This window comes from Protopterus annectens, chromosome 4.part1 (genome assembly GCF_019279795.1).
Source record: "Protopterus annectens isolate FY-2018-M chromosome 4.part1, PAN1.0, whole genome shotgun sequence".
Taxonomy (NCBI): Eukaryota; Metazoa; Chordata; order Ceratodontiformes; family Protopteridae; genus Protopterus; species Protopterus annectens.
The window spans coordinates 733322460-733394548 of record NC_056734.1 but is presented as its reverse complement, the minus strand read 5'-3'; positions in this window follow the sequence as shown (position 1 = coordinate 733394548).

Genomic DNA, 72089 nt, shown 5'->3' with positions numbered 1-72089 from the left:
CTGTTTTTGATGGGGAAACCAATAGATTGAAAAGTTTTTTACTAGACAGGGGTTACAAAGGTGGGATGGTTAACAGGACGATTTCGCACAGCAAAGCCAAGAAGACATCTGCTTATAAACCATGGCTACACTCACAAATACAACCGGTAAGAGTAGACAAAAAGGACGAACGTCCTTTTAAGATGATGTTCACTTACAGTAGCAATATTAAGGACATCACTGACATTGTGAAGAAAAATTGGAATATCCTGATCAGTGATGATAAGGTTAGAAAAGTTGTAGGCTCCCACCCTAGGTTTGGATACAGAAAGAATAAAAACCTGAAGGACATTCTATGTAGAGAGCATACTATACAGGATAGAACATATGTCAAACAAATTGGGAGTACACCTTGTGGAGCATGTAAGGCCTGCCCATATGTCAACAGGGATACAACTTTTGTGCACCATATCACAGGTAGTAATATACAACTGAAAGCTAGGGCAACTTGCAGGACGAAAAACATAGTTTATCTGGCTGAGTGTAGGTCTTGCCCATGTTTTTATGTGGGCAAGACCAACAATATGTTCAAAGTGAGGGTATTACAGCATTTATCAGCCATAAGGAATGGCGATATACACAATGCCCTTTTCAGGCATGTTAATGAGTTTCCGACACATGATTTTAGTTTTAGGGCTATAGTAAACATTACATTGAATAGAAGAGGGGGGGACATAAAACAACAGACAGAATTGATTGAGTCAAGGTGGATTATAGAACTTATGGCTCACAGATGGCCCGGTCTTAATGATGTTATACCCATGAAGCCCGCCCTGAAAAACAGGCGGGTCTTTTACTAGTTTATGATTGGTTTATGTTTATTTTAAATAATGTCTCATAAAGATTGTGCTTTGTCTGATGAAGGGTAACACCCGAAAGCGCTAACTTCTTTTATACACTGTGTTTTGGATTTTATTTGGTTTTAATAAAGAACTTTGGATAACAGCAGCATCCATCCGGAAGGTTTTTTGCTTGATTGTACGGGATTGTCTTCCTTTGGCTGGATCTTGTCAGCATCGAGCATTTTGTTTTTTTCTTACACCACCCAGCTAGGCTGGGCAGACGTACAGACATGCAATAAAGGTAAATACACCGCTGCTTCCCAAACCACCGGTAGGAACGTACCAGTCGGAGAGATCTGCAAGGTCTACACTTTAAACATGGATAACAGTGTCCCATGCGGGATGCCAAAAATTCGTTATACAGGTGAACCTGTAGTAATCAATGCAAGCAGGATGTAGCTGTACACGGAACAGTAGGTTGTGCAAGTGTAATAACACATGGGTTGACAAAACGTATGACATGTGTCCCGAGACGGGGAGAGTGGGCATTGTGTAGGGGTGTGGTCATACCCCAGCTGCGCTCACAGTAAGTATGAGTCATGAGTGCTGTAGAGGGGTGTCAGGTAGGGGAATCATGGGTATGCAATAATGGGCCTAAGTGTGCAGGTGTTGGTTGGCAGAGAGGTATTAGGCGCGCCCCGTGGATGTAATTAATATTCCTATGTGGGCATAGCAGACGCCTATATCTCCTAAACCTGAAGAGCACATCTACTGGATAGTCCGTAAGCCATTGGGGAAACACATAGGGACTATATCAGTGCCTTGTACCCGATTATCATGGACGTCCATGATTACGAATCGGAATGTAACACAGTCCTAACTAAACACTTCCAGAACTAGTGATATCAGGTGGACAAGTGGCGGAATACATGTAATGACTAATGACAACATGTATGAGTCATAAACAGCATGTACCTTGACACATGTGAATGAATACATATGCCCTGTGACTGTCAATGTGTCAGGGTAATAGAACCAGTCATCTAAATGTGTCCCTCAGGGTGTTATGCAGTGTCCCTGATACAGTGTTCATTCTCCCCCGTTCGCATGTGAGGTCTGCTAGTGACAGAAAGCGCATATTCTGCTGACCACATAAGGTAGATGATAGCATAATAGTTTTGGATTACCACCTGATCGCCTTTGTGAGGAACACTCCACTCTGGCCAGTTGTGTTCTGCAAAATGAATGCTACGGCACATGGCCTGTGATTTTGGTTAAAGAGTTCAGATATTGTGTGTAGTGGTGTCATAAAATGAATTTGTTGTATCTGAAACAGGTACATATTATAGGAAACAGTATTAGCAACTATAATGTTACAAGAATAACCTTAATGTATGCAAACCGGTGAAGTAGTCAGTTTACTACTGGCTGTGGGTATGTGTTGCCTTGCCAAATGTGACAGCTCTATATATAGGTCCTATAGGGCTGCCACATTTCCAAATGGCCAAAGTGGGACCTGCTCTGTAGAAATGTCAGACGTAACAGGTCAGAACATACCTACAGCCATGCATCGTACAGACATATACATAGTCACACAAATCAAAGCTTATTCTAGCAGCAGTCAAGTTGCTTATGCTACTTCACATAACATATCGACGTGTCATTTATACAATAACTGTTACATGCAACTATTACAGACACGTAGAATATAATATTGTCCTCTGATTAGGACATTAGTTATGGCTAGAGTATTGTCGCATGATACATATGCCTAATGAGGGAATGTCCCATGCAAAGTGGGAAAGGTGTTACGCCTAGAGTGCGGCCAATCTAAAAGGTGGAAAACCTACAACAGGTATGCGGTAGCATGACCCGGCCGAGAGTTGCGTTTCCCAAAACACATTTACATGTCAGCATTGCAGAGTATCGGTTCCCATGTATCAGCCAGATGGGAGCAGATTGTATGAGGAAGATGCATATAATATGATTATGTCATTGGACAGGCCGCCGAGTCCATACAGTCAAACGCCTGCCATTGTCTAATGGTTAGCCATACCCGATACTGTAATCATGTAGTCCGATGTAATAGGCATCACAAGGGACTGAGCCCACCCAGCGTGAGTGACAAATGGAAGCACCAATGTTGGTGCACGTGCAAGTGAGCGAGCGAGCGTGTGTACACATGTTTGTCTACCAGTATGCGAGTATTGCACTGTTAAAGAAATGTGGAGTCTAAACAAGTATAAGGAGCTGTAACCAGAGGTCAGCAGTGCTTAACCATGCACAAACCCACGCACAACTGCTCCCACCTGCTGGAATGTGCCTTACCCACTCCGTATCCAAAGGTGCCGTTCTGGCCGAAAACAAAGAACCGTCCTTTGCACGTGCTGGTAGCAATACCCTGCGCACACAGCTCATGTGAATTACCAATACACCATGGCATATATATAGACAATAGACAGTACCACATACATACCATACAGCACAGTCATCCAACAGTATAGCAATGTACTGGCAGATATGTCCGGACCACTGGTGTTTGCAGACTTGGCTGTTCTGTGTTTCAATGTATGAGCATGCCCAGTATGACTGTTACGCATGTTGTTGACTGACATTACCGTCATACCGTCATGTGTTTGAGAATGCCCAATATGGTCAACTGGATCGCATGTGTCACATGTCCATATAGTCAGTACTGTGGTGTCGACCCCTGCATTGTACACCGACAGGTGGCATGCTGTATCTGCAGGGTAGCTAAAGGTCATGTGGTATTGACTGTTGCTACATTTCTGCACAGCGTGGGTGGACATCCAACTGCATCCACAGTCCTACACAGCACCGGGGGTGGTGCACATGACTCTCACATGTATACGTTGGAAGGGGGGCACAGTTGACAGTTGTACACATTTGCTACTACTGTACTGGTATGCCAGGTACTCCATTTCAGTATGTGGACCTACCTAAATTGCTGGTTGGAGGCATACCAGTGTACGTCAGATCCTAGCTTGAATTACCAGCATAGTGGTTTCAGATGTCCTAGCCTTCACAACCTGCATCCAACTGCCTGGCCTGCTGTAGTCTGTGTGTGTGTCTGTGGGGGTTGGGGTCATCCATTGGGCATATCCAGAGGCCATTGTATAGCATTTCTCTGTATTGGTCTACACCTGTCCAGCTGTATGAGACTTGTGTGGGCTGTATGGACAGACATGATGTTCAGCCCATAACCTGCAGGGGGTTAGGACACCCTGTGTACTACTGGCTACTATTGTGACCCCGGTATGTGCTACAGATGTCATGGTGCCACTATGGACGTGTACTGTCTGCTGCCCTAACAGTCGGCCACCAAATTCCCTTGTATGCTCACATCCATACCATAGCTACAGGTAAATACACATTCTAATACAACTGCCAATTGATAAGTTGATTGACTTACCTTGGGGGTGTTCCAGACCTGAGGATGGTGCTGGGGGGCTGCCTATGTCGGATGCACACAGTGCACTTCCTATACCTGGCTGAGCACAAGTAGTGTCATGTTTGTCATCCCTTGTACTGTCTGTGAGAGTCAGAGAGGGTGAAATTCCCTGGGTACCTACTGTGTCAGTGCATATGCCATGTGTTGCCTCTTTGCCAAGGGCAGGTCATACTGTGCATGCCTCCTTTTGCCGACTGGGTCCAGCTCAGGTAGTTCCTCCTCCAAGTCACACTGTGCCTGTACAGGCCTTGGCATTGGTGGGGGGCTGTGTGGCTCTGCCCCATGTTGTTCCTGCTGCAACTGTTACCACAGGATCAGATTGTGTAGCATAGCACATACCATAACAAGTTGGGTGCATGTAACTGGTGAATACTGCAAAGCTCCACCGGATGTGTCCAGACAGCAGAATCGTGACCTCAGTATCCCAAACACATGCTCAATTATATGTCTTGCCTGTGCGTGTGCCTCAGTATGGTGTAGTTGTTCAGGTGTGTTTGCATTGCTGATGGGTGTCATCAGCCATGACTCCAGTGGTTACCCAGCATTCCCCACTATGTGACTGTAGGGGATGTCTATATTGGCAAAGGTGTGGTACAGCTGCGTCAGATGCCATATATCAGAATCGTCATAGCTTCCAGGGCAGACAGCACACATATTCAGTTTAATGCCTTGGCCATCGCATATGGCCTAGCTGTTGGAGGGTATGACCCTGCAGTTAATGTAGGTCCTACCCCGCTCACCGGGTGGTGCTTAGATTCGTACGTGTGTGCAGGCTATAGCACCCAGTACCCCAGGGTAGCCTGCCATTTGGTGGGAGAGACGCATATTGCTGGGCAACAAATCACGTGTGTTGAGGACATGTACGTGTTCACTGGTGTGTTATGACATGGCATCTGTGAACTGGTGCAATACTCTGGATGCAGATGCCTGTGAGATCCCCATGATATCCCCAGTTGTGCATTGGGAGGTACCTGTGGCTAGTATACCTAGGCCAACACATACCTTGGTATCCACTGGGATGGGTTTCCCTCGGCCTGTTCGATGTGTCAGGTGTGGCCGGCACAGCTCAACAAGCTGCTGTAGGGGGTCTCTGTCCACCCCATAGCACTCCATTATCTCCAGCTCATGTAGCCCCTGGTAGGTTACCCTGGGTCTGTAAAGTCTTCTGTCACCTCACTAAGGGTTGTTCGGCAGCATTCACATCCTCACCACCCTCAGCCTCTTGCACATGTTGGTCTATGTTGCCTGCTGCAGCCCTTCTCATTTGGTTGGATTATGTCGAGAAATGTCCCCGCATGTATACACCGGTGGTGTAGAGTGTGTGAGAAACCTGTGTGTATGGTGCTTGGTCACTTTACCATAGTGTTCTTGGGTGGGCTGGCCATGTAATCTGCTGATTGTTCTAATTATCACCTGTCTGTGCAGCTTGTTCACCTTGACTACTCCACTACTGCTGTTGTCCTCCCAATTTCACCAGGCAGGTATAGACACACCCCTAGCTTAGGTGTGCTAAGGCAGGAGCAATCCCGAGGCACAGGGCTCCAATGTATGTACAGTATGCCTAAAACCCCTCCCATGCCTTCACCTATATTCGAGTTCTGCACCCGGCTATCTATACACATAGACTCTTGGGATCTGCATCACACCCTGGGGATAAATGGGATTTACTATTGTCAACCTCATTTGCATAGTATTGTCTTCTAATGCATAGTTATATGACCCATACTGATCCTCCAAATTAATAACCACTGCTTACTGATGCTCAGATGAGCACACAACTGGTTAAAGGTGCCTTACTATCACCGTATTCAATGTCCCTTGTTCTTCCCAGCAGCAAAATAATCGGTCTCTACATGACTAGAACCTGGAACCATGCACACCACAGAATATGTGCTTTACCACTAAGCCATGGCAGATATATATACATCCGAGGTGATCACGTACAGATCATCCAGCACAGACATTCAATAGTGCTAATGTCCACATACAGATTTATATATATATATATATATATATATATATATATATATATATATATATATATATACATACACATATACATATACACACACAGATGTAGATATTGAATTTATATCACAACAGCGGACCACATGACACCAAAGCATTAGACAAGAATGAAAGGGAAACCACATGTGCCACCTGCATCATGTAGTGGTGTTACTATCAAGGCAAGTGTGTTACGTTGCATCACACGGGTCAGACTGTAGTAAGGGTAAGAGTAGGGCTGCTGACATGTACCCACCAGACCTATTGGTGAATGTATGTGTTGACAACCCAGTCTCTTGGGCGATTATGACATTTGTGGACATTGTATAGGAATGCAACCAAACACACTCAACACATCCTGGAGCTAGCCACTCACAGATACCAACACATAGGATATGACTGTCAAACACACACACCTGTCATGACTTGGAATTTAACACCTACCTGTCTATTCTAACACACTACAGCATTACGCAGTTACAGAACACGCTACCGAGATTACTGGATCAAAGCAGTCCCAGAGGCATACATCTAGGTGGGTGACATCATCAGCAAAGGCAAAGACTCCAATAGGGATTGTATGGAGAGTGAGCAGTCTAAAAGCATTACTCTGTCCCCAGGCAGCTGTAAACACACACACACTTGGCAGGGCTGGGATTAGAACATAGACCTAACTACCTTATCACACTACAGCATTATGCAGTTACAGAACACGCTACCGAGATTACTGGAGCACTGCACTCCCAGAGGCATACTTCTAGGTGGGTGACATCATCAGCAAAGGAAAAGACACCGATAGGGATTGTATGGAGTGTGAGCAGTCTAAAAGCATTACTCTGTCCCCAGGCAGCTGAAAACACACACACACTTGGCAGGGCTGAGATTAGAACATAGACCTAACTACCTTATCACACTACAGCATTACGGAGTTACAGAACATGCTACTGAGATTACTGGAACACAGCATTCCCAGAGACATACTTCTAGGTGGGTGACATCATCAGCAAAGGCAAAGACGCCGATAGGGATTGTATGGAGTGTGAGCAGTCTAAAAGCATTACTCTGTCCCCAGGCAGCTGGAAACACACACTTGGCAGGGCTGGGATTAGAACATAGCCCTAACTACCTTATCACACTACAGCATTATACAGTTACAGAATGCGCTGCTGAGATTACAGGAACACAGCACTCCCAGAGGCATACTTCTAGGTGGATGACATCATCAACAATGGAACAGACACCGATAGGGATTGTATGGAGTGTGAGCAGTCTAAAAGCATATTACTGTCCCAAGGCAGATGGAGACAAACACACGGCAGTGGTGTGAGCAGGACAACTGCCTATCTACGGAGCACTATTACAACACTACATAGATACGAGACGCACCACAGACAGTACACCTTTCAAGACAGTCAACCAGTGTGTTCAATGTAGGAATCCATCTTGACGTGGGGTATGGACATCTGTTGCCTGGATAACCACTATTGCTATACAGGATTACAATGGTCATGCCCATACACAGAGGCACATAACTGACACAAGGTGTCACTGGGCATGCTCACACACTTAGTAGCACACGTCCGTTTGGAATGTACTATGTGTCCATCTACACAACGGCATACTGGGCATGCTCACACTTAGTAGCGAAGGGCTGTCTTGTATGTACACAGATTCTAAACACGGAAGGGCACAGTGTGTCGATAGTCATCATTGTTAGCATGAACGCTGCACTACATATATCTGACACCGGTCTTCTACACAATGTCTGCTGCTGTCCATCACCTTAACTGTACCAGTCTAAACCTGGCACACTAATACCACCCGTGGTGATGTCCTGGCAGGAGTGGCTACTTCGCACTATAGTACCATACATAGACGAAGAAACCTGAAACCAGGTAAACACCCTGACACCTACAGGACAACTGCATTGTATGTGTATGCTAAACAGTGCTAGATGTGTAGCGTTTGTAATCACAGCTGCCAGTCTAGATCCAACAATGGGGAATACGGACATCTCTGCAGTGAGGAACACCTGGCATATGGCACAGTTGTGCACAATAGCACTACCACCGTATACCTCAGATACAGACATGTGGGCCATAAGACCGTTACTGACCACTCCAGGTGTTAGTGTCCCCACGTACATGAAGGCCACTCACATGTACTGACCAGTACACTCTCAAAAGCCATCACAGATGTGTCAGGTGCAGATCACAATGGTAAATGCCGCATTCTAGTATGTAGCCCTCAGACATCACCATGTCCTTGGAGCAGCAACACACATCCATACATTAATACAACACCATGTTACTCATAACCAGTGGACTGTACGTAGCTCTACAGCAACTGTGCAGACTACCCATGTACTGACAGGGTTCCATCATGTGTTATGCAATGGAATGATACCACTGTTCATAACCAGGTTGGCTGTACACATAACAGGGGTCCTGGGTCTTATACAGCTGTAACAGATAACTGTTGCTGAACACCAGAAAACACACTCATGTTTGGATATGACATACATGTAACTGCCATGGATATGTACATGGCCCACACACACACAACACATACGTACATAGCATAGCTTTTGCTGTCCTCCATGCAGACAAGTAGCTACAGCAATTACACGCATGCACATGGAAGGTAGGTCCATGGCTGTTGAATGCTGACAGTACATAAGGTAGCAATGTTAACTGAGGTAACAGTCCCTCTGTACTGGTTACCCATGACAACTATCATATCATACAACAGTCCATGTGTCATGTATGTTATCACACATGTCCACCAATTGCAATGCATACAAACATGGCTACATGACAGGAATGTAGGACCTACACACATGTACATGTAGTGGTGTGCATTCAGCTACCATGCATGTGCAGTAGCTGATGTATGCAGTTCATCTGTGTCTTACTACCACATGCAGTTGCAAGGCAGCCTCATCATTGACACCTGAATATGGTGAAATACTGACAGTATGGTAAGATGTACATCAGGTATGGATGGATGTGTGTACATAAAGTGGTGGTCCACCTTTGCTGATGGATGTTTGCTAAAGACAGCTCACAGGTGTGTCACAAGCCGTCCTACCATAACATGTACAAACAGTAAGCTATGTTTCTGTTACTTGAAGGTGAAGACATACAACCTACACAGCGGTCAGGGTGTCACTGACTGTAAATCACTTGACACCTGTAACACTTAAGTGCTCCCATGTGCATATAGCAGCACAGTTGCCAAAGGTAGCGTCGGTACACATTGTAATGCGGGCAATACTGCTGCATGTCTGTCAGACGTATCATCGGATAGCAGGTGTTTGATTCACAGTACTGCTATGTGTGTTTGCTTGTGTGACCATATATGCCACGTATGGTGGGGAATACATCCCGATTGTTACACACCTTTGTATACTGTTGTAGAGATCTGTACATACTGCAGTGTAGAAAGCAAGACATAGGCAGGGGTGGTGTGTGTATATCACACATGTTAGCTATCTGTATGTGAATGACATTTGTGGACTCCACAGTGTATGTGTGTATGTATGTATGGCTGTCTGGTGCATGGAATGAGGATGTATGCTAACATACAGAACAGATAGGACCCCTAACCCCTCATGGTGATGCAATCTACTACCCTGTTGATGCCGTCGGTCTTAGGCATTACTGCCTAACTGTACATGTTCATTCTCTGTGTCGCGTCATGTGGGTGCACAGTACTGTAATGGTGATTACCACATAGGCAGGGGTCCTCACCTCAACACTATCAGACAGAAAAGGTCACTTAAGGTTAATCACTTGTTAACAGAGGGGGTGGAGCTAGGAACTAAAATTTCTATTTAAGGAGTAAACTAAAACATTTCAGAGCTTTACCAGAAAGGCTCATCCAGACTCTGCTACACTTTGCTGTGAAGGAAAGGTTAGTTTGCTGTTATTTTTTGTATTTCTGTATTTCCTTTCTATATTTTGAATACTGTAGTTTGTTTTCTTTACCTTGTGTTTTGCTTGCATTCTGTTTAACAGCATATTAAAACTTCAAAAGAGACCACAGCTCTCTGTTCTGAGTCAGGCAGAATTTTTCCCTCCCTCCCACCCATTTAAGTTGTCTTGTTAAATACCACTGTCTTTCTAGTTGCCCGCCTCTTATGTTAATCTGACCATATATCTCATTTCTCTCTACTTTCACTGGCTTATGTGAGTAATCACAAAACCATCACTTTTGAAATCCCACCCCTTCAATTATTTAAATTTATTGGCCATCCTACAGTATTTCATAGTACCAAAATACAAAAGTAACCACCCCTTTCAGTCCATCTTGCTGTTTTTAAAATAGTAACTCTCCACTAAACCTTAACTTTTTAAACAGGTAAAACTCAAGTTACCTATTTTCATATCTAACTTCTCTAGTGCACACTGCAGAGTGCATTCTTTTCAATCTTACCTTTAAGCATCCCTGTTACTAGCACTTTCTCTAATACCTAAAAAGATCATCTCTACTTGACTCCAAGTAGACTTTTCTCTATCTGTTAAACCTAGCACTTGCTCCTACAGTACTTATTACCTTGATACGGCACTCTTATAGATAGCACCCCAAAAGGCAAACCCCATTTCTCGGTCACCACGTCCCCGGAATCTCTTTTAAAGTTTTTTGTCTAGTCCTTCTAGCATGTCGAGGGATCAGTTGCTAGTGTCCTCTCCTGCTCAGCTGGTGAACCTGGGAATATTGAGGCAATGTTACAATTGCCTCATGTACACAGACAACCCTCTCCTCCTCCCACAAAACACAAATACATGCGAGATGCAACTATACGGCCAAACTGGAGGCTGAGCTCTCAACATAGGACTGGCAAGACCAGTCAGGAGGAGAAGGTTACCACACACACTATAGACCCAGTCTCACATAGTACCATCACAACCTCAAATCATACACATAAACACACAAAGACATACTTGGCTCTGATCAAAAATCTACCAAAACAGCAGAGGCCACCAAAGCAGACACCCAAACAACCACCACCTCAGAACACAACACCTGCAACACATAGACCTCACAGTCAGAGTGTCAAACAGTCACAGCCCTTAAGGCCAAACACAATGCCAGACACACTAGTCATTGGTGACTCCATAGTCAGACACACTGACGAACCGCTCACCAGACTGAGTAAGGAGAAGGTCACAGTAAGCTGCCTGTCGGGCGCTAGAATCCGCCACATAACGCAAGCACTCAGGTCTCTCAACAGCAGGTACAAATATGACTCAGTCATTGTCCACGCTGGTGTAAACGACCTGAGACGTACCTCCTTGGACTACATGAAAAGAGACATTGAGGAGCTCTCTGATTATGTAGCCCAGGCAGGTATGACCCTGACCTTGAGCAGTATCCTACCTTCACCAAGAATGATGCCACAATACAGAGATAAGATGATCAGCTTTAACAATTGGCTTAAACTCTGGTGTCATTCAAGGGGGATCCAATGTCTGTCTGCCTGGGATGACATGCTGGACAAGCCACGCTGCTTCAAGGGACGGCTTGCACCTGTCACCCTGGGATTCGGATATTGGCAAAGGCTCTTGCCACCCCATAGTGCCTTTTTAGGCAAGGCTCAAATTCTAAACCTACCACCCTAGAACACAAAAGGAAAAAAACTAAGGGTAATGCTGCTCAATGCCAGAAGTCTAAATCTCAAAATGCACACTCGAGGCCCTTCTCAGTATGGAGAACATCGATGTCTGTGCAGTGACAGAAACCTGGTTCAAGGCTCCTGAGAGCACCCCAGCACTATCAGGTTTTACCTCTTATCATGTGTTCGCCCCAAAATCCGGACAATACCAAGAAAGGAGGGGGTATCCATATTCATCAAAGACACCCACACCTCAAGACTGGTGGCAACGCATCGATGCATCGGAGACCATCCAGGTGCAATTAACCATAGGCAAGACTGCTCTGCAAATTGTAGCATGTTACAGGCCACCCTCACAAACTCAGGAACCTCACATGGCCTTCCTGAAAACACTAGGGGATAAATGTATCACCAAACACCATCATACTAGGTGACTTCAATTACCCTAATATAGACTGGGAACACTACTCAAGCCCAAACACCCTAGCCCAAAAGTTCCTGGAATTCATAAACTCAAATGCCATGGAACAACTAGTCACCATCCCCACAAGAGGAGAAAACATACTTGATCTCATCATCATGAACATGGGAGCACAATGTTCAACACCGAAGTATACCCCTCACTGGTGAGATCAGATCACAACTAATCTCGCTGGAGGTCCTCATCCCACCCCACCTGAAATAAAAAAGACCACAGTAAAGAACTTCTCAAAAGCCGACTTCACACTTCTAAAGACTAGTGTGGTCTCCTTTAAGCCCCCCGAGCCGACGGAAAACAGTACTCAAGCCGCTGAATCACTTACAAATGCCTTCTACCAGCACCTGCAGGACTGCATGGATAAGGCAATCCCAAGCAAAACAAAGACTCTTTGTACCAAAGGCAAGCGTCCACTCTGGTGGACCCCAGCCATAAACAAACTCTACAACAAAAGGAGGAAGCTACTACAAGATAGAGCAAAATCCTTAAAAGGTAAGACACCCTTGATCACTATAAGTAAAAAACTAAGAGCTCTCATAAAATCATCCAAAGCAAATTTTGAGAAAAATAGCTAAAGACTCAAAAGACAATCATAAGGCCTTCTTTAGCTATGTTAGAAACCTGGGAGGAAACTCCCAGATATGCTCAGAACTAGTTCAAAATGATGTGAAGATTACTGATCCTACAGACATTGCCAACATACTGGCTGACAGGTTCAGTGCAAACTTCCCCAAAAGGAGAGATATCTATACCAGATTGCAGCCCCCAAACATCTCCAACGCCCAAGTGAGAACTGCTCTCCAAAGCAAAAACACAGCATCCATGGGACCTGATGGTGTCCCCGGCTGTGTGCTCCACGAACTCAACGAGAATTAAACCCACAGCTAGGACAGCTGTTTAATCATAGTCTTACCTCTGGATACGCATTGCCAGGAGTGGCGCACTGCAACTGTGGTCCCACTTCACAAAGGCGGTGCCTCCACCGACCCTGGAAATTACCGGCCCATTAGCTTGACAAGCCTTATCTGCAAAGCCATGGAGAGGATCAGAATGGACCTCATAAATAAAGACATAGGGAATTTGCAGACTTTGGATCCATCCCAGTTTGGCTTTGTCAAAGGCAGATCATGCCTTCTAAACTTGGTTGACTTTTTCGAAACAGTCACCAAGGCCATTGATGAGGGAAAGGCAGTCCATACAGCCTACCTCGATCTGGCGAAGGCCTTTGATACAATACCAACCTCGGGTATCATTGAAAAACTCATCAGCTTAAATGTTAACCCATACATCACAAGATGGGTTGCAAACTGGCTGAGTGACAGAACCCACAGGGTCAGAGTTGCTGGCGCCATGTCAGACTCAAAGCCTGTCACAAGTGGTGTACCACAGGGCTCAGTCCTGGGCCCACTCTTGTTTGGCATCTACTTTTCCAGTACAAGCAAACACAGGAGGGTTATGGCTGACAAAGTTTGCAGATGACTGCAAACTGGGCGCCATAGTAGAAAACACATCTGACACAGATATCCTTCAGAAGGGTCTCACAGAAACGGATAACTGGTGCCAGAGCCATGGCCTAAAGTTAAATGCCAAAAAATGCAGTCATACCCTTCGGGAAAAACAAGGTTACCCATAGCTACCAAATAGGTGGCAATCCACTGAGTACAGAAGAAGTTATCAGGGACCTGGGGACCCAGGTTGATAGTAGTCTGTCATTCGACACCCATGTAGCTAAAGTAGTTAGGAAGACCTTCTACATTGCCCACCTTATCATGAAGGGATTCTCATCTAGATCAAGGGAGGTCATAGTCTCCCTATACTCATCACTCATCAGACCAATGATTGAGTACAATGCCCCATTCGGAATGTATCTGACCCGACACTTGCAGCAGCTGGAGAGGCCACAAAAGTTCCTCACCAAAAGGATAAAGGGTCTCAAACATCTGTCCTATGCTGCCCGACTGAAAGAACTCCAGCTCTATTCAGTCGCCACCGCTTGCTCAGAGGTGACCTTTGCCTAACATACAAGGCCATGTCAAACCCAGATTTGATGAATATGCTTCACCTCAAAAATCTAGATCCGTCAGAGCCACAAGGGGAGACTTAAACCTCGACACGGCTATTAATAGGACATGCTGGAGGGATAGATTCATCACCCAAAGACTCCCTATGCTGTGGAATAAAATCCCGGTATATGTGAGGCAGAGCACCTCGCTGGCCTTGTTCAAGAGAAATCTTGACCAATGGATGGGAGATCGCAGATATACCCCAGGGATTACCTCAGTGTCACTGCTCAACAGAGGCACAGCAAAATAATGGGTATAGTTCCCCATACTAAAGGGGTGGCATAAGCCACAAAACTATGGGCTAGGCTTGTAAATGCCCTCGGGCAGATAGCCTAGTATGAACCTATGAACCTATGAACCTATGAACCTATCAAGTGTGTGTTATAGTGTCATTGACCCTGTGAGTGTGGGTGTGTTACTGTGTGTGTCTGTATATGTCTGTGTGTGTTCTCATCCTGTAATGTGAAAGTGTATTAATGCTACACAGTGAGGCCTCATGCTATCAACTGGCATCTACCCTTGACATCAGCTAGACCGCTGTGTAAACCCCCCTATACCATGTAACTGTACCTGTGATGTGACCCGGTATGGATGTCACGTCTCTAGCCACTGTAGCCTAGTACACAGCTCACATGCTCCTGGATCAGTAGATGTGTAGACATCTGTGGAATGTTAGCCTTTCTAACAGTGAGGTTGAGGCTACATATAGCATACTGGTATTGCCATACATGCCTGTGAGTACTCCACATTTACACATGGGAAACTGCAAACACTGGTACTTAATGGCACATGCAATTAGACCTTAAGGAGGGAAGCAGGGCATCATTACCAGCATGCTGTTACTGTTGTTACAAAGACACATACTGTGAACATAAAACAATGCATTCTAAATGCAAACACTGTTACATAATGGCACATGCAATTAGACCTTAAGGAGGGAAGCAGGGCATCATTACCAACATGCTGTTACTGTTGTTGCCAAGACACATACTGTGAACATAAAACAATGCATTCTAAACCTGTACTACATGGTATGTCTGCTGCGTGTCAACAGTACACAACAATTGTAATATACACTTATCTCACTATTCTATTCACCCTGTGCATCAGACCATATGAGCATGTCCCTGCACCGATGGTGTGGATGACAGGGATGTGGCACAGGCATCATCATATGCACAGGGTGATAATGTTTGCCAGGGGCCTAGGCTGCACCAGTGGATGACATCATGTGTGAGGGTTAGGGCCGGTGATCTAATTGGACATGTGTGGTTGTTATGCATGTGGGTGTTGTGGTGCCCTACAGATGTTTCTGGTGTGTGCGTGTATGTGTGCACACAGTTCTGCCATGTGTCTGGCCTACACAGGGGTATTATTGACAGCTCCAGATTGTACAGACCAGGATGTTCAGCTCACTTTGTCCGGCCACGGCCACGTGACCTGTGCCTGCCAGGGGTTGCACGGGCACTACCAGGCAGAGGTACAGATTGGCTACTGTCCGATGACACATGTCCACTGGAACTGTGTCCCTGCTGGGAACATCCAGGGCTATGTCCACGTGGCCTGCTGTGTCCTGGTGTGGACAGCACAGCACCAGCTACACTGCTGCTGCTACCGGCATTATGGGAGTGGGCATGTAAGGTAGCTTTTTCACGTAGACCTGCACCAGGTGGTGTAGCTGGCCTACGTCCACATGACCTATGCCTCACTCCTACCAGATGTTCCAGCACAGAGAGCTCACGCTCCCGGATTGCCATGCCATGGTCAAGGATTCCAACCATGTCACCCAATCGCCTGTCCAAAATGTCAGCAATCTGCTGTTGAGCATTTGCCAATGCCTGGATGTTGTCATTTAAAGAATGGATAGCAGCCCTCTGAAGCCTCTGCCCTTCTCTGTTCTGCCATTCAGCATGTGCCTGTGCCACCATTACAGTCTGAAACATGCGTCTGGTGACACCAGCTGCTGCGCTCTGTCCTGCAGGTGCATGTCGGCCAGAGGTCCTCCTACGAGCAGCACTGGCCACATGCCTGTGTGGCACATCTGCAGTCATTTCTCTGACACCATGGTGTGAAGACACACCTTCCGTAGCCACCACACATTCATGTTCCAAGCTACCACAAGCTGACTGTTCTTCCTCTATGGCCACTGGTGTTGGGGTATGTGTTGGCATGAGAACTTTGTGCGGAGAAGAGGGGGATATAGGTGGGATGGCAACCAATGGCCCAGATTCAGCCCCTGACAACCCTGCCTGCACCTCAAGCATATGTTCATCACTGCTAGAGTCTGTGGGGACACTAACATCAGATGGACCGCAGGAGGGTAACGCACCTACATCACCTGTGAAGGCAAACAAAGACTCTACATTACAATAGAGACACACACAGACACACACACACAGACACACACAGACACAGACACACACAGACGCAGACACACACAGACGCAGACACACACAGACACACACACAGACACACACACAGACACACACACAGACACACACAGACACAGACACACACAGACACAAACACACACACACACACAGACACGCACACACACACAGACACACATGGACCATGCATGTGATTTGACAGAAGGCATGCAGCATGCATGTGATACAGCAGACGGCATGCAGCTCAAACATTAATAGTGGTAGTTAGCATACATCCCTGGGTTGCACACAACAGCAAGCATGTGTCATAGCAGAAGCCATGCATTTCACACAATCATGGAAGTAAGCATGCATCCCTGTGATACACCATGTGGACCAGCACAGGTTAACAGTGCACATGGCTGATGTGAGGCATATGTCCTTGACATTAACATGTAGTATGACCTGTAATCTGCTGACGTGTGCATTGACATGCATACATGATTGACACAATGGTGTCCTGACACATGTACAGTGGTGTAATGGTGTCACATTGCAGTGTTGTCTGTATGCCCTACAGATAGAATGCACTTTTAGCAGATGTGCATGACCATTGAAGGGTAGTATGAGGTGTCTATATTGCTATACAATGTGAATTACAGACACAGTGCCATTGCATGGAATCATGAGGCATCTCTATTGCTATACAGTGTGGAATACACACACAGTGCATAGCCATGACTGCGTGCATACACAATACATAAATACTGTGGATTGTGACCCACGTTGCTGAGGTGTATACATACTAAACCATGCTGTGTCATGTGTGACAGGTCACCGGAAGACATACGGATGACACCCCTGCACAACTGCTAACATTTCTTAGCTGCCTGGCAACCGTGTCCACACATGGCAGACTTGTCAATACACCATGTCCCACATGACATTTATGTACCACACACACGAGGTGCACAGCTGACAGTGATGTCCAAAAGCAGCAAGGGAAATGTACGGTATCTGTGGCCTGATGTGGTGTCTGTGTATGTATGTGGAAGCTGTACAGGTGACTACTGTCATGCTGTGACACAGTCATGATGTTCAACACATCTTATGTGGTCGAATTAAGTGACACCTCCACAAGCTGTGCACCGGCTTTTAGGATGTCCAGTGTTCCACATCTACTATATAACCATTCAACAAAGGCTATAGTTGGACCATGTGTAGACAATGTGCAACAGGGTGTACACACATACACATCACATCTACTGTGTGTTGCTACATGTCTCTGGCCATCCTCCATGGCCATGTGTGAACATGTGTTGGCCAAATATTTGTGATGCCTGTCTATCTCACATGTCTGTGTTGTCCCATAGATGTCAGATACTCCACTGTCCACAGGGTTATGCAGACAAAGGGTTGTATGTTTGGTATGTGGGGTATGTTTTATGGGATAGTGAGACAATGTTGCACCTGGACCAGTACATGTCTGGGACATGTCAGATGGCACATCACAATGTGTGCACCCATTGCAGGGGTATATTCCACAATGGTGAATCCTGTGGGCTGCCCATATCCCAGCTCACTGTGTAGTACTGTTTGCATACCCCACATGTGTTGTTCCGATGTATAGTACATATTCCTACATTGAACAACACCTCCACCATTGTATGCCCAGCTGTTCACACATCTAGCAATGACAGATATTGTGGTTTCATGTCAGTGTTTCATTTAGTTTGTATATATTGCACATGGGTAGCCAGTGTGATTGATGACAGATGCGGCCTGTATATCGTGACTGGTCCATACATTATGTGTACATGTGTTAACAGGCTACATGGTGAATAGATCTGTGCATTAACATGCCTGACACTGATAACTGTCTCACCTGCATTGGCCTGCTATCTGTGTGGCATGCCAGAGGTACCTGTATAGGGGTGACATAGCAGTTTGATCATTATCCATGACTGTATGACAGCTACAGGGTGCACTGTGCATGTTAACATGCTCACCTGTACAATAGCATATACTACGGAGTATGCACATGTGTGCATACACAGGGTAGCATACTATAGTATGCGGCATGTGTGTAAACATACCTTGCATATGATGTTACATTACATATTGTACAGTGACACATGCAACTAAATGGGATATAATAGTTATATGTGCAGTAGTGACTTACCAGGGAACTCCAGACTCGGTGGTTGGGAGACACCCACCTCCATGATGGCAGCTAGTGTTTGTGGATGCTGTCCTGATGGGGTCCCCAGGCTGTCCAGTAGCTCCTTGGTAGGTGTAAGTGGGGGCTGGGTTGGTGGCCCACCACCTGTTCTACCTTGTTCCCTGGCGATTGCATTGGCACGCTGTTTCGCATGTCGCATCAGGTCCGTGCAGTGTCTGCGCACCTGCTAGTAGGTGCGGTTATGGCCACCCACATCATTAACCCTCCTGCGAACTTCCTGCCACAGGTCATCACACTGCTGGGCATGCTGTGGCACATGGCTGAACAATATCTCATAGTTATCATGCAGGTAAGGTATGAGGGCATCATCCTCCAAGTGGCTATATGCTGGCAGGCATGATTGAGGCATTATCTGGAAGACATAATGATGGAGACAGGTCACAGTATCTCAGAGATGCACAGAGATACAGCTGCATATACATGTGTATTACATTTAGTACATATGAACAGTTGTCTTTGCAAATCGTCATGACACTGACATGACTGACCTGTTTGTGTCACACACATGTAACACCCGTTGGGCATTGGATATTATCACCATATATGTGTGTCACCTCATTACATTGCTCATAGTCCATGTGAATGCTGTCTTGATGTGGGCATGTCTGTTTGCCTGTACTGGTTTTCGTACCTATCAGCACATGCCTGGATGTGTCCACATTAATGCTGTTGACCTTGATGATGTGTATATGTCACATATCAACACATACACTGCCATAACAGACATGAGCAATGACAATGCAGACATGCGCACGGAAACCTTTATATGCATGTGTTTTGCCATATACATCTACACAGCACTGTACAGCAGTTCAACATCCTGCCACGTATCGCCTGTGTTGCACATGTGATACACATGGGACAATGACTAGCCGGATGGTATTCGCAGGGATGGTTATCAACTATAGCATGTACGGACAAGGTCATGTAGTAGTGTGTATGCCCTGGGCCATGTATGGGCATAGGATGTGAGGTTTTCTAGCTGTATCTGACAGCCATATTGTCGCTGCCAGGTGACTCAGTGCCACATTACTGATCCAGACAGTTAATGATGCATCTACCATGCGGTCATTGCACCATGTATGACAGAGATGACATGTGCAGCTTTGCTGGACAGGGTTGCATGGTATGGCTGGAGTATGTAACATGTATGGCACAGGGATCTGTCCAGCATGTGGTGATCCTTGTAGTAGGAAGGTGGCTGTCCATGACGTATGTCTTTCAGATCAGGATATGTACGTGTAGCATGTCCAACATCACAGTGTTGCACATGTCTTTTTGCAGGGTAGGCAGCATGCTGCATAGTGGAGCTGAGGATTGTGAAGGCTGGTGTCACCCATCCAAGCATGGCCAATACCCCTTAAAGGTGATATGTGATCCGATATTGGTCACTTGAGTGCTGCGTATGGCTGTACAATGATCTCCATGCTCATGGATGGCACCCTGTCATGACTTGGGTTGCCTCGCATGACTACCTAATAGGCCTGGTCATGTCACTAGCTCAGGGATATAAACTGCACAGCACCATCCCTTACACACAGTGTCCATAATGTTGACCGCTGCCTAGGTGGTAGTTAATGGGTACAGGGTTATTAACCTAGCAGTGACAATGCAATAAGCAGCTGTCAGATTGTGCACATATGTTATGCACCTCACCCACAAAGCCCATTCTGTATGTTGTCCACAACACTGAGTCAGCTATTGCTCCTAGGTCATGGCCATTCACATACTTACATATGCAGATTCCTCCCATTTGTCTGTGCGGTATGGGCTACAATGAGGGGGGAATAAAAAACATTAACCCTGTTTTACTGTAGCTGCCACTGGTGTGATATGCACACGTCACTCAGACACCTTTTGTAGTGTTGCTTCTGTCAACAGGCCACTGGTAGAACACTCCTGTGACATACGTATGTACATCTAGTATACTGAGTGTAGGTGGAACACAGTATGGGTGATGATGTCTTATGACCTGTTACAGGTATGATATGCAGTGTGAAATCATCCGTACTGTCATCTACATCTGTACTGCTAACAACATGTACGTTGATTAAGGTTCATGGACTTTCAGACCATACTCAGCAGGGTAATAGTGCAGTGCCTCCCATTATGAGTGGCGTCTCCACTTTGTGGGTTGTGATAACTGTTGCTGTGCTCCATTCAGTGTTTTCACAGACTGACATGAACCTATGTTTTACATGGAAGTGTATGTGTAGAGCAAACTGTTTTACCATATGTGCATTATACGACCAGGGATGTGGACAGGTCACATGCAGCCTGAGTGCACCTTGTACCATCATAGTTATGGTTAAAGGGGCTCTGTAGTGTTCATGGATATGTGATTGTGTACCTGTTGAGGGGCAGTGAGTTTATATTATCCAACACCCTATCTGTATTGCATATTCATGCTCAGCACTTGTTCAGACCATGTGAGCACTTCATGAGCTACTAATTACTATAGCACTCAATCCTACTCATTTCCTACAGGTAAACACTGTTTGTCCTTACATTTCCAGCTTGCTTACAGTACAACAGCTGTTGTACACACTTACCTCACATATCTTGTGAGAAATGATTGAATATACAGGCATGTCCAAGTGTCAATTACTAGTGTTATTGCCTGTCTATATGATGAATATGGCCAACATGAGGCAATATAGCAATTGTCTCATGTACACAGTCAATGTTCACCTCCTAACATACGACACTACAGCCTGTGGGAGATGCACATATGTAGCCATGCTGGAGGTAATGCTCTCTCCAACTCAGACTGAACCAGACATTCATATGGGGATGTTAAACATTTGCACCACACCCCACTCATCACATAGTCACACTAGATCTCCACCACCACAGGCCACACATAGTAAGACTACAACATTTGCGGAGCCTCTCCATACTACTCTGTGTAGGCAACAGAGGCAGCCTCCATCACCAAACACAACACCAATTACTTATAGCCCACAGACTCATGTGTGCCCATCAACTACAGCCAATAGGGTGTTATAACATACCCAACACACTAGTCATAGGTGACTATGTAGGCGGTCACACTGATGTCCCACTCAGCAGGCTACACAAGGCGATAGTTACTTTCATCTGGCTGTCGGGTAACAGGATCCGCAACATAACCTATGCACTCAGGTCACTCCTCAACAGGTACAATTTGACTGTCATTCTCCATGTCAGTGTGAATGCCCTGAGATGTAACTTCCTAGACTACATGTACAAAGACATGCAATAGCTCCCCGATCTTGTAGCCCAGGAAGGTATCGCCCAAGCCCTGAGAAGCATTCTGCATTCATCCAGACTGATACCACAGTACAATGACTGAATTATTCACTTCAACAGTTGCCTATGCTTCTGCTGTCATTCCAAAGGTATCCAGTATCTGTCTGCTTTGAATGACATGGTTGACAAAACACGATGCTTTGGCAGAGAGGACCTGCACCTGTTGGCCCTGGGATTACGGATTACATCTAAGGCTCTTGCTGCTCCTATACTGTCTGTCTTAGACACATTTCCAATTACATATTCACCACCAGAACAGGAACAGGCAAGCAAAACCTGAGGGTAATGTTACTCAATGCTTGACATCTTCATCTCAAATGCACTCAGGCGAGGCGCTCCTTATAATGGACCACTTTGATATATCTGCAGTGACTGGGACCTGCTTCTAGGCTCTGGAGAGCACCCCTGCACTGACAGGCTATTATGCAGACTACACCTTTCAGTCATGTAACCAGGACCGGAACACCCACGGTGGAGGTGTGTCCATATTTCACAAGGATGCACACACCTCCAGGCTGGTTGCTTAGCACAATGCATCAGAGGTAATCCAAGTGCAACTAACTGTGGCCAGAACTGCTATACAAATTGTAGCTTGCTACGGATTCCACACCATACCCTATAGTTAACGGCCCTCATTTCTTGGTGTACTGGACAGTAGGGTTCAAACAGGAACTACTGATGTGAGACTGACACTACCCCACACTTAACTGGGATACCTACTCATGTACCGACACATTAGACCAACTCTTTCTGGGATTCAAAACCTCCAATCGGCTGGATCAACCTATACACACCACCACCAAGGCCAACAATATCCTAGACCTGGACATTACCAACATGTGTGACTGGTGTTCCACACCTGGGGTTATCCCCTCGTTGGTCAGTTCCGAACGTATGCTAATCACCCTTGTTACCCACATCCCGGCACCACACTCTTCACGGAAAACACAGTACAATATTTCTACAAGGCCAACCTCAGGCTTCTTATGACAGCAGTAGTAAACGTCATGACACCCGTGCAGATGGACAATATAGTTACAAACACTGAAACATACACAACTGCACTTCATTAGCACGTACACGACTGCATGGATCATGCTATCCCAAACAGAGCCATGACGGTACCCACCAGAAAACGGACGCCACTCTGGGGGTCCAGTGCCATGGACATAATGTACAACAGAAGGATGAGACTGTTGCAAAGTAGAGTACAATCCCATGGGTGGGGTAGTTCCCTGGTCAGCCTCAGTTGGAATCTGAGATCCCTTATCACATCCTCCAAAGCTAGCTACGTAAACATTACTGCGACACATTCCAAGGACTACCACAAAGCGTTATGGAGGTATGTCACTACTGTCAATGGCAATACCCACATCTGCTCTGACATACAATGGTTATGCAGGAACATTACAGAACCGACTGATATTGGCAACATCCTGGCAGAAAGGTTCAATGCTAACTTTACACCCCTCTCACACCCTACAGGGCCCAAATCTATACAAGAACAATGCAGAGTCCATGTGGTCACAACTATGCAGTTCAAACCTGCACTCTCTAAGGCCTGGAACACAGCCTCCATGTGACCGTCCAACATCCCAGGCTGCGATTTACACAAACCTCAGAATGACATGGCTCCCCACTTGGCCACCAAATTCACTAATAGCCTTGTGGCCCCTGAATGGCGCACAGCAACAGTTATCACACTCCACAAAGGTGGCACCACAATGGACCAGAGGGACTATTGCCCTATACACCTGACTGGACTGTTCTGCAAGGCTATGGGGCACATCATCATGGAAGTCATTCACAGAGACATTGGTGGCCTCCAAACATTTGATACCACCCAGGTTGGAATTGTTAGGGCCAGACCATGGCTCTTACACCTGGTGGACTCCTTTGAGACAGTTGCCAAGGTAGTAGATGACGGTAAGGAGGTCCACACAGCCTACCTTGTCCTCTCATTGGCTTTCAACACCGTTCCCCATTCTGGTATTGTCAACATACACATCCACCTGCACATCGACCCCTACGTCTTGAGATGTTATGCAAAGTGGCTCACGGACAGGACCCACACAGTGAGGGTAGCATACCGTAGTTCCTATTGTAAATCAGTTACAATTGGCGTACCCCAGTCTTCGGTCATAGGGCCCCTCATGTTCGGTATATGCTTCCCTGAGGTACAGGCTAGCACAGAGGGACTTTCCCTGAATAGGTTTCCAGATGACTGCAAACTAGGAGCCATGATTGATTCACCAGCTGATACAGACACTCTCCATAAGGGTGTCACTGTGACGGATACCTGGTGTCGATAACATGGCCTGAAGCTGCATGCCACAAGGTGCATAGACATCCCCTTTGGATTACACCAATCACCCACTGACTATCACATAGGTGGTAGTCCCCTACATACATGGGACATTATAAGGGATCTTAGTACACATGTAGATAGCACCCACTCCTTTGTTAACCATATTGCCAATGTGGCGTGGATATCCTTCTATGTGGCCACCCTAATCTGTAATGGGTTTGTAGCCGGAACAAAGGCACCCATTGTACCTCTATACTCCTGACTTATGAAACACGTTCAAGGGTACAACACCCCTTTTGGGGTGTACCTTATGGAACAGCAATGGCTTTAAATACCACAACATTAACACACCGAGAGGATTATTGACCTCTGAAGGATGACGTATGCAGCACAACTACAGAAACCAGAACTGTACTCATTTGCATACTGCATACTCAGAGGTTACCTCTGCTGAACATACAAGGCCCATGTCCACAACAATATTGATGGATATGCTCCACATAAGCAACATAAGCAAAAGCCACTGAGAGCAACATGCTCTGGGATATGTACCCAAACGCAATGATGAGTGGGACGTTCTGGAGGGATACATTCCTGAACCAGGCACTCACCATGCTTTGGAACATGATTCCTATGTACATCAGGCAGGGACCCTCACTAGCACTCTTCATGAGATACCTCGATGGGTGGATGGGAGACAGACATGTATGTCAGGGATCACTGCAGTGGCTGTACTGTACACAGGTGCAGGTAATAAATGGCTCTGCTGTTCACAGGCACAGGACACTACCCTAGGGAGGTGCCGCCAGTGAAAACACTGTAGTTGGGCTTACATATGGACTTGGCCAGACAGCATAGTACCGAACTATGAACCTGTGAAGCTATTACATGTCCTTTGTGCATGGATAATTGAGTAGCTCTTGCATTTCAATTAGCTATCATGCTGTTACACTGTCTCATTACTACAAGCCATATGTATCCTGTTATTGTGTATTGTACATGCCAATAGACATACCTTATGTTTGCATAATATAACAATAATGCTATGTAAAATATCTGACATATCTACCTACAATACTGTACATTACACATTTTTTAAACATTATCCCATAATGCAAAGCATAATTGCACAGCAGAACCACCTTAGGCATGTTATTCTCGTTATACACCCATACATATGCCTACTGTTACAGTATATCAACATATACTATCCCCTGTTATGGCACGTACTTGTTGGACACACCCTACCATTGACGGTGTCTGGAGTGGAATTGTTGTGTTTAAAGCCCTTATGTAGCATTCCTTGTGGTGTATAAGATGTTTACCTTGTGGCCCACAGCAGTACACACAATTTCTACAAGCGTTACTATGCTCAACAAGACATTACTACATAATACCTTTTCCCACTGTATGCATTGCGTACACTTTCATTAATACAGAACAGGCACTATATACACTAACATACTGAGTGTTCTACATACCTTCTTACTGGTCCAAGTTTACGAAAATATCTGTCTTACTCCTTTCCTGTTTAAACAGTTCTATGGTATGAGCATACGGTTTGAATGTATGGCAAGCCATCCTTTTATACGTAGATACCTGTAACATGTGGTATCCTGCCACCACTTGGTGTTCCGGAGTAAATTATTACATGCACATCAGCTGTGCAGCTACTCCATTAGCCAATTACATGGCAACAGTGGGGTATAATTGAATACTCCACTTGGGCGTTGTCCTTTTGCCCTACCTTCGAGGGAGACGGCCTGGATGTGTTTTGTTGTGAAGAATTGCGACTGCTATTTGGAGAGACACAGATATTTTGAATTCATGTCCCTCGTGGATTGTGTGTGATGGCTAGAGTATGTAGTTCTACATGTGAGTGTAGCTGTTATCTCAACCGTCTGATACAGGACTATTGCAAACAAAACCTGTAACATCGGCGTCTGTTCCATTGTACAACAGTAACGATTTCACATGTCGCCATTACAAGTGTGTCTCTCACAAGGTATGTTAACACTTCTGCAGATGTCATTGAGTGAATGGATGTTTGTGATGTAATTACAGTCTGTATTGCAATTGTTTCGGGTGTGGGGGAGATGTAGGTGGGTGTACATAGCAGATACAGGTTGTGCGGACTGCATTTATACATATTCCATATGTGTGTGGGGGCTCCTTCCCTAATTGAAGACCTATCATTTAGTAGACTAATACTATGGTTATTGCAGGCTTATTCATTAAGCCATTGTTAATTGGTTCATATATAGCATGCAGGTGATGTTGATACTTCAATCACTCCGGAAATACATCTATATGTAAGGGAATGTTACTACATGTAAGCTGTCTCGTGTATTTCTGTCCCAGATATTTTCACTCATTGCAGTTGTGTTGGTGACTGAACCTCTTTGGCTTGGGTTGCCACCTTTTCAAATGGCCATAGTGGGACATTTGCAGGACACACATCGGGGTGTAGAGGCTGACACATACCCACGGTCAGTACACAGGATAGAACGTACTTTTATCCTAAAGAAAACCTTATTCTTGTAGCACTTTAGCTGCTTATTATGTTTCTTGTAACATTTACGTATTTTAGATACGGGAATAACTATTTAATGCAACTATTACATAATATATGGGACATAATTATGTCCTACAATCTCAGACATTTGCCCTTTTTAATATTTGTCATCAGGACACAACTGCCCAAGGAGGGACTGTCCCTCTCAAAGTGGGACAGGTGGTAACCGTATGCCTAAGGCCGGCTATGACCACACCTACCATAATAATCTATCTCTGAGTTAGCACTAACAGACACAGATGCAAACACACACACACACACACACAGACACACACACACACACACACACACACACACACACACACACACACACACACACACACACACACTACAACAATCAGAAACACACTTAAACACAGTACCTACCTGGACCGCAGCACCAGCAGCAATAACTAAATGTCCCTTAACATTGTGATAATATTACTCTCGGTCCTAGTGTTCCGGTACTGTGATCTTTCGGTCTTTAAGCCTCGTGATTACGCGTGTCAGTATGTAAAGCATTCGGTAGTTGGCAGTATCCTATTTATTTCTACCTCCATGGTTGTGTACATGTCGTTAACCTATCTATATATTTGCAGATATATGTGAATCCGTATATATCGACATATATCTCTCTATCACCCTTTCTATCTCTATTATATATATATATATATATATATATATATATATATATATATAGAGAGAGAGAGAGAGAGTGAACACACCTTTCGTTGGGTACATGGCGGTGTATACTGTTTCCTGAACTCCGCACTTTTGTGTTTTAACCTGTCACAATACACACCTGCTGTTGGTACATCTCGGGTAGCTTAGTGGTAGAGGATTGTGTACATGGTTGCGTGTTCTACTCCTAGCAGTGGTCGGTTTACATTTCAGAGCAGGCACTAATCCTACAGGGGTGAATAATACTGGTTTCACCAGTTCTGGACATCTTTGACCATGATCTGTGCGATATTCAGCAAAGCTTAGACCTGTTTTGCGCATATCCGTGTAGTCATGTTTAAACGACGTTTACCGGCACTTGCCGACGCATAAACCTGCTAACATGTGCTTAAATGTGCTCTAATGACCTGCATCCAACATCCATTATTCATGCCATCAGGATTACGTAACGGCCCTTGCAGGACCTGGAACCGGGAACATGCACGACACAGTCAGTGGCTTTACCACTTGGGCATCTGAGAATTGTACAAGTGTTATGGTGTTTTGTATGTGGACTGTACTACGGCTGTTCCTCCATATTGCAATCAAATGTGTAACTCAGTTAGTTTACATATGGATGAGACCTATTAATGGTATGTCCAAGTGATGTTTAATGGATGTGCTCCAGCATTGGGAATCTATGTCACAGTGAGCCACACACTATAATGTGCTACGCCTTGACACAACCATAACTGGAGAATGCTGGGGTGACAGATACCTGTCATGGGTACTCCCCATGCTTTGGCACTACATCCCTGATTACATTATATGGAGCCCCTCATTAACACACCAGGGAACCCATGCAGAGTGGGTGGGGAACAGTGGTTACACACATGGATCCCTCAATTGGCTCTGCTCCACAGAGGGACAGTTAGTTAATCGATGGGGTGGCAACAGCAGACACCTTTTGCCTCGGCTGATTAATGGCCTCTGACAATCGGGCATGTATCTACCAATGTACCTAGGAACCTATACATACAGTATCAACATATGCTGTCAGCTTCGTGTACTGGTAAGGAGTTGACTTTCCTTGTTCCAATAGCTGTTGTGTGTGCAATAGTTGAGGGCTGCCTATGTAGGATTCACACAGTAGGCCACCTATACATTACAATTTACAGGTGGTCGTGTGTGTGTGCCATCCATTTTACTGTGTGTGCAGGTGGAGAAGTGTGTCAGTCTGTAGGGGCCTACACTGTCAGTGTATGTGCTATACGTTCCCTCTTTGCCAAGGCGTGGGCATATTGGGCACATCTCCGTCTGCCTACTGGTGCTGGCACAGGGTGTTCATGGTCTGAATCCCTCTGTGCCTGTGATGGCCTTGGCAATTGTGGTGGGCTGTGGGGGCCTTCACCATTATGTCCCTGCTGCAGATGTTTCCGCAGGATCATATTATGTAGCATGACACATACTATAAAAATGTGGGCACACATGCCTGGAGAGTACTGCAAGGCTCCACCAGATATGTCCAAGCAACAGAACCATGATTTCAGCATCCCAAACACACACTCTATGATGATTCTGGTTTGTGCGTGTGCCTCATTATGGCGTTCTTGCATGGGTGTATGTGCATTTCTGATGGGAGTTATCATCCACGGCTCCAGTGCATAGCCAGCATCCCCCACAAGGTGGCCATATGGGATGTCCCCCCTGACAAATACCTGATACAGCTGTGAGGCATGCCAGATGTGGGAGTCATGGTAGCTTCCAGGGCTGGCAGCACACACATCCGTAATAATGCCCTGGGAATTGCACACGACCTGGCAGTTGATGGAGTGGTATCTCTTGCAGTTTATGTAGTGCCTACCATGCTCACTGGGTGGTGACTTGATATGTATGTGCGTGCAGTCTATTGCACCCAGTACCTCCAGGTAGTGTGCCACATGGTGGAAGAGACGCATATTGCTGGCCAACTCCTCCTGAGTTCGGGGGAAGTATATATGCATCCAGGAACTGGTGGAGTACCCTGGATGCTGATGCTTGTGAGATCCCCATGATATCTCCAGTTGGCCTTTGAAAGGTACCTGTGGCTAGTATTCTCAAGCTTACACATACCTTCGTGTCCACTGGGATGGGTTCCCCTCTGTTGTTTCTGGATCTCAGACGTGGCCGACACAGCTCAACTATTTGCTGTATGATGTCCCTGTCCACCCTGTAACTCTCTACTATCTCCAGATCATGTAGCCCCTGGTAGGTTACCCTTGGTCTGAACACTCTTCTCCTCCTCCGGGGCCTGAGGTGGTTGTCAGCATCATCCTCCACAACACCTTCAGTCTCCAACACATGGTGATGAATCACAGCTATGGCAGCTCCCAACAAGTACATTGTAAAAGTTCCCCATCTGTTTACACCGATGGTGCAGTGTTTGGGAATACACAGGTGTGTGTGAGGTGCCTTCACACTTTATACTATTGTGCTTTGACCACTGATGATGTCATAGGGTGTGTATGTACAATCGGAGCTGCAGGGCATCTTATGTGTTTTACCACAGGTACTGCTATTGTGGTGCCTTTGGTGTTGAATTACATTTAGCTGCCATGGATTACCTCTTGCCCTTCCCTTAACATTTCTTAATGATTCCCCTCCCATTGTCTGGCATGCATCCAGCAGCCTGCTTTCTTTTGTACTTTCCCAAACCAGGATTCTCTTGCGAAATGTGTTCTATACCCGATCTATTGCAGGTTTGCTTTGCTTTGCGGTGACAGTTCTCTTTTCTTTGCAATCTGACACCTCCCCTATCCTGTTCTGCAGGTTACTGCTAGCAGCCTTGTTAGCTGCCATCAATAACCCACTGTGAGTTAATAGGTGTTATTTGCTCAGTTGTACTCCAATTACCCTACTGCAGTTTTTCCTTATTGTCTTCCCCAACCTTCCTGTTTGAGCTGTGGTGCGCGGCGTGTGCATCCGCTTACCGGGTTTTGGGCACGTTTTCATCCATGTACACATGCGCTTTTGGGCACCATGTGTGCTCTCAGCTAAGCAAAGCTATACCTACATCCACACCCTTATCCTGCAGCTTTGCTTAGCAACAGGCAGCCCGGATTTGCCTTGATCCAATGTGCTTACAGCTACGGTGGCACACCCCACTGCTGATGTCATGTATACCTCCAAACCACTCCTCGGTGTTGTAGCGCTGCACCGTATGGTACATCCTTAGGCCGGCGGGACGTTTGCGATTCACTATTACTTGCCTCATTTGCATGGCATTGACTACTAATTCATAGTTACCGCGCCGAACACTGTCACGGACCCTTAGCAACCCTTGCAGCTTGGTTGTGGTGTACCATGCATACCATTGACTATTATGGTGAAATCATGATTTGTGTTACATTGCAATTTTATGATATTTGTATATATTTTCCTTGTGTTCCCGTTTGCACACACATGCCCTGCAGTTGTACTTTGTGTTACTGTGGCCATGACATTAAATCTTATTTTTTATGTGTTGTGCATCTTTTCTTATGCCATTGGCTGTATATTTAGCCATTGGCATATGTTAACTTTGTAATACATGAGTCTGGTCCACTTTCATAGCTCCGATGTTCTGTTTGGCAAAATGTAAACCGTTTTTTTTTTGGTTTACATTTCTGTAGGCTTACACTATGCCTACACCACTTCATGAATCGCTATGTACCTTCATTTGCATGCTGCAGAACTGCGCATGGGGTGATTAGCATACCTGAGCTGAGAGCTGCGCAGATCTGGCGTATGCTGGTAGTGCACGTGGAATTGGATCGTACCTGGATCGCTCGGCGGCCATATTTGGCATTATACCGCCTATGCTATGCCTGCTCCTGGCGCAAGCATCATGAATCCCGGGGAATGTCATATAAAATTGCCAAGAGTCTTTCATAGATTTAAAGGATCATAAGTGATTACTAGGCTAATGATCCCTGGGGTCCTTTTTAAACCTAGCCTTGCTTGCCAAATATATCTGTTAGGGTGACACTCTGTGGTTGTTTTATGGGGTATATGCAGACTTGGGCATGGGTGGCCATGCATTTTTGGGCTGCCTCTATCTATTGGAGACATAGAGGTACCAGACCTGGGATACATTTCCTGATAAAGCCTCAAGGCCTGCTGGGTGAGGAAAGTAGATCTATTTTTTGTCTGTGAGATGTTTAAAGTGATAGAGCTACTTTCTGCTCCATTTTGTTTTCTGTTTTATGAAATCTGCTTGGCCTGGTATTTTTGTTCTCTGTGGCAGATACACACTTAAATTACCCAGACTGCACATTTCACATGTTTTTTTCATTAGTTAATGTGTTTCTTGAGTGATACTTAAATACACAGAGAATATCTGTGGCTTTGTCTTTTCTGATAAGACTCAAGACCTACAAAAGCTACAAGCACTGTTGGTGATGCCCTGATTGGTTATTTTAAACTGACCACCCTTACTGTAAATTGAAGTTTATAAGCTCCCCCCCTTTCTAAACTACTGTTTATCTATTGAATTATTTATTTGCATTTTTTGTGCTTATTTTTGAAAAAAAATGCATTTTGCATCTCATTGTCTCTTCTACTAATTTAATTGCCTTCAATTCATTATCTTACTAGATGTTGGATAACATAGTGTATTTTGCACTCTAGCAATCTATTTTCTGTGTTTTTGCACCAAGAGGGCAGAGGATTTTTCTATTTAGTGGCAGTGGGTGGTAGCCTGGTCAGTACAGGTTGGTGAAACACACTGGAGATTCCTACATGTAGTTGTTTTATTGGCTGAAGGGCTTACATTTTCTTTTTAGTGCCTGTATAAATTCTACATGCTTGAGTGGCTCTTGGCTCATTTGTACAAAGTGATTTACTTTTATTGAAAAATACACTTTTATAAGCTGTTTAAAGTACACTGCTGTTATCTTGAATTACTTACTGCCTTTCCTTAAGTTTGTAGCAGCATTTCACCCTGGACACTCTTTTACTCTGCTTTTACATTAGGAGGACTGTTATTATTCATTTAGTGGCAGTAGGTGTTTAACTGGTCTATCTGAGTTGGGAAGCACACAAAAGGCTCTAAGTGTAGTTATTTTATTAGCCATAGGGCCAGTAGTCAGTTTTCTCAATTTCCAGTACTGGTATAAATTCAGCACATTTGCATCGAAGTGCTCATTGTGTCAGTGCCCTGTACAGACACAAACATCCAGTAACATTGCTTATTTGCATTATGCTGTGAAAGTTTACTGTGCAATTTATTGTTTTTTTTTTCACTTCTTTAAAGTTTAAAGTTGCATTTTCAAACTGCTGTAAGGGATGCTGTTCTGTACTGAAATACATTGAATCTAGTATTTCTTAGTTAGTACTGGGCATATGTTTGAGGTTTCTTAACACTTGGGCTCCTAACCAATCATTTTGCATTGAGAGGGTCAAAGTCTGCACTCTTGTGGCAGGGGAGGGCTGATTTCACTTTCTGAGCTGGGAATTACTGGTGGAAAGATCATTGTGTGCTTATCTGATTGGCCTTAGGGCATAGTTAATGCAAGACATTTTCTTTTTTATGATCATATATAGGACTTACATTTATGATTAGCTACTCTTAGTACCACTGTGGTTATTGATGCCTTATATACACGCAATCACCAGAAGTTGACATTTCCCTATAAAGAACACCTTGAAACTTTACCTCAGTCCTACATTACTCAGTGGGCAACTAGTCTGCATGGTGAGCAGCATTTACTCATTTAGTTAGGACTGTTTGGGTCTACCTTACCTTATTATAGCACCCTGGACTATTGTCGCCCAGATAGCATCTGGTTTGGGTGCTGGGCAGCATCACTGGTTAGGTTAGCTGCACATAACACCAAGTAAGCACCCTTCCCTCATCCTGTTACAAATAGCCTCCACTCCTATCCCTTGCAAGTACAAATTAGGACCTGCCACCATGGATGGGCACTTTCCTGCTATCTCTGTATCCAGCTTGGAGGACATGGGCATCCTGAGGTAATGTAGAAAATTGCCTTTTGAGCGCTGACAACCACTTAATTCTCAAACAGACAAATACAATATGTGAGAGATGTAGTAACACATAGACACTGGTGGCTAGACTCTCACATACAGACACAGAAACCAATAAATAGGTTGTCAGCAACTCACGCACATTACTCACTGCACTCACAAAGGACCACACACATAAACCCACATATGTGGAGGTGCTCAAATGTAACTTACCTGACCCTCAAAGGCTTTTCAGGTGCAGTCCTCAGAAACTCCACATGCGCACAAACAAGACAATTTGCATCACAACATATAAAGCCAAATCGCATTGTGTCTGAACTACCAAGCCCAAAAGGTGAAACAATCCACAACCCAACATTCTGGTGATAGAAGACTCCATTGTGAGATACACTGATGTCCCTGTTATCAGGTTGCATAAGGGGCAGATTACAGTTAGTTGCCTGTCAGGGGTTAGGATTCACCAGATCATGCAAGCACTCAGGTAATTTACCCCATATTCCAGTATGAGTCGTGGGTATGAATGACCTGAGATGTACCTCCTTGGACTATATGAAGAGAGATATGATTGCATTCTCAGAATATATGTCACAGGCAGGAATAAACCAATCACTGAGCAGCATTTTACCATCTCCAAGGATGATGTCACAATACCAGCAGAAAATGATCAACTTTAACAATTGGCTTAGCTAATAGTGCCATTCCAAAGGGGTCCAATGCTTGTCAGCCTGGGACAACATGGTTTACAGGCTACAGTGGTTTGCTAAGAATGGTCTTAACCTGCTACCTGTAGGCTATTGGATATAGGCGAAAACTTTACTCAACCCTATAGTGCCTTTTTTAGGCATTGCCAAACAGAAAATCATCCAACATAACAAAAACTACTCAGGACAAGCTAAGGGTGTTACTACTCAGTGCTAGGGTTCTCAACCAGAAACGTCACTCTGTGGAAGATCTTCTTAGTCTGGAGAATGCTGAAGTCTATGCAGTTACTGAAACATAGTTCAAAGCCACAGAAAGCAATCCATACGTGCATGGCTATAATACCTTTCATACATTCTGACCACCCACTGAACATGAAAGAGCAAAAGGCAGAGGTTTACCTATCTACATAAAGGGTAAGACACCTCAAGATTGGTCAAACAATATGACATACTTGAGCTACTCCATGTCCGGCTAACTACGGGAAAAATACATTGCCATATTCTTGCCAACTACAGGTCCCCCGCCATGAACCAGGAAACCCATACATCATACCTGAAGTTACTAGAATCACTCATCATCCAGCCCAATACCATACTCATGGATGATTGTAACTACCCCTCCATTAATTGGGAAACATACACAACCACTAACATGCAGGCCCAAAGATTTCTTTACTTTGTAAATTTAAATGCCCTGGAGCAGCTATTCTGTGCTCCCTCTAGGGGAACAAATATCCTAGATGTGTTATTCAAAATATGGGAGAGTATTGCACCCCCCCCACCACAGTGTGATATCCTCACTGGTAAGACCAGCTCACAAAGCAGTCTCCCTTGAAATATAAGTAAACTACCCCCATTACCTAACATCCAAAACATTAAGAACTTTTCTAAAGTAAATGACCCCCTATTAAGGGATGGCATTGCTAGTTTCCAAGCTCCCCCAAATTCAGAAAACACAGAAACCTATGGAGAGGTATACACAAATACCTTGTACAACCATATAAATAACTGCATAGAAACGGCAGGGCCAGAGCAAAATAAACCCAGGTCAAACTGCAAAAACAAGCCAACCTGGTTGACCCCTGGTTAGGTTGTACAGCAAAGGAAATAAAATCCTGTCAAGAAGTAAGAGAAAATGTGTAGAACAGAGCAAAAAGTCCCTCATTAGTCTAAAAAACTGAAAAAGGAAACTAATCAAGTCACTGAAAATAGACTTTGAGGTAAAAATAGCCTCCAAAGCTAAGGATAACCATAGCGCATTCTTCAGTTATGTCCACAATCGTAAGGGGAAACACCTAAAATGTGCACAATTAGCTGCAGATGGCATCATCTATACTCAGCTGGAAGATATAGCAAATCTGCTGGTTGACAAATTCTGCTCATAATTCACCTCTGTTACCCCCAGGTCTCCCTCAAGAAATACCTTCCACCACTCCACCACCATTTATCACCAAAGAACAGGTTTCCGCTGTGTTCTCTAAAGCTTAAAAGACTGGCTTCAAAAGGGCTTGACGATAGACTAGGGTGCCTCTTAAACAACTTAAATCAGGAATTATGAGGTCCATTAGGATCTCTGTTTAACCACAGCCTGGGAATGGCTTTGTCCTGAAAGAGTGGAAGACAGCAACAGTCATCCCTCTGCATAAAAGGGGACCATCTACTGACCAGGAAAACCATAAGTTTGACTAGACTTATATGTTAGGCCATGGAAAGAATAATCATGGGTCTGATAAATAATGTTATAGAAAACATCCAAACACTGGACCTGACCCAATTTGGCTTTGTCAAGGGCAGGTCATATCTACTGAATCTGTTGGATTTCTTTAAGAAAGTCAGTAAGGCTTGGCTGAGGGTAAAACAGTACATACCACCTACCTTGACCTGGCCAAGCATTTCACACAATTCTCCACTCCGGTATTATAAATAAACTCATAAAACTGGGCATAAATCTTTACATCACCAGAAGGATAGCCAGTTGACTTAGGAAAGGGCATGTGGTTAGAGTGGGTAAATCCAAATCTAGCAAGAGGTCAATTACTGGTGGTGTTCCACAGGGTTCAGTGCTGTGACCACTCCTCTTCAGAATATACTTCTTTGAAGTCAAGGCTAATGTGGAAAGCCTCTGAATGATAAAGTTTGCCAATGACTGCAAACTGGTGGCAATCTTTAAATCCCCCAGCAATGTAGATATCCTTCAGGAGGGTCTAGATCAGACAAATTATTTATGCCAGAACCATGGCCTAAAACTACATGCGAAAAAAATGCATTATCATACCCTTTGGGAAGTCAACTATACCTGCAAATTACAACATCAACAGCACACCCCTAAGAGTAGCCTCAGAGGTGAAAGATATAGGTACACAGATATATAGTAGCCTGAACTTTGGCCACCCTATGTCGACAGTGGTAAGGAAGTCCTATGTGGCACAACTTATAAATAAACATATGACATCTAAATCCGAGAAAATTATAGTCTCACTGTACTCATCCCTCATTACACCAATAATCAAGCACAATGCTCCACTTGTTATGTACTTAACTAGGCACTTACAACAGCTGGAGTGACCTCAGAGGTTCCTCACAAAGAAACCACAGGGTGTAAATAACATGTCCTATGTGGATAGAATAAAAACCCTATCCCTTTACTCCATCTTCTACTGAGTATTAAGGGGTGACATATGCCTAACCTACGAGGCACTCACAAATCCAGCCCTGATGGAGCTATTACATATCTGCAAGTCAAGCAGCACAAGGGTCACCCAGTCTAGGGATCTAAACTTGGTCAGAGACTCAAATAAAGCATGCTGGAGAGACAGATATGTGCCTCAGAGATTGCCCCTTCTTTGGAACAGGCTTCATATTCACATTAAGCAGAGACCTTCTTTGGTCTCCTTCAAATGCAGTTTGGATCAGTGGATTAGGAATCACAAATTCACACCTGGGGTAATAACTATGTCCCTTTTAAATAGCAGCAATCTGTAAGATACTCAAGGCATAGGGAGAAATCCATACCATGACCCCATAGGGGCCATATATTGGGTAGAATTGGGTTATATTGGCTAAGCTTGTAAAGGCTCTTAAGCCATAGTCTAGTAGTCTCATATGAACCTATGAATGTATGAATCTTATGCTTGAACTCGGTTAGGGAAGAGTTCTGCTTAACATGAATGGGAAGCATATTTCAGACAAGGAGCAGTCTTTGAAATACATACCTGTCCTTCCAGAATGTCCTATCTGTGTTGTAGACATACCTGTTAACTGTCCAGATTTTGCAGAATGTCCAGATTTTTGCCTCATATTTTTGGTCTGTTCCTCATATTTTTTTGGCAAATCATTGAGGACTGAAGTTAGAAAACAATGACACATATTTAAGTTTCAAACTTCATTCCTTTCAGAAAATTAATGCTAGTGCAAAACCTACTATTCTATCAACATTGTAAGTTTATAAGATCAATATTTAAAAAACTGTTCTTATTTTTGGGCCTTTGTCTTCCATTATTTACAACTTTGTCTAGATTTGTTGTGCTAAGAGGCTGAAAGGTATGGCTGCAGGTGAGGTTTAGGTCTCTACATCAGGTAATTCCAATTATATTTGTTTTGCAGATGTCCATGAGGTCCATCAGAGCAGGCACAGAGGTTGGTTAGTAGGCCAGATATAGATCACCTGACAGCAGCGGGTAAGAATACTGACTATAGGGACATGATTTTGAGGGGGACCACAGAAACATTATATATCACATATATTGTTCTACACAATATAATCAAAACAACATTAAGTAAATGCCTGCCTTCTCTTAAACCTCATTCTTCCTCCAAAACATTTTTCTGTATGTATTGTTCCATAATTTCCATTTTTGTGTATGTAATTTACTCCTATCCTTTTCTAAAGATCCTACTTCCTGTTTTTTTATCTCTGTTAAAATGTTCACTATTTCAAGTGCGAGTCATTTAGACTTGGATTTCTATTTTCTAGCAATTGCATTGACAGCCACTAAAATTAAACTTACTTAACAAGGCTTTAGTATGTTTATGCAATTCAGATCATTTATCCCAGCTCAAAAAAGCATTTCCTTAGTTACACTCATTTGCTCATCCAGTATTCCTGACAGAGTACTCTGTAGGGAATTTTTAAAGTCTGCCAAATCATTACACTCCAAGAACATATACTCCCAGGCATCTCTTATCTTCCTCATTATACCAACATTTGGCATTTACCTGAGGAAAAATTCTCTAGAGTCTGCTTGGGGTATAAAAGTACTTATGCAAACACTTCCAGGCAAAAATCCCAAATCGTTTAGATTTTGTTGCATATTTAGGAGACATACATACATGCTCCCATTATTTCCTTGTGAATTGTTTATCTTATCTCTCTTCCCAATCTTTTCTGACCTTTTCTGATTGATTCCTATATTTATCTTGCAGTATTTTATATTTTAAGTATCCCTTTTTAAAAGTAGCTTCTGTTCTAGATTAATCTAAAAACTCAACCAATGCAGGCCTTTCATTTTCAATTCCCCTTTCCATTTCTCTTTGACTATACTCTCATATCAATCCCTGATACGGAAGATTATCTCTAGCTTGCAGTTCAAAAGTCTTCTTGGTCTATTCCCAGTCCATTACCTTTCCCTCTCTAATTATTTGTTCCCAATACTTTGTTTCCTTTGCTAGCTTCCTCCAGTAAGTTCCAGACCCCTCTTGCCTATTCTGTGTACCCCTAATTGCAGTCATCCCTATTGGCAGAATCTCTTTTCTCCATTCCTGATGGCTTAGTTCTTAGTATACTTTCTTTTTGAATTCTGTATGACTGTTGTTATTCTTCTTAAGGATATGCATCCAAAATCCCACTCTTTCCTTATTTCTTGAATTACCCCTGCTTCAACATCACCCCTTTCCACTTTGAATTGTAGCTTAACTGTCTAGATTTAAAATATCCCTTCAAATTAGGTAATCCTAAGCATCCTTGATCTATTGGAAGGATCAACATATCCTACATGACTCTTCCCCTCTTTCCCTTCCAGATAAAACCCTTCAGCTCTTTATTAATCACTATTCACAGCTTCTACTCTGGTTGATAAAAATATGCCTGAACTGTGTATAAAGTAAAGGAGTATAAACATGTTACTGCTTGTATCTTGCTATCTATATCCTGAGGCAAGAGCTTCCAGTTTCTCAGTTTTTGTATTCTTTTGTTTACTGTCTTCTCACCTATCTTTAGCTGCCATAACAGAATCCTTTTAACCCATACTCCTAAATATTTCATTTTACCATGTCCCCATAAATATGGGTATTTCTGAACAAATTCATGTGTGGGTACATAGTTTACAGCTGTAGCCTTTGTTTTATCTTCAATAATTTTATATCCCTAAAAATCCAGAACTGTCTCAGAATGTTCCACAACACTGGGATGTCCTTTATTGTTTCCATCAGGTACAAAATAATATCATCTGGAAGTAAAGCTAACTTTTCCTGAATACCATACCAATTATATAATTGAATTTATGAATACCTTATTTTCTTTGTTAATGGTTCTACATATAAAGCAAATAACAAAGGAGAAAGAGGACACCCTTGCCCGGTTCCTATGTTCAGGTATAACATATCAGAGAGGAAGCTTCCCACTTTCATATTTGCCTCCAATCCCTCATTTATCCTCCTAATTAACCTTATTATTGTATTAAGAAATGCAAATGCTTCCATTACCCTACTCATAAAATCCCAACTTACTCTGTCAAGTGCTTTGTCTGCATCATGACCCACCAACAGCTGCAGTATATTCTTACATTCTGTTTCCCTCCGGATCATCATTGTTCTATTAAAGTTGTCAAATGTTTGCCTCCCCTCCACAAAGGTACATTGATCCATATCTATTAATTGTGGTAATACTTTGCCATTCTTTCAGACATTATAGACCTAAACTCTTTATAATCATGGTTTAAAAAATGAAATAGGCCTGTATGATGCTGGATCTGATGGGTGTTTACCATCTTTAGGTGTTACAGCCACAACTGCTTTTTTTGCCAGGATGTTGTTGCTTCTTCTCATTTTAAAACACTGTTAAACAAAACCTTCCAGATCTTTATCACTTTCTTCCCTCCTAGATTCTAAACTTCCACTGGAATACCATCTATTCCTGGAGATTTTCCTCCTGCCTTAGTTGAAAATTGTTGAGCCTCGTCTACCTCTAACCTTGGTAGTTATAGATCCCCCTACCCCTCCATGGATCATGATATGCTTGAGGCCTACTTGACCAAACTGGAATCAATCCAAATATTGCCAAACACTCTGGTCAGGAGGGATTTCAATTATCCCACCATCAACTGGGAAACCTACTCTAGCCCTAACTCACTAGAGCAAAGGTTTCTTGATTTTGTTAACATAAATGCCCTGAACCGAATTGTTCAAACCACAACAAGAGGAACATATTAGATCTGGTCCTCACAAACATGACAAACAGATGCACCACCACAACTGTCAGACCCTCATTAGTTAAATCTGATCACAAATCAATTGCCTTCAAACTGGCACTAACACCAGAACTCACAAAGGGCGAAGTCAGACTAAAAAACTTAACCAAAGCAAACTGTATTCTCCTAGGGGAAGGTTTAAATGCATTCCAAGCCCCACCCCCAGCTGGAAGCTTACACTAAAGCCCTGTACAATCAATTGTATAAGTGTATAAACTTGGCGTTTCCAGAGAGAGTCAAAGCCAGAACTCTAATTAAAAAAAAGCCACCCTGGTGGACATCCAGCATCAACAAATTTTACAACAAATGCAAAAAGTTGCCATCTAAGAAGACTAAGGCAAAGCCCCAACAATGAAAAAGCACCCTCCTCAGCCACAACAGGCAAATAAGGCAACATATCAAATTCTCTAAGGGTAACTTTGAGAAAAACTTAGTAATCACAGCCAACGATAATCATAAGGACTTTTACAGCTTTGTACATAGCTTAAAATGCAGGACCCAAGCATGTGGCGAACTAGTGACTAATGGTATCACACACACAGTAATTATGCAGAGGTTGCAAACCTGCTAGTGGACAGATTTGATGAAAATTTCCCCTCCCTTATCCCCTCCAACCTTATCACATACCTTGCCCCAAACTCCCCCCCCCCCCACATCAGAAGAGCAGGTAATTAAAGCCTTATCTAAGGCAAAAAACACAGCCTCTATGGGACCAGACGACATCCTAGGCTGTCATCTAAACAAACTAAAACATGAAATAGCATCACCATTTCAGTCATAGCCTAACCACTGGCTTGGTTCCTGTGGAATGAAGAACAGCAACAGTTATTCCCCTCCACAAAAGTGGCTTAGCAACAGACCCAGTGAATTATAGACCCATGTCTGACCAGCCTCATCTGTAAAGCCATGGAATGTAACATCATAACCTCATAAATAAAGACATAAGTGACCTCCAAACCCTGGATCCGACCCAGTTTGGCTTCATCAAGGGCAGATACTGCTTGTTAAACCTGGTGGATGTCTTTGAAAATGTGACAAGGGCCATTGTCGAGGGCAAATCTGTGCACACAGCATACCTCGACTTGGGAAAGGCCTTTGACACAACCCCACACTCAGGCATTACTGATAAACTTAGCAAACTGAATGTAAACCCCTTTTTTGTAAGATGGATTGCCAACTGGTTCACAAACCAGTCACACACTATTAAAGTAGGTGACTCTACATCAACCAGCAGATCTGTCACCAGCAGGGTGCCACAAGGGTCAGTGCTGGGCCCCCTACTGTTTGGTATATACTTCTCAGAAGTTCAGGATAAAACTAAGGGTCTGTAACCAACCAAGTTTGCAGATGACTGCAAACTGGGTGCAATATGTGAATCCCCAAATGATGTCAGCATACTTCAGGAGGGTCTTATGCAGACCAATGACTGATGTCATACACACATTCTCAAACTTAATGCAAAGAAATGCGTCATCATTCCCTTCGGTAAAAACAATGTCCCTTCACACTATTAAATTAGCAATACCCTATGTACCTACGAAGTGGTAAGAGATCTGGGATCACAAGTAGACTGTGACCTTAACTTTGACCATCATGTGTCTACAGTAGTAAGGAAGGTTTTCCATGTAGCACACTTGATTAGCAAATGCATTGCCTCTAGAGCAAAGGAGGTAATAACCCCTCTATATTCGTCACTAATCAGGCCCATAATTGAGTATAACTCCCCTTTTGGCATGGTGCCATACAAAGCACCTGCAGCAATTGGAGACCAAGGGATTCCAGCATGTGCCTTACACAGACTGACTAAAATCCCTGTTACTATACTCAGTATTGTATGGACTACTTAGGGGAGATTTATGCCTGGCTTACAGAGCAATCTATGACCCAAACCTTATGAATTTGCCGCACATCCGCAAATTAAATGGGACTAGAGCTACCCATTCCAGGGACCTTAATATGGCCTGTGACTTGAATAGGACATGTTGGAGGGACAAGTTTGTCTCCCAGCAACTGCCACATCTTTGGAATAGGCTGTCAGTTCATGTGAAGTCGAACACCTCTATGACACTGTTCAAAAAGAACCTGGATGAGTGGATAGGGCACAATAAATTCTTACCGGGGATAGTACCTACAACCATCCTGGACATGGGCAGTCATTAATAAATACAATCCTGGGTATTGGCAACAGTATGGGATGAAATGGCTAGGCTTGAAATGACCTCTGGTCGATAGCCTAGAAACCTCCTATGATATTTAAGTCTTCCATAAATATTTCCTTTTGTGCTTTTTCTTGACTTCCCTACTTCTCTGCTTTATACAAATGTTCATAAAATTCTCAAAATACCTTTAATACTCCTATAGGATCTTTGGTTATTTTTCTTTAATAGATGTATATGTATACATATATAGATATATGGTGTTAGCAACAATCCTTTTGATTTTTTGTTATCTGAATCATTGTGCAAAAGTTTTTGTGTTTTAGACTTATCAAAAAGCAATTTCTTAAGAGAAATCTTTCGAAACTCATGTGTATTATCCAGGTTCTCCCTTATTTTCTCTTTAACACTCCAAATGCACATCTTGTTCTGTGAAATTCTCCTTAATCTGTAATACATTATACTTTTTCAGCCCCTCTAAATAATTCTTGTTACTTCTTAACCATTTATATTTTTCTTTTATTTCTACCCTATTTTTAAACTCCACTTTTATTTTATCCCACTCACAAGCTATAACTTCTGGAGTACTTTCTATCTTCTTTGATAACTACTAAATCTTTCCTTCATTACCCTGCATTTGTATCTTAGTAATTATTGGTACATAATTTGAAATAATTATTGGATGTGTGTCAAAGTTCTCAATTAAATGTACGTGTTCCTATGGAATATAATTTCTGTCTAGTCTAGCCCAGCTATTGTACCTGGAGAATAATATGCAAACTTTGTCTGAGTCCTGTTACTGAATTTATATCTTCCATACCAAATATTTTCATACATTTCTACAGAAATATACCCTCTTTTGTTACATTTTCTTTCTAACCCCCAGATACTATTCTATTCCCCACTTTTAAGTAATATGCATAGTATTCATAGGATTCTAGGATCATAGGAAGTTACTAGGCTATTGGCCCTGAGGCCCTTACAAGCCTAGCCAAGAATTTAGCCCAAGTTCTGACAAGTCCCTGCTGAAAGTTGATAGTTTCCCCCCAAATTGTTTAAAGCTCCATAATAGCAGTTTTAGCTAGAATATAAATACATGCCATCATAATCCTCATTCCTTGCCAGAAGCCCCTTATGTCCTCATCTAGCAATTAGTATAAGTACAATTCTTTTCCTTTGCCCCTGATATTTTGCAGAATATCTATCCTGAAATCCTTTCTGTATCAAATCCACATAATCAGTCATTTCCAAATGTGTCAAATATAGCATTGCTATTTGCAATCTCCATTTCTTAATACAATGAAATATTATTTTCTTTTTGTGTATACCTGTAAGACCATGCACATTCCAAGATACTATGGAAAGTGTTGCTATTACAAAAAAAGTCATTCCCACATGTTATATATGATAGCTTTTTAAAATGTCTGTTTCCAGTTTTTGTGATACATGCAGCCATTAATATTTGGCAGGTTAATCTTTTATACAGTTTTTTTCTTATCATCAACATTGGAACCAATATCATATTTTACAAGATATTTTGCTTTAATGAAAACCCAAAACTAACCTCACCCCCAGAGTACCTCCATAACCTGCTAAGTTAATACAAACACAAAAAAACTATCTACATATTCAAATAATGAAGCTTAAACTTCTTAATAGGAACAGTTGTCTAAAATTGAGGTTATCCATTGCTATAATGAATAATATTTCCTGTGCTTCTACTTACACTAATTGGTGTCTGTTCTTTTTTTTATTTTTATTCCTCTCCCTGATATGAAAAACATAAACTTTTACCCTTGAAGAATTCCAGTGTTCTATCTTTTTATTGCCCTATTAACAGATTATCTCCATAGAAACATAAGAGAAAGAAATATAGTCCTCAGCTGCAGGCTTCTAAAGACAAGCTGAAACATTTATTGCTAGAGATAAACTCTTCATTATATTCAGTGTTCTTTTATTTACTTATTACAACTTAAAAGTTGTTTTAGATTAACACAAGGGTGTTAATCCAGAGATTCACTTATGCAAAAGTAAGAGAAAACATATCAGCTGTACATATATTGTGATCTGTTTACTTTTCTACCTCCACTCAAGATTACAGCCTATTAACTTAAACATGATTTTGCCTAGCCTTTTTTTCTCTTTTTGCATTGTAATGCCTGCACTTATTTGTTTGTGTCTTTCAGCTTTTCCTGATTAGGGGTCGCCACAGTGGAACTCCAGTCCGCTAATGATTGGCAGTTGATTTTTATGTACCGGCTTGCCAGGCCTGATGCACAACCTTCAACGAAGGTACTCCCATTCACGCATGTCTCCACGCAGAAGACGCATTAGCTGAGAATCGAACCGGACAGCGTCTTACTGTGAGGCGACAACGCTACCGTAGCACCACCACAGCGGGTACAATATTAATACTAAAAAAGGAGAAAGAAAGAGAAAAAGGCATCTGTTTACTTTAGTATCTTTCTCGCATACAAGAACAGCTATGAATGTTTTACTATAAAACATGTAGCTCATATCATGAAAAGTTTCATAGAAATACTGTTAAGAACAGATTATTTTTGTTTACTTACAGTTACCCTTTACCTTCATATTCCCCTCACCTCAGCATCCTTCCAAACATTAATGACATTAAGTGAGGCAAATGCCTTTCAGTTCTCCATAAGTTGATCAAAGTCTAAAAAAGTCCATTCTTTCCATTTTTTCTTATACAGACGTATTTCACAAATGTGATTAATGATTTGCAGTCTCACATTTATTCATGGATTTTCATGTCACTGATAAGTGAATGTTTCTTGATACACAAATTAATTTCCTATTATTGTAAGATATCTAAGGTTACCAGGGTTGATTGTAGATAATACAACATACAGGTAACTGCAGCAGTGAAACTTGGTAGTGGTAATAGCAAGGTGAAGCAAATACACATCATTCAATGAGATCAAATGCTTCCCCAGGGAATCTTCTGCAGATGGAAAAATAAATGTGACAACTGAGTATTATTTAATGTTACAGTTTTTGGTTATCCATGCAGTTTGATAAATGTAATTTTTTGAAACCACAATTAATGCATCTAGATAAGGAGTCTAGCATTAATGAATATTGCCTTTCATTTCTATACCATTATTTCAAAAGTAGTGGCAATGCTGGGCATTGTCTGTATTCGTACAAGTTTGCTAAGGCCTGGAAGGGAACTCCTAAACTGTATCCATCAGGTCAATATCCTAATTCCAATCTTTCAAAACCACTCTGAAATACTTCCTAGTTAAATCTGGTTCTGTTCTTGCTCAAAATCAGGATAAACTATATTACTAAATATGAACAAGTAGCTTTTCATTCCATATACCTCCTTACTCTTCCTTCGTCACTGACTTCCTTATTTCTATCAAATTACCTTCCCTGACTTTCTCTCTAAATATACCATAAGCCTGTTTTTTCACCACTTCATAGTACAATTCCTGTTTGTATTAGACTAATGTACCTTTAATTGCTTCACAAACTGTCTGACATTTCTATAAATATTAAATGATTGTCATATAACTTGTATTGATTCTTAGCCAATGTTTTTATATTATCACTAATTTGTTACAATTAAACTGCAGATGTTTTTGTTTTATTTTTGAAGATTATAAAATTATTGTTCCTAAAATGTTTTGTAATAATTTGGAGCTTTTATCCTCATGCCTCCATTGAAAATGGGCTTCTACCCATTTGGACTTTCCTGGTAATCAATCAAATGTCAATAAATAAATAAATAAATAAATAAATCAATCAAAAGTATATAATGGTTGGGTGGTGCAAAGGCATGTTTTACTTACAGAAGATATAGAAGGCAAAGCATAAGTCAAATATGATAGATGGCATAGTGATTGACTGATCAGTAATCTCTCTTATTTGCTTGTTTATTTGTTTTGTTAAATTAGTGGTTTGCCCTTCCAGAAATTATACTAGAATCAACTATTTGCTTGTTGTCAAGCTTTGCTTATACATCTGGTCAGTTTCCATAAACTCCACTAACCTGATAACTCAGCTATAAAATTTTTCACAACCTAAACCCTTTTTGTGGAATTATTCAACATTAGCCCTATTTTATGCTTCTCCATCACTCCATCATAGCAATTATTTGACATCACAATAATCCACCCTGTGCAGAGTTTAATATTATTGATATAACACAAACAGTTCAGTTAATATCATCTAGTGATCTCATTTATATGTAGTGTGCAGATCGCACAGAGCTCAGAAAAAAGAAAGAAACAATGGAACAGCTTATAGATTACGTGTCTGTGTCCAATGCTATAGAATTAAATGATTAGTTAATGGAGTTTACCTAAAAAATGTGCAGATTACTTAAAAGGGACAATTCCTTCAAGTACGCAAAGTGAACATGCTGTACAGTATACTATAGTATCAAATACAGGTTTTAGGATTACGTATGCTGTACAGTATAGTATAGTATCAAATACAGGTTTTAGGATTATGTATGCTGTACAGTATAGTATAGTATCAAATACAGGTTTTAGGATTATGTATGCTGTACAGTATAGTATAGTATAGTATCAAATACAGGTTTTAGGATTACGTATGCTGTACAGTATAGTATAGTATCAAATACAGGTTTTAGGATTATGTATGCTGTACAGTATAGTATAGTATCAAATACAGGTTTTAGGATTAAGTATGCTGTACAGTATAGTATAGTATCAAATACAGGTTTTAGGATTACGTATGCTGTACAGTATACTATGGTATCAAATACAAGTTTAGGTTTAAGTATGCTGTACAGTATAATATAATACAGTATCAAATACAGGTTTTAGGATTAAGTATGCTGTACTGCATAGTATAGTATCAAATACAAGTTTTAGGATTAAGTATAGTATCTTAGAAATTTTCTTGTTGTAATTGGACAAAAAGAGCCAATTTTTTTTTTTGTGAATAAGCGTCTCTCTGGTTTCGTGCTTTTGTCATATCCAGATATAAACAAATCAAAGAGATGGCGCTACATTCATTTGCCAACACTGGTTCTCCAGAATATCAGTTTCCTGCCCTCACTGTCCTGCCACGGTATTAGTCTGCCTACACAATCATTTAAAAGCATGTACTTCACAAATAGCTGGCCTCTGTACCCACCAATGAAGAGTTCATCCTCTGACCCCGGATCACTAACTATACTAGCTTAAATATTACACAAACACAGAGAAAATGTGAATTATCGTATTTCTTGTAGTCTCAGCTCACATAACCTTGGGCATAGCATTTTAGAGACTGAGGTGTGGTTGAAAGCTCCCTTATCAGGGAGTTGCAGCTCATATGCATAACATATACTATAGGACTGTGCCTTTATAAATCTCCTGAGAGTTTATAATGGGTAATGCAGATTTCATGAGCAAGAAACTGGGTATAAAAATGAAGTTAAAAAAGAAAAGTAAGCCCAAAGAGAAAGATAGTTTGCATATTCAAAACTTTCTAAACTGTTTCAAGTAGATGCCATCTTTTCTGATGAAATATTTGTGACTGAACTCTACAGATCTGAAAACTGTGTTTTGAAAACAATGCTTTTCTCTGGATGTGCTGAAGAAATGAAAAGGTGAATACTTTTTTTTTGCTAACTCCAAGTGTTTATCTTTCTTCCAAGTAGTGGTGACCTGGCAATGCAAACCCCCATAAGTAGAGCAAGCACTCGCAACATAAAACATTTATTTTGGGAAAATGCCCACTTGAAGCCTTCTGATCAGAAAACATCTAGACTGTGGGTGAAATGTTGACTATATTTGTGAGATTCATTTCTTCTGTACATCATCAAACTTCCAAACAGATTTTCCAGAAAAGGAAGATCAGAGTTACTTCCGCTGATAGATAGTCTGAACTGATGGTACATTTTTTCAGTAAATATGGAAAAGTACTGATAACCAATCATTTTCAACCATTATGGTGAAGGAACCACAGCAAGAAACCTTTGGTAAGATATTCTGATCCTGTGTCAGCACTGCATGAGGTCAACTTCACAAAATCAAGTAACCTCTGTAATCAAAGATTCACAGTTCACCGAAATCCAATCAGCTATTCATTTGCTTACTAAATATGGCCCCTGTCAAGCATTTTACTAAGAAAAGATCTGATCATTTACCTTCAGTTTCCTCCAACAGTAATAACATATCTCATATCCTTCTTGAGTGTACCTGTGAAATTGCACCATTCAGGTGGTATCCTATATGATAATATGATATATACTGTTGTCCTTTTACTAGATCATAAGAGGGCCATAGTGTAAATGGATAGTTGCTAGTCTGAATATAAAAAAAGAAAAAAAAATAGCCCATTATTGTCAGGAGGTCTTATCTACTAGAACTCTAACGTTGATTCTGATGGTTTACAATGCTGAAATGACTGTCAAAATAGACTACAGTTTTGCTTAATTGCTATAATAAATGGAGGCACAAGTGATCAAACTGCAAAGGTATGTCAGTTATGAGGTTGTTAAATTTCCCCCACAGATGCAGAAAAAATGCATCCTGTGTCTGGAGGACAGAGTATAGTAAAATGAAAACTTCACTCTTGCATGACTAAAGAAGACAACATGACATCAATGGCAGCCATTAGATTAGCATTGATTTAAAATGTATTCCCTACGCCTTTCAGCTATTAATATTCTTGGAATTTGATTCATTTTAGCAAGTTTATTCTATATTTTCTGATTGCCAAAATATAGTTTCTTTAAGAAAATTTGTAATCTTAACTCCATAGTTATGATCATTTGATTTTGTTTAAGCTGTTGTTTATTTGGAGGCATTCTCTTTTCTGGTATTATGGTTTGCAACAGTGGTCTAGCTGAGTGGTACCTAGTAAAACTATTTTGATCTTGTCTGCTCTCATTTTCAGCAAAAATGTACTCAGTAATCAGTTTCTGGTCTTCTTTTATTTACCAAGGTGCTTGCATTAACATTGGCACTGCATGTGCTCCTGAAACATCGGCACCGCACATGCACCTCAAGTTTCACTCCTGTGTTAGTCAAGAGCACTGAGATAATCTTGGCTCCAGTTTCCAAAGTAACCTAAAGGTGTCCATTTGTCTAACTAATCTTTATAACCTATTTTTGACAAGAGTCTAGTTGTGACTGTTTCTCCAATAAAACCTAGAAGAGACAAAGGTAAATTATAGGACCAGTTTTTACCTCTCACATCTTTGCCTTTTATTTCCTACAGGTCATATCACCTTACCTGTAATGGAAGTTGGCCTGCTTTCTGTCTTGTTTTCATTCTTTTACATGTGTATTTGTAGTAAAAAATTAAAAGGCCAACGGAATAAAACACAGTCCAGGTGCTCATAAAATTCCTTTAATTTAAGGTAGCGCTTTCACCACAGCTTCATCAGACCATTAACAAAATAAAGCCAACACAGGTTAAATTTATGAAGACATCAATTAATTCCCAACCAATCCAGAAACAACACAAAGCTACTTCCTTGAAAATATGACTCAAAGACACAAATAACATTTCCACAAAATCAATAAAAATGAAAATAGAAATAAAAACAAAAATGAGAAAATATACATGAAAAATATATGTTAAAAAAGCATATAGAAAATACATAAAAATATATGTAAATGTAAATATAAATAAAATAAATATTCAAACTATATTTCTGTCATAGGACCTCATCCCTTTAAAATGGGTCTCAAGGAAACCTTTTCATTAAGCCCACTCCCCTGATCAGCTCTTAATCTAATAATCCACCTAACCTCTCCAGTCTCAGTAATAAACGTCACATCACCTACCCGTATACTTGGCTGTATCATATCAATAACCAAAAATTGGAAAGTGTGCATGAGTCAGTGTTCATAACATGTTTAGACAGGGCATTATTGGCAAAACCACTACATATATTATATAGATGCTCCCTAACCATATTCTTCAAAACCCTGTCCATTTTGCCAACATAAAATGCATGGCAGACTGAAAAATGAGCCAGGTAAACTACATGAGATGTTGAACAATTGGCACTGAATTTAAAATGAAACCTAAGTCCAATGTCAGGATGCTCAAAGTACCCATTGCTATCTATATGGCCACAATAATTACAATTAACACAGGGTAGTGTTACCTCCCCTTTACTGTATGCAGATCCTGTATGGCTGTCAGGATAAAATAGAAGCCTTCTCAGATTTTTCTTGTTTTTATAGATAAAATGAGGTGCGTCACCAACAATCCCTTTTATTTTGAGGTCCGTAACCAAAATGCCCCAATATCTATTAATAACTTATATTATCCTTTTGGTATCAGTTGTATAAAACACTGGGACAGCGGTTCTGTTGCACATACTAAAATTAGATCTCCTCTTATGAGTTGATGTTACCTGGTCCGAAAAATAAAGTTGGGCTAAGTCATTATCCCAGCCATTGTATTTTGTTACATTTATTTATATTTGTAATGCTTGCCTCATTCCTATTTCTACACATTGAGTCTTATATTTTCTTATTCTAAGTTGTCTGATGCAGAGGGATAAAATTCTAACTGTATTATGTTTCAATAGCTAGCCTAGACTTTGATGGAACAGGCTGGAGATGCAGTGGACTGAAGAGCTGAAGTCAGCTCACACATTCTGGAAGGATGATTATGAAGATGCTGCTTCCTTTGAGCTCCAGCTTCGAGGGGACAGGATAGGCGCAGTTGCAGCAGTCTACAAAAACAATTGTATGCACTATTCATAAAGCACCACACCTTGGCCCCCTGTACAGAAGCATGTATTCAGCATTGAATGGGTCATATCTGGGAATACAAGGAATTTGATGGATATGAGTTTCTTGATTTGTGTCTGTCCACAAAGGGAGGTGAGCTTTGGGCTAAATATCTAGTGATCTGAGGAGTACGGCCACTTGTCTTGTGGCTGTCTTCTCCATTGTTCACCAAGATAGGCAGTATTGCAGAACCAATAACATATAAGGGTGAATAGGTAGATTTTGGTGATAAATACTGCATGACAGAGAAAAATGGCACAGCAAAAAAAAAAAAAGTTGTCTTTCTAAGGAAGACAATATTGTAACCTTAACAGTATATAACCAGTTCATCGTGCTCTTATTTGATTGACTTTTTTATCTCTACAACTAGAGAAATGATGTACTGCTACATTGAGAGAGATTTGAATCACACTTAAGACTGCAGTAGCAGGGAATATTCATTTGTTTTTTGCATCATTCTAAAGAACTGCAGGGGCATAACAGCTTGAATATATCATATTAAAGAAAAAAAAAACTTTTGTAGTTAAATGAATTCTGAATTAGGTATTTCTGCAAAGTATGAGAAACTTGGGGAGAATTCCACTAGTGAATAAACAGAACTTGTAAAGAATTAGTGATGTCAAATAATATTCTTTACTTAGGAGAATGAGTTAATCTCTTAAAAAACTTGCATGATTAGAAAATAAACATTCAAGTAAACAAATACCATTCAGGAAAAAAAATCTGACATCTAAACTTGAAGAACTAGAAACTGTCTATATCTGGCCAAAGGTAATTTCTGGAGTCTTTACAGGCAGCATAATACATCTTGAGCTCTGTCTCCATGTATAACCTTCAGCAAGCAAATCAGTAACTCCTAATAAACTAGGTTTAATTAGCAATCTGTTTATAAGCACCAAAACAATATTTAATGTGCCTTTGTTTTGAATTTTAGAAGACCCCATCCCATTTCTACATTGCTGAATTGTTGGAGAGAGGTCACAAGGTGATTTGCTCATCCATTTTGAGTCTTCAAGCAACAGGGATTGCGACAGCATGCACATTGATGGGAAAGGACTAGTTTCAGTTTAAACTGCAATATATTTTCTCTGTGGCAAATGTACTTTTATAACATTTTAAATATTTTCTTTTGCATATTACATTTCACTGAAAGAGCTATTGCTATACAATTTATTTTACTTAAATGATTATTTACATTTGGTTTAATTTGTATAGCTTTACGATAGCTAGCTTATTTTGCACGTGTTTTACTTTTCAAAAACAGTAAAGTTTTCTCAGTGCATTATAGTTCTGCTCACAACAAGGTCTGCATATATTACCAGCAAGTTATGAGATTTACTTTTTTTTACTATTTGTTTGATGTTATTTTGTTCTGAGGAAAATATTCTGGCTGCGGAAAAGATAATTTACATTCAGTGCACAGGAAGAAAAGTTCCACATATTAAAGCACTAAACACTGTAAAAAATCATGACATAAATATCACATCATAAACCTCCTTTTTCACATTTTTCTACATGGGGTCAGGGTGTAACATCAAGTGTTGCCACCTCTCTTGATTCATTGCCACTCTCCTACCTTCTTCAACAATCATGCATAACTGTGACATGTTTTTTTTACTCCGGCCATCCAACTCTTTGTTGGATGTCCTCATTTGCTTTTGCCTTCTTCCTGTCGCTCCCAAGTTTTCTTTACCAAATATTTTGCTTTCCAACATATGTTTCTAAACAACCATAATCTGTTCTCTTTGACCTTCTTTGCAATTTTGTCTACTTTGGCGTCTGCCCTGAAGTCATAATTTCTTAATCTGTACTATTATGTGCATCCTACCACCCATCTGAGGCACTTCTTCTTTATCACCTCTAGCTTCCTCAACTGCCTTCACTACCCAGGATTCTGTACCATAAAAAATAAGATGGGAGACAAGCAATTCAGTGACAGATCAGGATGCAGCACAGTTGACCAGATGTTTGCAGTGTGACAGATAGTGGAAAAGAAAAAAAGAGATGATGAAGAGCCAAATGGGATTCCTAAACTTGGAGAAAGCATATGAGAAGGTCCCAAGAAAGCTGTTTTGGGCTGTAATGGTTCAAAGCAGTAAAAGGCTAAGTACAAGGTCCATGACTCGAGCAAGAGCAGTTTTTGGACTCACAGTGGGCTTCTCAGTGGAAGTGGGAGTGGGTGTACATCAGGGTTCAGCTCTGAATCAACTGCTGTTCATAATGATGATGGGCTACATTAGCAAACAGGTCAGTGGAGACACATCACCACAGCTACTGTAGGAGATACTGTGACAGTACAAGCAGACTCTGAACAGGAGTTTTAGGAAATGATAGAGCAATGGAATGCAAAACTGAAGGCACAAGAGATGAAACTGACTAGAGATAAGATAGTTGTCATAGCAGCAAATGGGAAAAATTAAAAGAACCTGAAAACTGAGACGGAATAAAATAGTGGAACAGGTTAACAGCTTCAGATATCTGTGAGAAGTGGTTTAGGGAAAATAAATAGGTTCACAAATTCACAGATAAGTACTAGGATTGCTGCCTTTGCAGGCTATTTTAAGGCTAGCCAAATTTCCTTTTTGTGCTCAAATTCATCTATCTCACTTGGTTAGGGATTGGTATCACCCATCCCATGGTTAATAATTATATATTCCCCTAATGAGAATAACTGGGATCATAACATAGATAATTTGAGGGGAAACATGCATGTGAATAAAGCATTTAGGAGTTGCCTCTGTCCCTTACTAGTACAGGGGGCAGTCCTGGGGTAAATGTTCTGTTTCCCATCCATAGATTCAAGTTGTGCCTGAATATGGACAGGGATGAATTTTGTTTTATGTGGGTGGGGCGTCTGTTCCACAGTAGTAGCAGTATCCACTGCGAGATACACCAGTCCCTCCAAACCATTCTGTTGATGTTGCACAAGAGGTTTAGATCCCTAGACTGAGTATTACTGATGCCATCTGACTTGCTGATGTGTAGTAAATCCATCAATACTGGGTCTGAGGATGCCTTGTATCCCAAACACAGGTCACCAGTCAGTAGCATACGAAGTATAATGATAGGGCTTTTAGTCAGTCCTTGTAAGCCATGTTGTTTAGGACTTGTATCCTTTTAGTAAGGTATTGCTATGGGCATTCCAGTTGTTGCATGCATCTGGACAGTTAACTGCCAAGGGGGCATTATATTCAATGACTGGCCTAATGGGAGTGAGTAAAGGATGACAATGACATCCCTAGACCTAGACACAATCCCTTTGCTTATAAGATGTGCAGTATGGAAGGACTTTCTTACACTAATGGACACAAGGTCAAAAGTTAGCTCACTGTCCACATTAAGTTCCCAAATCCTGAACAACTGGATAAACACTTAGGGTGTATTGTCAATATGGTAGTTCCCTGGGGTAGATGACTTCCCAAAGGATATGATAATGCATATTTTGGCACTTAGTTTCTGTCCATGACTTTGGCACTAGTTATTTATTTCGAACAAACCTTCCTGTGTGATGACTAAGTCATTGGGGGATGCAATGACTGCTCCTAGCTGACAGTCATTTGGAAAACCTAGTCAACCAGTGCCCTTAAGAACTGGATTTTATTTAAAAAAGTAGATGCCAAACAGGAGAGGTCTTAGCAAAGAGCTCTGGAGGACTCTGCTGGTGACTGGTCTCTTTGTGGAAGTAACTTATTCTAATTTGACTTCCTGTTTCCTATCTTTAGCCAGTTGGCAATCCAGTAGGTGGTATAGGTTCATAGGTTCATAGGTAGGTACTAGACTATCGGCCCAAGGGCCTATGTAAGCCTAGCCAGCAAGGTATCATAGCTTATGCCACCCAATAAAGTTATTTTCCTGTGCCACTGTCCAGCAGAGACACAGAAGTGATCCCTGGGGTGTATTTCCTATTTCCCATCCACTCATCAAGATTTTTCTTGAAGAGTGCTAATGAAGAACTTTGCTTGACATAGATGGGTAGCTTGTTCCAGAGTATAGGAAGTCTCTGGGATAGGAATCTATCCCCCCAGCATGTCCTGTTTATTGTGGTGACAAGGTTTAGGTCCCTAGAGCATGTAGCTTGGAGGGATTGGAATTTCTTTAGGTGTAGCATGTCCAACAGCTCTGGGTTTGACATAGCTTTATATGTTAGGCAGAGATCACCTCAGAATAGGCGATATGCTACAGAGTAAAGCTGGAGTTTTTTGAGGTGGTCAGTGTAGGGCATTTGTTTGAGGCCAGTAATCCTCTTTGTGAGGTACTTCTGTGGCCTTTCCAGCTGCTGCATATGTCTTGTGAGGTACATTCCAAAAGGGGCGTTGTACTCTATAATGGGTCTAATGAGTGATGAGCAGAGGAGAACAATGACCTCTTTTTTTTTCCTGGATGAGAACCCTTTTATGATGAGGTGTGCCACGTAGAAGGACTTCCTGACTACTGTGGTGATGTGACTATCAAAGGAGAGACTACTGTCCACCTGGGTCCCAAGATCTCTTATCACTCATTCGGTGTTAAGTAGATTGTTGACTATGTGGTAGTTCATGGGTACAGAGTTTTTAGCAAAGGGGATGATGTTTGTTCCCAGTTTATTTAGTTGTGTGCTTTGCCCGAGTGAGGAACTGTGTCAAAAGCTTAGACCAGATCGAGTTATGTAGTGTGTACCAGTTTTCCTTCATCCATCACTTTGGTAACCTTTCCAAAAAAATCCAACAGGTTGAACAAGCATGGCCTACCCTTGTTGAATCCAAATGGAGATGGGTCTAGTGTTTGGATGTTTCCTGTGTCCTGATTGATTACTTCCACGATAAGTCTTTTCATGGCTTTGCATATGAGGCTAGTCAGGCTTATAGGTGTATAATTTACTGGTTCTGCGGAAGGTCCTCCCTTATGCAGGGAAATGACTGTAGCAATTCTTCATGGGTCTATATTAAAAGCATGAAGGTTTACTTACCCGAATACCTAAGCTCAGGTACATATTCTGGGAAAGGTAAATACACTGAATGCCCTAAACCTCGAAATTTAAAAACTTGAACCATCATAGTTGTCCCACCCTACCGCCCGCTACACACTACCTACACAAACAAACTAAATAAACTACATACATACACTAACCAAAACCCTACTTCTAACCCTAAACTAAACCCTACTTCTAACCCTACACTAAATCTTGCATATACCACCATGTATGCACTTACCTTAACCCGCACCCTAACCCGAAGGTCCGTAACTATCGCACACTTACCTTAAGAAGCTATACCCAAACAAACGAAATAATCCACACACATACACTTAACAAAACCCTACTTCTAACCCTTCACTAAATCTCACATACATTACCATCTATGCACTTACCTTAACCCGCACCCTAACCCTAAGGTCCGTAACTATCTCACACTTACCTTATGGAGCTATACCGCAGAAGGGCCAACCATGATGATTCGACATTTCGGACTTCGCGCTTCAGGATGATCGATGTTTTCGTGGTTCGATGAAGACATGTCAGCATTTAGGTATTTGGGTAAGTAAACCTTTGTGCTTTTAATATAGACCCAGATGGAACAGTGTTGTTAGAGATGTGACTAAATTTATTTAAGATGCATCAAGAGATACTGTCAGGACCCAGTGTTGCAGTATTTTTAGCTTCTGATAACACTTTTAGGACTTGGTCTTGTGTGATAGCTGGCCAGTTTCAGGTATACCTTGAGAGACAGATGGAGGGAAGACAGGGGTAAAGTTAGAGCTAAATTTATCAGCCAGAATGTTCACTATATCTTCAGCCTCATTGTAAGTAACATTGTTCACAATCAGCTCAGTGCATTGTTGCATTGTGCTTTTCAGACTGCAGAAATAAATAAAAAATGCCTTATGATTGTCTTTGGTTTAGTTAGCTATTTTAGCATCAACTTGGCTTTGGTAGATTTTATTAAGCATCTGAGATGTTTGTTTATTTCAGTGACAATGGCTCTAACATTCTGGGAATTACTTTTCTTACATTTGGTTAAAAATTATTTTCCTTTTATTATAAATATTGTGGACATTATGATTCCACCGTGTGTATTTTTTTCTGAGGTTTACTCTGCACTTCTTCTTACAGGGTAGAGCTGCATCTCTGCAGCTGTTTACATGCTGGTATAGTATGCTGGTGTAGGTTTCTGTGTATTCAGTGGAGTCAGCTGGGTTTGGTGGGGATTTGAAGCTTGCCAATGTAACACTTTGCCTTAAAGAAATTTCTAAAGGTACCTTGGTTCGAAGGGATGTTTGGTTTCAGTTTTATTTTGAAGGAGACTGCTTTATGGTCAGACCTAACAAGTGATGAAGACATGCAAGTGATGATGCACAATGTTTCCATATTAGTAAGGCCAAGATCCCCCTCCCAGCAGGTACTCTGTCTAATTGTTCCAGGGCATTTGTTTTGACAAAGTCCATGAATATCTGTGCTTGTGCAGCAGTGGTGGCGTAGATTTCCTAGTCTATAGCTGAAAAGTTTAGATCACCTAGGTAAATAGTATTGGGTATAATAGTGAGTGATTCTAGCTCCTGTAGATTTGCTTTGTGGTGTTCTTGTGTTATAGAAGGAGTTCTTTAGCTAGCTAGTTAATATGTAGCATGGGACCTTTCTGATAGTTATTTGGATGTGAAGAAATTCTAGTGCATCATGCTGCTTTACCAGCTTTGATGTGAGTCTCTTCTGGATGTAGACTGAGACATCTCCACCCTTTTTGCCCTCGTGTGCAGTAACTGGTCCAAACATGTAGAGACGGTGACCTCCCGATTCTGGGCCAGTAATCAAAGAGCCTGAATCCTCACCACTGACACTGGAATACAACTGGATACTCTCAGTGTTTTCAGATGTAGACCTCTCTGTGTCAAGCCCAATTTCCCTTAAGGGCACACAGGGAACACAGTCAGCTTGGGGTCTGGATTTTTCTAGATCTGTCTCTCCCCAAGTCTCCAGTAAGGCTGTCCACCGGCACAATTGTGTTCAGAACCCTTTCTGTGAAACCAGTTCTTCATGTCCCTGTTCCCTGTAGTGGACTCACACATACTTTGAGATTAATTTTCACACACATACACACACACACACACACACACACACACACACACATACACACACACACACACACACACACACACGCACACACACAGCTGGGAAAAGCTGACACAGATTACCTATTCTACCAACTTTGCCCAGACTATAAGGCAAATTCACTGCCACCAGTCAGTTACTATAAGGCTCTTAATATTCAGTTATGCTGAGTGGTTAATATTAATTCAAGAGGTAATATTGACCAAACAGCCAGGCTTTCAGGAGTGGCCACAGTTATCATCAAATAAATATATGCAAATACTCTCAAAGCTTAAATATTTTCTAAAAGGACCAGCCACAGTGAAAAGTTTAAATATATTTAATAATAAACAATAAAAGAACAATATAATACTAAATATTTATTTACAGTAAACACCAGAGGTTCAATTACAGGAAATATTGAAAATAACAAAGTTTGGAAAGAGTCACACAGTTACAGAAAAACAATACTTAACTATTTTCTCTATATTTTGGTGACTGATCTAGAGAATTACTGTTCCTACTTACTGAAGATCAAGGCAAGATGATATGGGTGAGTGGTCTTTGTTGTCAGATGAAAGACCGAATACAGAATACTGAGAGCAATTTCCTACTAATATCTAAATATTATTTTTGGCTTACAGAATGACATCACACACATCTGGTCATCTGACTCTGTTTCCTGCACTATGCTTCATCACTAGTTGCTGCCAGTGTTTAGCACATATGTGGTACAATACACACAAGACATTTAGCTAGGTTTTGTAAAGCATCTGGAAGGCATAAAACAATAAAACCATTCCACTCTTCTTACAGGAGCTACAAACTATTCTCTAGCACAGACATTGCATCTCTGGCTCCATTCAAAACTGTGCTTAACCCATAAAGTAATTTAATTTTAGATACATTTTAAAGTTGACAGGACTGAGATTAACCTGTTCTCTTCCAGCATCCTCTGTTAAAAGATATACATTTAATTCAGTCATAATAATGCATGTATATTTCTTTTCTTTTTAGCAGGGCACACTGTTGATACTTTTCAACACAAGCAGCTTTACCAATACATTTTTCAACACAATCATCTGTACAAATCAGTCTGATATACAAATGGCATATAATTCTTAACAAAATACCAGCTAGCTATGTTGGCATATATTACACATTCACAACCCTACTTCTGCTGGCATGGCTGGCTGTACCTCCTGTCATCACAGAAAGCATTATAGCCCTGCACAGCTGGAGAGCTTTCTACTGTTTTGAATAATGTCACTGCCACTACTCAAGCATCAATGTCCTCCAGGGTGAAAAAGGCTTGTAGGGAGTAAAGTTTCCTGTTTAGTCTCCTAGCATTGATCAATAATGCCTTCATAGTTTCCTTTGCTTTCATATTTTTATTTGCTTGAAATCTGAATGAGGAGGTCAAAGCAAGAACCAGAGGGAGTGCAGACAACTAGCCAGTGGTAGTGCATGACAGAAAAATGTCAAAGAAGATAAAAAGTGTGGTGTACACTACAATGATCACAGAAAATGAAGGAGCAGTTTGTGTAAAAAATTCCATTTATGAATTAAGTGAAATAATGTAGTCAGTTACTAGAAAAGGAACGTTTATCTGATTTCATGAATTTCAGTTTTGGCCAATTATTGATGAGAAAGGTACTGCAGTGGTTATTTAGATACAGGATTCTAATTAATTATTTGGATTTTTGTTATATATTTTTGCAGAGTAGTTTCATTTGACAGCTTTTCTGAATCTTTTCTTGTTCTTTGATGTTTACAAAATGAGTGATATAAATGCTCAACACTGTATACAGCAAAGCATACCAGCTGACAAATTTTACAATTTTATTGCATACTGAATGTAGTTCTTTAAAGGAATTTACTGCACTATTTATAAGTTCTGATCACAAAGTAATGTATAAAAAGTACTAGTGGGGCAAGAATTGTTGTTACCTGTTTTGTTAGGTACCATTTAGTCAGATACAATGTATCTATTAGCTTGTTTGTTCTGGGTGCCATGCTTTTCATGTGTATGTCTAATTTCAAATCTTTGCCCGCTGTTATTCTGAGACAATTAAAATTTGTCAAATGTTTGTTTGATATGTTGATAACAGTGATAATATGCAGAGGCTAAATCCTAGTATGTGGATTGGAGAACATATGTTTTGATCCACGAGAGGAACTCTACAGATTACATAATTTTATCTAACTCAGGGTAATGCTAGCTCTATGACCCCCCCCTCTCTGTCCTGCACACATTAACCCCATCCTCTTTCTATGTTGTATCACTTATTGTAGATATTCGCACAAACAGCCCTTTACTGAACTTGCCGAAGCTCCAGTTCAATCTTACATAATTTTATATATACCGTGATGGTCCTTAGATTTAAATCTTTCTTGCAGGTGTGAGTTTTGGTTTCCTGTAGCACTACTGCACTCCTTCCTATATCCACGCAGAGCCATAACATCTCTCTTTTTTCTAATGACATAGAGGCTGCATGTGGTCATTTCATGCTTGGAACTCTAAAATCTTGGGTTTTTGTATTCCACACTGTACCACAAGGTGACCTGCAATGCCTCTTTTGCTAAACTCCCTGCTTGTGAATTTACAGTCTTATGTGACTTGCTTTGCTTTGAGAAGCCATCAGTCATACCATCAGCTATCATCCCCTTAGATACAGAATATCAGCCAAGGCTGTCAAAGATTCACCTGAGAAGCAAGCAAACATAAAAGAGCAAATGCAACAACCTTTCTCCGAGCCAGTGAATGAAATATGTTGTTGATTTTATGCAGTGAAACAAACTGGCCTAGTATTCACCATGTTGTGACTGTTCATATCAAGAGTTGCATTGTTTCTTCTTATTATTATATTCAATTTTCTTTAACATGTATTTTTAAGGTTTACAGCAGGCATTAGCACTGCCATGCTGGCCAAACCCTGTGCAGTGCACATGCATGGCCTGATTTGCTACTGCCACACCTCAATCCTGTGCAGTGCACATGCATTGCCTAATTAGCTGCTGCCACCCTGTGCAGTGCACATGCATGACCTGATTAGCTACTGCTGTACCCCAATCCTGTGCAGTACACATGCATGACCTGATTAGCTACTGCTGTACCCCAATCCTGTGCAGTACACATGCATGACCCGATTAGCTACTGCCACACCCCATTGATTACTGCACTGGTTGAGAGCTTTTTTTTTTTTTTAATTTTTCCCTGCTAATGTCCGATTAGCTATTGCCACACCCCACTGATTACTGCACTGGTTGAGAGATTTTTTTTTTAATTTTTCCCTGCTAATGTCATTGCCTATACTATCATCTTCACAGGTGTTTGTTAATTTGTATATCCCTACATTCCTATTATTATACATGGCAAAGTACAGGTTAAACTGCTACATGAATATATATATTTCTTAATGAAGCTTGTATTTTTTTTCCCCATGATGCTATATCATTTTTATTTTTGCTTGCTGAAAGTCAGTGCTGTCTGTCAGTGCTGTCTTACTTTCATACACCTAATGGTTACTGTAACATACTCAGGTGAAATGTAATTAACTGTTGATGCATTAGTAACTCCTGCCTACAGGCATTCTGTTGGTAGGGTTCATTTTGCTGATAATATTCTGCTACTGCTTTATATAACACTCATCTGTTGCTTATTTTAACATTTTCTTGTGGACAGTAATCAGCTACTGCTCCAAGAGTTATCACTCTGTGCACTGAAATTATTGCTAGGATTTATTTATTTTGTAGGTATATTCTTGTTGGTAGTGAGTGCATGTTGCATAGCCCCTTCCACTGTGATCTTAATTTTGCAGTTTATTAAATACATTGTGTACACTTAAACACACTTTTTACATTTTTTCTCACACAGTAATGGGCTGATTTTGGGAACAGTTGAGATTATGAGGGATACTGAAAACAAAGTATAGCCCAAGTTTCTTTAAAAGATTAACGTGAGAAAAAAGATCAGAAACAGGAAAGGACTCCAGGTACAAAACCAAATGGGGATGCGGTATCTACAAGGAGAATGTGGTTGAGCTTTCTGAAGGCTTGTTATGGAGAATACATCTGATCCTGTTCAAAGGCTTGCAAAGATTGAGTGTAGTCTTTCTTTAGACAATGAGTAGTATGTTTTTAGACAAGTTTTTCCATTACAGCAATAAGACATAGGAGAAGAGATAGCTTGTAGCTGGCAGTGCATTATGTGGTGTAGGATTAATGAAGTAAGAAAACCATAGCAGATCTACATGCTGAAGGAAATGTGCTCTTAACAGAGAACTGGTAAAGTCTTGTTCATATACTGTCTGCATAAGGTATGAAACCAATAATGCATATCATCTAAAACTGGGTTATCAAGTCAGGATGACTCTAAATAAATTTATCATCTTAATCAAATAAAATCTTTTAAAGATAAAAGGTTACGAATCCAGTTTAGAATGATTGGGTGTGGAAGCAGAAGATGCAAGGGATGTCTTCTACAAGGAATTTTGGAGAATGACTTCAAAATTCAAAATACTTGAACTAAAAGTTGTCTAGGAAAGATTTCCTTTGGTCAGAACTTTACTAATTTTCCAAAAATTACAACCACTCTCTCTCTTTAGAAGTCTTACTTTGTGTTTCCTCATAGTTTTTAGATAAATTTCTAAGGAGTATAGAAACAGTTCTAGATTACTCTGAATATTATTTTGCCATGAGATGCAGGCTTTGTCTCCCTTCTGTGAGAAGCTGAATAAGATCTGTTGCCATCTGGACTTCTCTTTCAGCTGTTCTTTTTCTATTTATACATGTAAAGACCATATCTTGAAGTTTAAGAAATAAAATGGACAGAAAAAAGGCAAAAATTCACAGATATGAATTAATAATAAACCAGTCAGCAAAAAAGAACTTAGGGTTTATTTTATTTATTCATTCAAGTTTGCTAATCATGGTATTGGACTAATCCACTGTGGACCCATTTCAACCATGGCAAAGGGATTACAGCAATGTGAGAAAGGCATAGTACAATGGTACAGTAGAAAGTCAAATAAAAGTAATACAAGGCTAGCTGTTGAGACTACAAAAGCAGTGAGTGCATGTTGAAGCAGAAGAATTGCTTAATGCAATCAACAAACAAAATATCATAGGTTAGTACTAAGCTAACTGCACTTGTGAGCCTGTTTAAGCCTAGCCAATTATCCCTTGTGAGACTCAAACCCTGCACCTTTTGTTTGTAAGGCAAACATCTTCATCATTAGGCCACCCTCCCACCCAGTTACTCAGAAGGACTAATGTTTACATATACTCAGAGAAGAAGAATCAAAGTTGAAGTTGCAATTAGAGCTTAAACAGCAGCTAGTTAGCTATAAAAAGACAAAGGTTGGTGGTCATAGGTCAGCTGAAAAAGGGTGCAAACAGGATGCAAATTTGGGAATGGGGGGCTGCTAAGGTGGATGTGGGAATTGGGGGGGATGTAAAGGCGGATGGTAGCTCTGTTTCTTAGGAGGGTTATTAGTTTTGTCCTGACTATATATATATATATATATATATATATATATATATATATATATATATATGTATATAGGGTTCCTACTATCCTATTAAATGATCGAAGACGCATTCTTTCGAATGCATCTTGATCGAACTTGAAAGCACGAAAAGGCAAAATATCGAAACGGCATATAGGTTCATAGGTTCATAGGTAGGTACTAGGCTATTGGCCCTAGGGCCTATATAAGCCTAGCCAAAAGCTACCCTGGCTTTTGCCACCCAAGAAAATTATTTTCCTGTGCCACTGTTGAGCAGAGCCACAGAAGTGATCCCTGGGGTGAATTTCCTATCTCCCATCCAATCATCAAGATTTTCTTGAGTGCTAATGAGGAGCTTTGTTTGATATAGTTAGGTAGTTTGTTCCAGAGTATGGGAAGTCACTGGGACAGGAATCTATCCCTCCAGCATGTTCTATTTATTGTGGTGACAAGGTTTAGGTCCCTAGAGCATGTAGCTTGGCAGGATTGGGATTTCTTTAAGTGGAGCATGTCCAGAAGCTCTGGGTTTGACATAGCTTTGTATGTTAGGCAGAGATCGTCTCTGAGTAGGCAATATGCGACGGAGTAAAGCTGCAGTTTTTTGAGACGGTCTGCATAGGGCATCTGTTTGAGGCCAGTGATCCTCTTTGCGAGGTATTTCTGTGGCCTTTCCAGTTGTTGTAGATGTCTTGTGAGGTACATACCAAAAGGGGCATTGTACTCTATAATGGGTCTAACGAGTGACAAGTAGAGGGGAACAATGACCTCTTTTTTCCTGGATGAGAAACCTTTTGTGATGAGGTGTACCATGTAGAAGGATTTCCTGACTACTGTGGCAATGTGATTATCAAAGGAGAGACTACTGTCCACCTGTGTCCCAAGGTCTCTTATCACACTTTTGGTGTTAAGTAGACTACCACCTATGTGGTAGTTCATGGGTACAGAGTTTTTACCAAAAGTGATGACAATACACTTTTTCTCATTGAGCTTGAGGCCATGGCTTTGACACCAGACATCTGTCTCAGTGAGAACCTTTTGTAGGATGTCCACATCTTTTGGAGTTTTAATTATGGCTCCTAGTTTGCAGTCATCTGCGAACTTTGTTAGCCAAAGACCTCCTGTATTAGCCCATACTTCAGAGAAGTAGATACCAAACAGGAGAGGACCCAGGACTGAACCCTGTGGTACTCCACTTGTCACTAGTCTGAAGTTGGATTTGGAGTCTGTTACTTTCACAGTGTGGGTTCTGTCAGTAAGCCAGTTGGTAACCCATCTTGTGACATAGGGATTTATACCTAGTTTAGTGATTTTATCTATAATTCCAGAGTGGGGGTTGTTGTCAAAAGCCTTGGCGAGATATAGATAAGCTGTGTGAACCACCTTCCCCTCCTCTACGGCTTTGGTGACCACTTCAAAGAAGCCTATCAGGTTTAGGAGACATGATCTGCCTTTTACAAACCAGAACTAGGTGGGGTCCAGAGTTTGGAGATTACCAATGTCATTGTTTATAAGTTCCATGATGATACATTCCATAGCCTTGCAGACCAGGCTTGTCAGGCTAATGGGGCAGTAGTTTCCAGGGTCCATGGTGGCTCCCCCCTTGTGGAGTGGGATAACCATCTCTGTTTGCCATTCAGTGGGCACATAGACTGAGGTGAGGCTATGATTGAACATGGTACTTAGGTGGGGTGCCAGTTTGTTCTGTAGTTCATGTAGAACGCAGCCTGGGATGTTATCAGGTCCCATGGATGCTGTGTTCTTGTCTTTGGAAAGTGTGTTTTTTACCTGTGCAGCCGTGATTACAGGAACTTTGCATTCTTCCGGTACAGAGATGGGCCCTTTAGGGGATGGGGGGGTAAAGTTATCACTGAACCTATCTGCCAGGATGTTGGAAATATTAGTTGGTTCTGTATATTTAGTGCCATTGTGCTATAACTCAGAGCAGATGTGAGTATTGCCATTGAGATTCTTGACATAGCTATAGCATGCATTGTGGTTGTCTTTAGAGTCAGTGGCGATTTTATTTTCATAACTAGATTTGGAGGATTTTATGAGGGATCTCAGCTTCTTACTGAGGCTAACCAGGGAGTTCCTCCAATCATGGGATTTTACTCTTTTTTGCAACAGTTTCTTTCTTCTGTTGTAGAGTTTGTTTATGGCAGGGGACCACCAGATTGGCTTCCTTTTTTTTGAGTATAGAATCTTGGTTCTGTTAGGGATTGCATGATCCATGCACTCGTGTAAGTGCTTATAAAGTGAATTTGTGTAGGCTTCAGCAGTTATAACTCTATTGTCCGTCAGCATGGGTGTCATGAAGTTTGCCACTTCTGTCTTAAGAAGCGTGAAGTTGGCTTTGGAGAAATTTTTTATGGTGGTTTCCCTAATGGGGGGTGGGGGAGGGATGTGGATGTCTAGGGTGATTAGCTTGTGGTCAGATTTGACCAACGAAAAATTGACCTGGGAAAGAAATTGCTTGGCCGCTTCCATTACTTTGCTGTTTTCGTCACTGTAGTGCAATCTCAGCGTTGGTACATATAAGTCGGGGGGTGTGGGGGCACAGCCCCCCACTTTATGTAATGTTTTAAATATTTTTTTTGGTTTTGTGGAAGTGATTTTTTTTCCCTTGGAAAACAAATTGCTGTTCTAAGCATTCGAGATTGTAAGCTTTCACTTACATAGGTTCGATAAATCATCGTTCGCGTGATGATTTAACATAGACCCATATATATATATATATATATATATATATATATATATATATATATATATATATAGATATATATAGATATATATATATGGAAACACTTTATAACCTCGAATTACTAAAATGTTGAATTTCAGTATCTCGAGACTATAAAGCCGAATGTTAAAAATAGCGAAAGGTCATAATTGCAAACTCGAATATATGTCGAATTCGCGGTTATGACCTTACGCTATGTAATGTCCAGGATTGTGTTTTGATGGTGCGCGGCGCCGTGTGCAGATGTAGGTGTGATGTCAGGTAAGTGTTTTCTAAGGGTTTTGAGTGGGAGTTAGAGTGTGTGTGAGTGTGCTGATGTGTTTGATGTGTGTGTGAGGGGTCGGAGAATGTGCGTGTGTGAGTTGGCTTTTGTTTTGTGTTTGTGCGATCTCGGAGTTAGTATATATAAGTAGGGGTGTGTGGGGGGCTTGCTTATGTGTGTATGAGTTGTGTATGTGTGTACTTTTGTTTGTTTATGTTGTGTTGTGGGTGTTGTGGTGTATGTGTGGTATAGTGTGTGCCGTTTTTTCGGTGTTATGAATTTCGCGTTTTTTTTGTGTCGGTGTTTTGTGGATTCGGTTTTATAGTCTCGAGATACTGAAATTCGATATTTCAGTATTTCGAGGTTATAAAGTGAATCCATATATATATATATATATATATATATATATATATATATATATATATATATATATATATATGTATGGATCCCTATCAGTTGATCAAATTTTCAAAAACAAAAAATTCATAATGGCAAGATGATATGATCAAAATTTTGAAAACTTGAAGCTTTTGAATGGAGATTACAGTAGAATGTGAGGATTGTGAAATTTACCTTTTTTCTCAATGCAGTGCGATCTCTGAGATGGTATATATAATTAGCAGGGTGTGGGGGTGCAGGGGGGCTTGCCCGCCTGCAAAACAGTAAAAAAAAAAAAGAAAAAGATTTTTGTTGTTTTTTTTTAATGTTCAGGTTTTCAGTAATTTGATCATATCATCTCCCCAATATGAACTTTGAGTTTCTGAAAACTCAATCAACTGACATAGAGCCATATATGGTTCTATCTCAGTTTACCAAATTAATATATGACCAAAACTGAAAAGAATTAGATGACAAAATCGAAACTGCAGAAAAACGATTGTTCACAAAACAAAACTTACAAGATCGTAACAAGCACATTCAGTCCATTGCAGGAGAAACAGATGTGTGTCCTTTTAAACTGCACTGTTATTTACAGCAACTTCTGTGGCAAACACAGAGCACTTACCAGATGATAATTGTTCCAATGAAATGATGACTGTGGTGCTCTATTTAGGTTCACAACAAACTTTTTCTATGTTTTTGCAGGGGGACAAGCCCCCCTGCCCCCAGTGGGGGACTGTGCTCCCCACACCCCCAGCAAATTATATATACTAACTCTGAAATCACACTACAGTGAGGAAAAGGGTTCATTTCCCGATCCTCACTGTCCTCACTGTACTGCGATCTCCATTCAAAAGCTATGAGGTTCCAAAAAAAAAAATTATGTGCAACATCTGCAGCTGTTATTTTGGTGTCAAGTTTTAGGTTTGTGAACTTTCATTGTTGCTGACATAACAGATCAGGAGGATGGAGAACGTATCCCTTTAGAGCAGGTTCCTGTAAGGAGATCTGACAGGATAAGAAATCAGAGGAACCAGCAAGTTTACAACAATTCAAGGAATCAGAAAAATCTATGAAGATTGCTGAAAAACAGGGTAACATACAACAATAAGAGAATGAGTTGCTAGTTGTATGTGCTCATTCCCCTCATTTTCTTACTTTTCCAGAGAATGGTACACTTATAATTAGCAACAATACAGGTGATTTCAAAGGTTTAATTACACTACAAATGTTTATAGTGTTGCTTGTGTGGACTTTTTGAGCAAAGGACAGATTTTTGTAGCCAGTGTGCATTGTAAGATTGAACATTTGTTGACGGACATAAAATTATTTTTAATAAAGTTAAATTTTAGAATGCTGTTTAAGAATGTTAACATGGATTCAGAGGTGAACGTTTTACGTTGAAGCAGTCTTTTTAATCCACTATTAGCTTTACTTTTAATCATATTTGAAAAGTATGTGAATTTGATTTTAGAGCCTTTGTGAATCAAAAGGGGGGATCAGTTATGAGTAAATTAAATGACACCAAAGCATTGGTGTTAAAAGAACTAATTTGAGATAAAAATATTAGGGTAATGAAACCCGATAAGGGAGGGGGGATAGTAATCATGAATAAAACTGACTACCTAAACAAGATGTAGTTGCATTTGTATGATCATTAGTGTGATGAAATCTCTCTGAATTACATTAAAGTGTCATACAAAAAAGTACATTTTTTTCTTCGGGATATGTTAGATCAAGGCCAGTTATCAGAGGAAGTCTATTTTTTTTTTGAATGTTAAGCTTCCGAGCATTCTCTCTATATTTGGTATCCCAAAAACACATGAGTTTGGCTGAACCCATATGAGATCCATAGTCAAGAACTTCTATAATACATCCTTTATCGAAATATATTGATGTTAAGGTGAAAGGTTTATAAAAAAATGTATGGTCATCTTTGTTGTGACACATAGGACTTTTTGACAACATTATGAGATGTGCAATATACACAAAATCTTGCTTTTTGATGGTGGATGTTGTTAAATTTATTTAATGTAATACCACATGCTCAAGTATGGAAATGTTCAATTATTTTTTGGTTGAATCAGGGAGTCTTTGATGGCAATGAAATAAATGTGATGGATACCCTTTTAGAATTGATTTTGCAATATAATTCTGTGCATATAGATGGTCAGTATTTTAAGCAGAAAAAGGGTTTGGCCACGGGGGCCTCTTGTGCCCCTATATTTGCTAACATTGTAATGTTATAGTGGGAAAAAGAACGTGCTTAATATGTTCAAGTCTGCACCCTGGAAGTTGTATGCATGATTTTTGGATGACATCTTTGTAGCTTTGGAACTAAATGACCTGGAAGTACAATAATTTGTGGAATATTTGAACTCCACGACATTGTTTTTAAAAATATACTTACAAGTATAATTGTAACAACATCAGTTATTTGGATGTATTAGTCAGCAAAGATGCCACCAAGGGAGCTATTGTAAGTAGTATTTATAGGAAGCCCACTTATTCTAATAGGTCATTGAGGTGTTTAGGTGAAATGGCAGTGGAGTTTTTAACTAGATTGTTTAATGAAATCTTGGAAAGTGAGAGGATGCCTGAGAAATGGAGAAAAAGTGTTTTGGTACCGATTTTTAAGAATAAGGGTGATGTGCAGAACTGTGGTAACTACAGAGGGATTAAACTGATCAGTCACAGCATGAAGTTATGGGAAAGAGTAGTGGAAGCTAGGTTAAGAAGGGAGGTGATGATTAGTGATCAGCAGTATGGTTTCATGCCAGGAAAGAGCACTACAGATGTGATGTTTGCTCTGAGAGTGTTGATGGAGAAGTACAGAGAAGGTCAGAAGGAGTTGCATTGTGTCTTTGTGGATTTAGAGAAAGCATATGACAGGGTGCCATAGAGAGGAGTTGTGGTATTGTATGAGGAAGTCAGGAGTGTCAGAGAAGTATGTAAGAGTGGTACAGGATATGTACAAGGGTAGTGTAACAGCGGTGAGGTCTGCAGTGGGAATGACGGATGCGTTTAAGGTGGAGGTGGGATTACATCAAGGATCAGCTCTGAGCCCTTTCTTATTTACAATGGTGATGGACAGGTTGACAGATGAGATCAGACAGGAGTCCCCATGGACTATGATGTTTGCAGATGACACTGATCTGTAGTGAGAGTAGGGAACAGGTGGAGGAGACCATGGAGAGGTGGAGATATGCTATAGAGAGAAGAGGAATGAAGGTCAGCAGGACTAAGACAGAATATATGTGTGTGAATGAGAGGGAGGATAGAGGAATGGTGAGGATGCAGGGAGTAGAGGTGGCATCAACAGTTCAAAGTAATGATGAATGTGGAAGAGAGGTAAAGAAGAGAGTACAGGCAGGATGGAGTGGGTGGAGAAGAGTGTCAGGAGTGATTTGTGACAGACGAGTACCAGTAAGAGTGAAAGGGAAGGTCTACAAGAGGGTAATGAGATCAGCTATGTCATACGGGATGGAGACAGTGACACTGACAAAAAGGCAGGAGTCAGAGCTTGATGTGGCAGAGCTGAAGATGTTAAGATTTGCACTGGGTGTAATGAGGATGGACAGGATTAGGAATAAGTATATTAGAGGGTCAGCCTAGGTTAGAAGGTTTGGAGACAAAGCTAGAGAGGCAGGATTATGTTGGTTTGGACATGTGCTGAGGAGGGATGCAGATTATATTGGGAAAAAAGATGCTAAGGATGAAGCTGCCAGGTAACAGGAAAAGAGGAGGGCCTAAGATAAGGTTTATGGATGTGGTGAGAGACGACATGCAGGTGGTTGGTGTGATAGAGTAAGATGCAGAGGACAGGAGGAAATGGAAACAGTTGATCTGCTGTGGCAACCCCTAATGGGAGCAGCCGAAAGAAGATTACATTACACCAGCTGTCATCTACAACACCATAAAAGGGGTGTAGCAAAAGGACAATTTGTTAGATTAAATTAACAAGGTTGGTATCTGATGACATGATGTTTGATACAGAAGGAAATAAGTTGTCAGTAATGTTTTACATTAGGGGTATCCGATAGATTTGGTAAGAGATGTTTATTCTGAAGTTACAAGAAAAGGCATAGTGGTGAGTTGGTACCAATCTTTACGGCAAGACAGACTCAGCCAACTATAAATATGAGGGTACAATAGAAGGGTGAATATATTAGTTCCTTTATTACTATCT